We start from the raw sequence: 72,089 nt of genomic DNA on the forward strand, positions 1-72,089 counted from the left end.
TAGTCACTTTTAACTATATTTTTTCACTTTTCCAAAGAATACAATCAAATAAAAAGGCTCTTTCTATTTTTTTATCACATTAAATAGAGAAGAGATTAGCCTTAAAGCAAATTTATGGTAAACTTGGCATATTGCATGATTCGAGAGCATACAACCTTTTTATATACACTATGAGCGTGAATGATAAACACACGTTCAAGCACTTATGAGCATGTGCTTTAAGGTGATATACAAGTAATGAAATTATACTAATAACTTTATTTGATTTGACTTATGTCTTGATAAGCATATTTCTTACTCCCTCCGTCCTATTAAATATGCAACATTTGCTTTTCGGCACAGGATTTTATGTAGTGTTGTTTTGTGAGTTAATGAAGAGAGAGTAAAGTAAGAGAGAAGAAAAAGTAGAGAGAGTATTGTTTTCATTTTTAGAAACGTTTCATTTTTAATGGGACAGACCAAAAAGGAAAACGTTTCATTTCTAATGGGACAGAGGGAGTATATAGTAGTACTACTATTCCCTCCGTCCCACCGAAGATGATCCAATTTTCTTTTTAGTTTGTCTCACCCAAAATGACTCATTACTAAAAATAAAAACCTACTCCATCTCTACTTTATTCTATGTCTCTTACTTTATTCTTTCCTCCTAACACACAAAACAAATCTACATAAACTCTTTACCAAAAGAAAGGGGGCATCTTGCTTGGGACGGAGGGAATATATTTTTTGATATAACGAGAAGTCTAATCCTTATATTTTTTTTAGCCAGCGTCTCATTTCGGAAAGCGTCTGGTCGAGTCTTACGCCCACCAGTCACCGAGCCATCCGCCGAGAAAACAGAGAGCAGTCAACGGTCGGCTGAGATCGTTCGGAGACTCCAAAAAACCCTAATTCGAGCCAATTGATATATCCTTGAGCTCCAATTGTTATCAAATCAAAGCATGAGCATCGATGTAATTCGTAGCTCAACGCAATCAAATCTTGAACACAGCCAAGATCAAACCGGAACAAGCAAGAAGACTACACTATCGGTTGAAATGAGTAAAGCTAATAACATGAAAAACACATGGAGAAACAATGGAGATCCTTTGTTCAATATGTGGGAGAAACTCTTAGCTGATGGATGAAAATCCTCTCTCTCATTCAGCTCGAAATCAAAACTAAATTCTCATTAACTTCCCTCACTTTTCATACTCAAATATTGGGAGGGAAATTCAAAACAGAAAGTTACAAGAATTGCATATCAGTCCCTAAACTTTATTAGTTGTTCAGTTGTGCCCCAATTCCATAACAAATCTGCACCTTGGGACATAACTGGACAATCATCAGAGCATTTCCAATTCCTTTCATTCACTTCAGCTGGATCAGATTCACCAATTCCATGCAATATTGTTTCACTAACTGCTTTAGCCCAGTGTCTCCAATGTGGCCGAGCCTTGCTTGCCATTGATGGATTGTTGAGTGGAATTCACAGATCCATCAACTGCCTCAGCTTGTAGATAGTAAAGCACATTGTTTCTGACAGCTCTCATCACCACTTGGCCATCCTTTGTGACAAGCATCTCTCCACCAAAAAAAGTCAATCTGTAGCCTCTCTTCTCAAGAAGACCTAATGAGATCAGGTTTCTTTTGATGGATGGGATGTATCTGACATTAGTGAGTGTCCTCAAGGACCCATCATCCATCCTTAAGCATATGTTCCCCACACCTTTAACTTCACACACATGATCATCTCCCAACAATACCGAGCCATCTGACTCCTTCAGATCCCAGAACCATTCAAGATTAGAGGACATGTGGAAGCTGCAGCCTGAATCCATGATCCACAGCTTGGCCATTGGGCTATTCTGAACCACATTGAGGGCTCTGGCTTCTTCAACTTCTTCAGTGATAGCCGCTGCTGTCCCTTCTTCTTTGTGATTTTCAGCTTGCTTCATCTTCCAAGCAAAACAATTTTGTTTGATGTGTCCTGGTTTCTTACACCAGTAGCAGCTTCTTGATTCCTTCTGATCTCCTTCCTTTGTGGCTCGTGGCTTCCATTTATCAGATGAGGGTTTCTTGAATTTAAATAGTTTCTTTGATGCTGCTTTCACGTTGAGGCTCTCAGCAGCTTGATCAATGTGCTTGCTGGTTGATTTCTGCATCCCCTTTAACTTCAATGCAGAAAATACCTCTTCCAAGGTCACCTTTGAATCTCTCCCCAGAAGTATGGAGTCCTTGAACTGCTCAAAACTCTGCGGCAGAGCATTCAGTAACATCAGAGCTTTATCCTCATCCTTCATGGCATCATCCACGCTCTCAAGATCATCTATGCACTTGCGGAATTCTTCCAGTTGATCTGCAAGATTCTTGGAGTCAGAGAACCTGAAATTGAACAACCTTTGCTTGAGATGTAATCTATTGGAAATCGACTTTTCCATATAGATCTTCTCTAATTTCTCCCATACTCCCGCGGCATCGTTTTCTTTCTGGACTGCCCTCAAAACTCTATCACCGAGGAACAAGACGATGGAGCTATATGCCTTATATTCCATCTCTTGCGATTTCGCCGCATCCACCTCCTGTGTCCCCTTCTTATCCGTCTTGGATTTCACATAATCCCAGACGCCTTGCTGCATCAGAATAGCTTTCATCTTCAACCTCCACAGGCCGAAATCATTTTCGCCGGTGAATCGCTCAACGTCGAACTTTGCAGTAGACATTGTTGAATGCGTCGTCTTCCTCCGTTCCCACAGACGGCGCCAATTTGTAATTCGTAGCTCAACGCAATCAAATCTTAAACACAACCAAGATCAAACCGGAACAAGCAAGAAGACTACACTATCGGTTGAAATGAGTAAAGCTAATAACAAGGAAAGCACATGGAGAAACAATGGAGATCCTTTGTTCAATATGTGGTAGAAACTCTTAGCTGATGGATGAAAATCCTTTCTCTCTCATTCAGCTCGAAATCAAAACTAAATTCTCATTAACTTCCCTCACTTTTCATACTCAAATATTGGGAGGGAAATTCAAAACAGAAAGGTACAAGAATTGCATATCAGTCCCTAAACTTTATTAGTTGTTCAGTTGTGCCCCAATTCCATAACAATCGAAGTCTATAATACTCCTCAACATACATCATTCAAAGATTTCAGATTTTAAGATCCAATTTCTTACATCTACATCCATTCTTCATATTTTTCATCTTTCATCATGAAGTTGTGATCAGAGGCAAGAGGAACTAGGAACTTTAAGATTTAACCCCATGCTTTATCTTGTTGTTATCATGTTTATAGCTTTAATTATTGTTTTTGTTATTTTGCATATAAGTAGCTAAGCAATAGAATTTTAAAGATTTGAGATTAACTCTTTATGATGATTTAATTACTAGTTTTATATCCAATAGCTCACTTACTTAATTCCATTTTATGGAATAATGTTTCTGATTGTTTGAACACTAATTTACATATGATCTATTGATATGTGGCAGAATCGAGAAAGGAACTACACATTAGATTGAAATTGATAGCACTATAGTGAATATCTCGTAAAAAAGGTAAACCTACTACTGATATCATTTTACTTGGTCTTAGTAACTGTTCGGAGTTACATATTATGTATGATAAACCCTTGCATGTTGTCTGAGAGGAACCTAGAATAGTGTGTTGATTCGATCTAGTAATCCTGAAGTTGATAATTAGATAGCAGGAGCGGACACAGAAAAAAATTGCGATAGAGGCTGAAGTATATGTATATATACATTTTTTCTCATTCTTGTTAAGGGCTCAATATTGATTTTTGAAAATTGAAAAAAAAAATGCAGTAGAGTAAAGGAAAAAAAATTGGGTAAGGGCTTAAGCCCTACCCTTTCTCCATGTGTGTCCGCCTATGTTTGATAGTATATTAACTGCGAAGTAGTGAAATCATATATCTCTTGAATTATGCTTTTCGCCTAATTTATCTCAACGGTTACTTGTTTTATTTTCTTATTTACTATTTCTATCTTAGTTTTATAAAATCAAACCAAAAATCCTCGTTTCTCTTGATAGTATAGAAGCTCGATTATAATATAAAGTTTGCATTTTATTCTACGTGATTTGATACCTTGTCCTTACCTTTAGTTATATTCATACACTGTATACTTGCAGATAGTTTTAATGTTAATAAACTGTGCATCAAATTGTTGGTGATGTTGCTAGGGAATAATATTGCATTAAAAGCCAAGTGATATTGTAAACCGGTCAATAATACTACTTTGGAGTGTAATATTTTGTATAGTTTTATTTTAATTTTGTCTTTCGTTTTGTTTTAATTTTGTGTTTCGTTTTGTTTTGTTTTCAACCACATGAAGAGAACATATATAGAGCGCAACGATGGTCACTTTATTCCCAAGTACTACTAAACAAGCAGCTGAGGAGGCGATAGAAGCGAATCGAGGGGGTAAACGTACATAGAGATTGGTCTTACCCCGATTCCTTCTATTGTGAATTGTGATGAGAGAGAAGTAACCGACACTAACATTCTAGTTTGTATGAAAAATGATGAATGATTTCTCCAATTGGTCAGGTATTTAATTTTCTCATATAACTGCGCCTGAAAGCCGAATATCTTGTATGTATGCTCTGAGAAGAGCAGCAGGGATTGCAAGTTGATAAAAAAATAAAATCAGAATTTGGTGTCACTGAGACAAATATGAAAAATCCATTTTGACTAAGGAAATGAAACACACCGACACGTTTGAAACGCTTCCAGTGTGGGGCCACAAAAGGACATTTTTTTAGGTAACAAAAACTACGGCTCGTTCGACAATCTGAGGCAGGAGGGACCATGCTCATTTTTTCAATTTATTTTTTATTTAAAGGCACCACCGCAATGGAGCCTCTTTCACGGCTGGTGTGATGCCACTGCAAAGTGAGACGGCCACACCCTAATTCATTTTTTTTTCAATTCGAAAATTAATTAAAGTTTGATTTAATTTTAATAGTTCTTCTATTTTGGTGTTGGGCGGTTATGCCTTGGACTATCAGATTTTATTTTTACTTTTTATTTAATTAAACACATTATACCCATATTGATATCACACATACTTAATTTTCTCTAATACCTCAATTATCTCTATTGTCAATTTATCCCAATGGAAGAAATTTTAGTTTCGATGCACACCAGGGGACAGGGATGGAACTAGAAATTAAATAAAGTCGGTACTAAAATTCAAAAACATTATATTCAATTTTTAAGTTACTAACACTACAAAAAGCACAGCAAATTACCAACGGCAAAATCCATGGTAAACCAATTTATGTATTGGAGAACAATGTTATTAAGGGATACTAGTCGGATTCCATCTGATAACCAGTGGAAAAATTCAACAACTACTTATATTCGTGATATTATATGTCAAATTTAAAGTTTATGAGAAAAAGAAATTTTTAGAAAGTTCCGTGAGTAATATAAATTAAATTTGGGCGTGATTGGCACAATAGGTTATCCCAAAACACGATGATTTATGATCAAAGTAAATAATTTATAATCCAAAAAATATTATAACTGGAATGACTCGTAATCAAATAGCTCGACAATCTGATAGGTTTGGCCGGATTGACATCCCTAGCTGAAACTGCATCATCGAGGCCTCTCCTAAACATGACGTATGTGTACTAAGAGGATGAAGATGTCATTGAACGACTCGTAACTAGTTCTTTTTACAGATATGCCACAAAGAGGGACATCTGTTTTCTAGGGCCGATTCCAGATGTGCAGATCATTGTTCATTATTTCTGGCAACACTCCAACTATACAAGATGAGACGAGCTTTCGTCGTTGTAGAAGTGTGTTGAATTTTTATAAGTGCATGGCGACAATCAGGTATATGGTGTATGGAGGAGCGTTAGGCCAATTCGATTAGTACCTACATGTCGTCGGCACAACGAATCATGACTGTGTCATACTCATACAGTAACTTTTCAAAAAGTATTTTCTTTCTATGGTGTATTTACACAGACATTTTTGTCGTAAAATATTGTTTTCTTTTCATTTAGCTATAAAATAATTGGCCTAAGTTATGGACCATTCAGGCTCATTCGTCAAGCTAATTACTTATTAAATTGAGCTCGAATTAATCTTAGCTCAAACATATATTAACCTATGCTACTATCTTAGTTAATATTGATCTCCCAGCTTAGTGTCAAATTACGAATAATTCGGTGATACGAGCATTATTTAGTTAGTTAAATTAGAAATTTGTGTATCTTTTCTATATCTTTGTTTTCTTTTTTATTAAGTTAGTTATTAGCATTATAAATAGGAGTTATTGCAATCATTTGAGAAATCAAGAATATCAATATTATTTTATCGTTCATTCTCTTCTTCAAAGTGAAAAAACCGCCGTGCTCGACGGGCGAGTCAGGCACTCGCCCGCGACAGACATTTATCAATCGCCGATCTACGGACGCCGATCAGCCCGATAGGAGGTTTATCCTATCAAATTGGTGCTTTCATCGCGATCTCACCCTCCAAAACACAGATCGAATCACAGCTACGTCGCTGCCTGACGGGAATCCACCGCGCGCAGCAACTAGCCATACCGATCGAACCATATCTACGTCGCTGCCCGATAGGAATTCACCCGCGCACAGCAACTAGTTATGCCTTCCCACCTTCTCGAACCAAAGTTGCGCACAGCATCAGATTTGGTTGCCGAGTAACGCCTGTCCGCCGAACAACCCTACTTCTTCAATCATTCCTACCAAACAAAACTAATCCAAACTAATTCGATTTTCAACCGAAAACATGTGTCCATATTTTCCAATTTCAACTGCAATCCGATAAGTCAAAACTTCCGGCAATACCAGTTGTGTTGAATGGTATATCATCTACAGAAGCTGAAAAGCATTTGTGTATGATGAATCATGGGCCAATAGCAAACTAGATGATTATTTTGTCAAACCTATATTAACTTGTGACCAAATTTTGCATTTAATTAAAATATATGGACGCATATATAGTACATCGAATGTATGTAATATTGTAGTCATATATTAATTATTTGAGTACAAATTTTTTATTTTTTTGGAATCATAAAATGTAATTAATGTATACTTTAATTCAAAATTAAAAAGCAACAGATGCAATTCAAATATAAAAAAAAATATTGAAAATGAGGCTGAAGGCTAATCAAGTCTTTTTAACTTGTTAACTAACTACATTTATTATTTTAATATATAATTAATACATTAAATTACTATTATAACAAAATTTGGTAGTTTATCATCAAGTAATGTGAATCCGGGAAGCGATTATTAAAATTTAAATGAGCTAATCATGCTTCGAGAATCTACTGGAATTTTTTAATCCACATAATTATATCTAAGGTGGCCAAAACTACGACTCCAAATCATACAGGCTTGGAGGCTGGAGAGCATGCACAAACCAAACCGAATCGACGGTTAACCGCCGGTTTGTACCAGAACCGGAACTGGCGGCGGCGGTTCGAACCGCCAGACGGTTCGGCGGTTCGGACGGTTCGGCTCGGGTTCACGATTTTCAGAAACCGGAACCGCAACGGTTCGAACCGGCGGTTCAAATAAAATTAAAAAATATATATATTTATTAATTATAAAAATTAATTTTTATATTTAAAAATCAATTTTCATAAAAAAATAAATACAAAAATTTCATAATAAAGACATCCTTGAATATTTTATGTTTCACTTTCGATATATGACAAAATATGTTGAAGTATTTTCTTTTATTACTACATGTTTAGACCATTCATTAATCTTTTTCCAATGTAGACAACAAAACTTTCGTTATTTTTTACATTTTATTATTTACTATTTTATATTTATTTTTGTCATAATTCTTTTTCTAAGACAAATTTACAGTTAATAATAGCATCAACTATAATAGTTTAGTTATAATTTAATTAAATTTGAATGTGTCATGTTGCTCATAATTTGTATATTTATAGAATGTGGACATGTTCAAATAATTGGATTTAAATGTAGGTATATTACTCATTTTTCTCAATGTATTTATTAAAATGTGAAAAAACAACAATTAATATAATTTGTATAATAATGATAAAAATAGACAATCAAAAAAGTAACAAATATTTAAATTTATTGTTTAAGACTTCAAGTGATTTGTAAATTGTAATCGTTGTAACTTGTAGTCTCGTTTAAATTTATATCAATAAAATTGCAATTTTCATAATTGTTGTTTGAATTTTATTTACACACATTTCATAGATAAATAAAGACTAAAAAGAAAGAAAAAAAATAAATAATAAAAAATGAACTGCCAAAATTTCTAAACCGTGAACCGCCGGTCCGGAACCGGCGGTTTTTGAACCGTCGGAACCGACGGTTTTTGAACCGTGAGCCCTTTTGATTTTCTCCCTCCCTCATCCCATTATGGAAATAAGTTTAGATACCAATTTGTGATTTTCTATGTCACGACCGCACTTTGCTAAGGATAGCAAAAGCGGATAAACTGCAACTAATAAAAGGATTTAAAGAAATTGGGAAGAAATGAGGATAGAACTTGCACATTGAAAAGTCAAACAACATGATAAGATAAGATCCAAGTATTCGATTACAAGGATTTGAATAACAATAGCATTTCATCAAAATGAATCAGAGTTTCGATGATGAGAGTTCACTATACTCTCATAACAAACTGCAGCGGAAAGGTCCAGAGAACAACCTCGCGTATGAAGACATGAAGCGTCGAGCGATCCACACTTATTTACTTAAGTAGCATCGACTCTGATCAGCACACCTCCACCCTATTGCTTAATCTGCACATTTAGAAATACATGCAAGGCAGAGTACGGGAGTACTCAGTGGGCACTTGCCGAGAATCAAAACATACATTATATATAGTTGTCAAGCCATCAACTGAAACACACATGGGTTTTCTTAAAAGGCTCGAGCTTACTAAATTCATTTGTGAGCTAAAAGTTCGTCTGCGCATACTAAGTTCATTCATCATTCATCATTCATCATTCATCATTCATCATTCATCATTCATCATTCATCGTTCCATCATGCCGGGAAGGTGGCCACCTTCAGCGGACACCATAGCCGGCCAACCCTCTTGGATGGCTCACAACCCTCGCGCGCTCTATTCCAAATCATAACGTTTTGGCGTAGCCAAAACTACGCCAAAACCAACAAACATAAAGTCAAACAGATAGGCCTCGAAAACAATCATTTTATGGCATGAGAAAAGAATGCATGCATCCTATTGGATAACACCTATATCTTAGTCTCATCTTATAGGATCTCTAATCCTTTCTTGGGCTTTACTAACTTACATGATTTACTTACTCACTTAACTAATTCCGGGGAAATTCTATTTTCTCAAAAATAACCACTTGGACATTTATTTAATAAAATAAGAATTCCTGGAAAATCCCTTTCTAAATCTTTTCTTTGAATTTTCTTAAGGCTGCCCAAGGCATCGCGGGCGACGCTGGCCGGCTTTCGCGTCCCCAATTTCATCATTATTTCCTCATTCTCTAAAGGAAAATTTGTAGCTCTTTTTTCTAAATAATCCAGCTCTAAGCTCCAATTATATAAATTCTAGTCCATGATAATTCAAGTGGCCCAACACTAACTTTAGTCCTTTTCCAAAATATAAACCATTCTCGGTCCACATTGTTAACTAATAAATTGGTCCAAACTCTTTTAAAAAAGAACTAGCATAAATAGCATAGTTCATTCACAAAAGTAATCGGCCCATTCTTTTTTTAATTAAATGCCTTGGCCCAATTTAATAGTGAGAATTCCCTTGGCCCTACTAATTAAACCTGCCAATACTTCACTTGGTTACTAAAGTCCAATATTATAATAATAGCCCACCTGCCTTGTTCTTACTTACTCAGCGATAGGGAGAAAAATTAAATCCTTAATCATTTCTCAAGGCCCGTTCCATTCAACAATACTCCACTATCCAACTAAATTAATTAAATCCACTTCAATTAATCCATCAAGGCAACCCATCATTCCATTTATTTCTGTTGGCCCAACTTAGACTTATTTGGGATCAGCCCAAATAAAATCGGGGAGCATTCACTACCTCATCAACCTATCGGTCCCTCTCTTCTTCCCCAAATTACATCCTCAACTCAAATCCCTAAAATTGAAGATGGAGAAGCAGCGCCTCCATCGTCTCCTCATCTCTCCTCAAATTCTCCTTCTCCAATTCTCATTCTCTCAAAAACCCGCCGCCAGTTCTCCACAGCGCCGCCTCCAGCTCCCGTCAAGCTCACTCTCACCGTACAGCTCCACCGCCGTCGGCTGTCCATCACTGATCGAATCGCCGGCGCTCCCTATCGCCGGTGATTCCCATCGGTCTTCTCCCTATCTCTGTCTGTTTCTCTCATCGTTGAGCATTCTCTCTCCCTCTACGACTCCGCAGCTAGCCTCCGACGCAGTCCCAACAGTGATTCCGTGTCGTACCAGGAGCCGCTGCTGCCACCGCCGTCTCACCCTCACGGCGGCAGGTTCCCTCTCGGCGGCATCGCTGTATCCGTCGTTGTGCTCAGCTCGGCATCGCGCAATCGGTTGGCGCTGCTCTCCGCCGCCTTTCCGCTTGTCGCTGCTGGCTCTTGTGATCGCCGTTGCTACGGCCGTGGAGTCCGCGCGGCTGCTCTCGTGGCTTAGCCTCTGCCGGAGGTCGTGGGGCAGCGCTTCGGCTTCAAGCTAAGTCCTCTAACTTCTACTAAAACTTAATTCTTTATGTTCGAGTATCCGGCAGCAACTATGCGTGATCTTAGAAGCATGGGCAGTGGTTGTGATTAAAGACTTGATCTTGACGTTGGTACTAACTGTTGATTGATGCTACTTCTATGTTCTCTATATCCTATCTTACAATTGCTATGTTGGGGTCTATATGAATGCTATGTTAGGGAGAATTACCTTGCTTTGGTGATTCCTTACTTGTTGTGATATTCGAGTGCTTCCTCCCTCTCCTCTCATCTCACTCCGTTCTGATTCTCCGATTAAATTTTCTAAGTGATAAGAGGGTGAAGGAAGTGTGGATTGGTGTTGTTTATATTGTAGGGGTTGGTAGCGGAAGCGTGCAAACAAACGGATCACATAATACGGATCTATTTAGCAGATTATTTAGACAAAATCTATTCGCGTAATTATCACATGTATCATGCTCATAACTTGAATTACATACATGCTTTAGAACAAATAAATCCTAAAACATGCATACTACGGAGTTAGCCAATTTACCTCATTGATTCTCCAAAGAATCGTCGATTGCTTGCGCCTTCTCCACGATGATCTTCAATACTAGACCACAGATCTTCTGACTGGTGTCCCGAACTGTATTCCGACATCAGGGTGGGCTGATCTTATCGAAACACTAGGACTCGAATAAAGAAGACAGAACTTTCTCACGGAGAAGGAGCTGAAGAACTCACGGAGGAGAAATCCTTGAAAAAATCGTCCTCTTCATCATAATAGAAGTGGACGAAATTTTCATAGTGAAAATTAAATTAATTTCTGTCTCATTTATTCTCCTATTTATAATAGTTCATATTGGGCCTCTATGGAAGGCTTTGGATATGGGCTTCCCCAATTAGCTTTTTACTAATTAAATTGAACCCACAATTTAATACAAGCTTATATTGGAATATTACGAGCAGCCACTACAGATGTAATATTGAACTCCCCATCCAAATCCGAAATTACAAGTAATTCGGGTTTCCACTTTGTTTATTATTCATTTCTCGCGATTAAGATATAAATGTCCATTAATTAATTAAAGTCTGCTATAGACTTAATTAATTAACATCTTATTAACTCCAAGAGTAGACTTAGCAAGAAACACTTATTTATTATTCATAGAGTAATAAAACTCCAAGTGGTCAGTTTCCGAATAATAAAACCTTGTTCAAGCTCCTCTTGAGGACATTATCAAACGAGACTCACCTCGTGCGCGATTCAACATAATAGCAATCCTAGCACCGCTAGATAATGATCACCACTACCCAATATACCTGGATCGTTGGGTGACGAAAAACCCGCACCTTTGGTAAGTCAAAGTAGTAGATACTCAATATCGTATGCTCAATGCTAACGTACATCGATTAAGAAATAGATATTTATCAAGACCTCGTCTTTCTGTAGATAGCATAAAGACACGTCTTGCTGTTAGATCCATTCAGTGCTATACCACACCAACGTCATCTTATTTCAATAAGGCTTAGAAATAATCGGACTGACATTGCAACCTTTCACGATAGGTAGCCAAAGCCTATCTAGGTTGTGAAATTCTTCTTTTTCTTTTGCAAAGCATTGCATAGAACCGACTGTAGTTACCTTAAAGTGGACGACGCCCACAACCAGTCTACTAAGCAAAAGACTTAGGATTTGTTTACTTCTTATGCATTTAAATGTTTATAAAACATCTTATAAACGCAAAAGTAAACACAATGTAATAATATACTGATTTTATTCTTGCAAACTGCTCGAATAATACTGAATCGGGTTAAAAGTGGATTGTAGAGTTTTTCCGTATACAAGCAAGATTCCTATTCGTGCGAATTTGCTCGAAACATGCTTTTCAGTATACTAAACCTAACAATCTCCCACTTATACTCAAAACATGCTTTCGAGTATACCCACTGCCAAAAACTCTCCCACTTATACACAAAGCAGGTATTGGAGCTAGATATATCGAACTACCATTCATTTCACATCATGTTTGAAACATGTTGCCACAAAGGCATTTTTCTGTGAAAAATCTACTTGGTTGTTCTCTGATAATATCTTTTGCGTCACTATGTCTTTGTTGCGTACTTGATCTTTAATTAATTTCATCTCTCTATGTGATTGTTTAGCTTATGATCTCGTGTTCCTCTTGAGTTAGCCTTTGCTAGAGTAAAAATACTCATAGGTATACTCAAATTTACGATCAAAGCTACTAAGATTATACTCCTAATGTAAACACATACATTGAGGATGACTTACTCGATCACTGATTAGTCATAAGACTTAGTCAGTGTAACCCCAAGGACATTACATGAATGACTGGTAAACTAGAATATAGCGATTAGTCTTTCTCAAGTACTATGGTATATTCATTACCTCAATCAAAGTCCTTTGCCATGGTTAATATGATATGTACTTGCTATGCAAAAGCACAACTAATAGCAAACTTAGTACATATCATAGCATACATGAGACATCTATCTGCAGAACTAGTCTCATAATTCTTGTTCTCACTAAGCGTCAAACGACACTTGATTAGAGACAAGACAATTCCATCTTGAAAGGTAGAAACCTTTGCATGGAAATTCTAATGCTAAAATGTTCCAAGCTATGTGTAAACATCTTATAAACGCAAAAGTAAACACAATGTAATAATATACTGATTCTATTCTCGCAAACTGCTCGAATAATACTGAATCGGGTTAAAAGTGGATTGTAGAGTTTTTCCGTATACAAGCAAGATTCCTATTCGTGCGAATTTGCTCGAAACATGCTTTTCAGTATACTAAACCTAACAATCTCCCACTTATACTCAAAACATGCTTTCGAGTATACCCACTGCCAAAAACTCTCCCACTTATACACAAAGCAGGTATTGGAGCTAGATATATCGAACTACCATTCATTTCACATCATGTTTGAAACATGTTGCCACAAAGGCATTTTTCTGTGAAAAATCTACTTGGTTGTTCTCTGATAATATCTTTTGCGTCACTATGTCTTTGTTGCGTACTTGATCTTTAATTAATTTCATCTCTCTATGTGATTGTTTAGCTTATGATCTCGTGTTCCTCTTGAGTTAGCCTTTGCTAGAGTAAAAATACTCATAGGTATACTCAAATTTACGATCAAAGCTACTAAGATTATACTCCTAATGTAAACACATACATTGAGGATGACTTACTCGATCACTGATTAGTCATAAGACTTAGTCAGTGTAACCCCAAGGACATTACATGAATGACTGGTAAACTAGAATATAGCGATTAGTCTTTCTCAAGTACTATGGTATATTCATTACCTCAATCAAAGTCCTTTGCCATGGTTAATATGATATGTACTTGCTATGCAAAAGCACAACTAATAGCAAACTTAGTACATATCATAGCATACATGAGACATCTATCTGCAGAACTAGTCTCATAATTCTTGTTCTCACTAAGCGTCAAACGACACTTGATTAGAGACAAGACAATTCCATCTTGAAAGGTAGAAACCTTTGCATGGAAATTCTAATGCTAAAATGTTCCAAGCTATGTGTAGATATAGTATTTCTAAGAGAATCTCAACATTCTTTCTAGCAATCTTAAAGACTTTAGATGCTTAGAATTTAATTAGTTTCTCTATAATCCTTTATCTTAAACTGGGTAGACAACCAGTTTCCTACGCTAGATGTCAATCTTAGTTGTTTGCAACTTTTGTAGATTTCATCATCGTAGAGTACCAATGATACCATGTTTAATGCACTTTCAACGTCGTTGTGCTTACAATACGCTTAAGGGCACATGTCAAATTCCAAACATTTGACAATCTCGCTAAAACACATACCTTGATTTAGATGCATGCCTAAGACCACAAAGGTCTTCATAAGCTTCCAATCATGTGATTCTTGCCCTCTATTACATGCCTATTAGGATGTTCCATGTAGATGATTTCTTCAAGACTTCTATTAATAGAAAGCTGTCTTGACAATCATGATACATACATTCTAATTATGTAAGTGCTGATAGACAGAAGGATCGAACAAATCTTGGCACAACGACAGCGAGAAGATGATATTTCTCAATGGGCATAGCCCATTGTCATTGTGTAGCCATTTGAGATCCACTTTTACACTTGCAGATGTACTAGCTTCCACTGACTGACACAGCCTGTAGGTAGTATTGCAAGTCTTGTAAAACATGTTGTCTATCTAAGATTGTAGTTTGGAATCTATCACCTTTCCAAGGATGAATATCCAAATGAACCAATTCTACATTGTAGTTAAAGGGATTATGTTCAAGTTAATCTAAGACCGAGTCTTTCGACACTCTTAGACCCATGAACTTGTCATGTTCCTAGGAACGCTCCCACTATGACATGGTTCTAACAATCTTATCTGTTGAAGTTGATTTTATTAGTGCAAAAGTTTCTAATGGTATGAGTCCTTGGTAATGTGGAAAATTCGATATCTCTCTCTGTCCTGAGAGTTATCACGATGTTAAGCTTTTAGTTCTTCTCTTGATCTTCATACAAGAATTCTATCTTTGAAGATTACAGAACTAATAATCTTACATCATTTGGGACAACCTTAAAACATACCTCAGTACTCAACTCCAATTACTTGGATACCTTTCCAACTTGCGTTGGAACAACATTACACTTTGAGATGTGCTAGACTAGAGTCGCTCTAGTCCACAACTCGTGTTTTGTAGAAGGCACTGATGATGGTAGTTTCTTTAAGGTGTATCTCGTTGTATCTAACGCTTATCCCATCAATGATAAGATTTTCATGAGTATAACTCATCACTTGATCAAACTTGTATTAGAAAGACTTCGATTTCTTCTTACATAACTATCCCATTCTTTGAAAGAATGCTTAGATTCGTTAATGGAGATTAGACTCCCACTACTGATCATAACGCCTTGCTCGTCTCCTTATTGGTGTAAACCATTGAGACTTGCTAGTCTTTCTACGTTGCACTTCTATAATTATTCTGAATCAAATGATTCTAACTCATAGTGCATCGAATAGACATTCTCGACTTTCAAGCTATTTAACAAACAAATTGTTAAAATCTTGACAGTCTAGATCAGTTTGAACAATAGCTAAGTATTTTCTTGGCCTTAATACTAAGAGCCATAAATACTTTATTATTCATTGTTTAAGAAGTTGATGTGTTATTTCATACTCAATCTTGTTGCACTTATATTGTTTCAATACTATGATGCCTTAATCATCAACCATAAAACAATAATTGAGCTTTATAAGCTCCCACTGCAACAAAAGCCTAACTGGATCAAGATCTCTTACTTAGAAGTTGCATTGTCATGTAAGTCATTGTCCTTCTTTAAAAGAGGTCAATCCAACTTACAAAGCATCTTCACTCGCTTTAAACAAACTTTGATGACTAATTAGACTCTCCCATTTCCATATCTAGTCTTTTATTCAAATGAACTAGGACTTAGGAAAAATGCGGCCTTCATGAATTCGTCATCTATCATGTTACTTTCCTCTAACAGTAATATAACGACTAATATTCTGAAGGTTTTCTACTTTTCGGTTAAACCTTCTTTTAGTCATTTCTTATTACTCAAGGCGATGACTTGAGTCAGAAACTATTTGAGTGATCAAAAGATTCCTCAAAATATTCTGTCCATTTAGGATATTCCAATCGAATCATCTTGACAGATTCTATTGATATCCATCTTTCATCGTCACTAACCAAGACTTGTCATGCTACTTAAAAGAAAATAGCTTGACCTTATTCCTCAAAGAACTTGTCAAGTACATGCAAAAAGCATTCTCGAACAATCTTCGTAGAATTATGTCGAGGAAATGGAGGACATGAATTATTGAGTATAAACTCTCAGTTTTAGCGATGAGAATCTTATCCATTTACATTTTCAGTCCATATAATTTTGGCATTCGAGTTTATTCCATTAAGATCGCAGACAAAAAATATGAATGACATAATGAAGATTTGGCAAATAAACTTATTATCACATAATTATGCTCAATACATAATCGCAAATAACCACAAAACAATTATGTATCTTGCAACTGTAAAATTAAAATTTTGTACCCTCTAGAGGAAGTCAATACGCATTAAAATCTTACAATTTTACTGGTCACAACACTGACGAATAGTCCAGAGACCACAGAGTGGCATGGCCGCCTAATGTTGCCTAAGCAAGACCACCGAATTTAGCATTACAGAGTCTCATTTCTACAACACACTCCCATAACAATGCTCATGTGCTGCTAACAAGATCAAGCTCTCTCATAAATTCTGTGTGAACTTCTGAATCTCGCAGTTTCTTAGGATTATTGTCCCCACAGAGCAGGTGGCGATAATATTGGAAACCACATTCTAGGTCATACTATTTATTTTTGAGAAGTCCGCCCTCATGAACTCGCTATTTCTTAGGATTATTGTCCCCACAGAGCAGGTGGCGATAATATTAGAAAAAAGCTTCATGAATTGCAGACCAATTGATGGAGACCATATACAACGCACATGTTGTAATTATCGCTTAGATATTTTATATGGTTTTTGCATAATTATCACATAAGCAGATAAGACAGATAATCCACTTAAAATAGATAAACACCAAATAAACAGATAATTCCATTTAATGCATGGCATTTAAACACACTGGATAATTAACGACATTATTTAATCTATTCAAGGGAGATTCAATTAGGATTTATCAAGATAGTGTTGACTATCTAAATCCACTTAGGATTATTCTAGATTTTATTTCGATAAAATCTAATCCTTCAACTCAAGATAATGTTGATCTAGGATAATCTTTATTTAAATCGTTCTAGGATATTACTAGATAGAAACGATTCCATCATAATCCATACGATGAATAAAATCCAATCAACCTAGATTTATACAAATCTATAAGATAAGAATAAAATATTATATTATCACTATCCAAATCCAATTAGAATTTATCTATGAGTAAATTCATATAAATTCACAGGATAAGAATAAAATAATATTATCATTATCTAAATCCATCTAGGAAATAGATAAATGATTAGATTATTATTTTCCAAATATAACTAGGATTTTATCCAGGATTAAAATCCATATAAATCCAATAAATAAGGAAAGAATCTAATTAATCCATGATTTGATATTAAATCAAGTCTCATATAATATATATAATTCACAAAAGATATATTCAAATCTTATCACCATATTTATCTTGAATCTAGATGAATATTAGGAAACTATTAAATTATTCTCATCCATATCATCTAGGAATAAAATAATATTGTTTATTTCCATAGATATAGATAATAATATAAATATTCCTAAAATCCAGGCAAATCTTCCAAAAAGATTTTATTTCCCTTAAATTATAATTTTTTTAATGATATCTTTTAATAAAATAATTAAATAATCATTAAAATAATCCTCCATCGTTATCTCATCGTACGAGGTTCGCACGAACGATGAACGACGAAAGTCCGACGAGTTCGTCGTCGGATCACGACGCACCCAGCGTCTCGGCACCAACGCGTAGGGGGCGCGCCAGCGTCTCGGCCAGGTGACGCGTCGGGTGGCTCGGTTCCTCGGCCAGCCCGTCGCCTCCGTCTGCGGCCAGCGTCGCGCACAAGGCGCAGAAGCTCTCGGCCGTCTCGACCATCGGGTGCCGACGTATCTAGCCAGGCGTCTCGACGGATGGCGCTGGCTCTCGGCCAGCGCCTCGCTACCCGTCTCGGCCTATCTGGCTCGTCGGGCGACGCGTGCTCTCGGCCAGGAGCTTGCGCGGTGGCGCAGCTCCTCTCGGCCATCAGCTTGTCGCCGTCTCGGCTCTCCCGAGCCACAATGCTCCCACTCATGCGGCACACGTCGCGCCAGTCGGCGCGCACGTCTCGATCAGTGGCTTGGAGCTTCGTCTCGGTCCTTCCACCTAGGGTTTGGGCTCTCGGCGCCTCGGTATCACGGCCAGTTCTCGGTCGAACTGCCGCACCGTGCCAGCCTCCGTTTCGATCTCGACGCGGGTTCGTCTGGGGCGTGCGGTCCCGGCCGGGCGGCGCGCACGAGCCCTCACTCGTCTGCGCGTCGTGCTTCATGCATAAAAATTAAACAAAACACCAAGAACATGCTTCGCAATCAATTAACGCATGCATACATGAATTTCGTGAAATTTAAATCCAAATAATCAGAGCCAAAGACTGGCTCTGATACCAATTGTAGGGGTTGGTAGCGGAAGCGTGCAAACAAACGGATCACATAATACAGATCTATTTAGCAGATTATTTAGACAAAATCTATTCGCGTAATTATCACATGTATCATGCTCATAACCTGAATTACATACATGCTTTAGAACAAATAAATCCTAAAACATGCATACTACGGAGTTAGCCAATTTACCTCGTTGATTCTCCAAAGAATCGTCGATTGCTTGCGCCTTCTCCACGATGATCTTCAATACTAGACCACAGATCTTCTGACTGGTGTCCCGAACTGTATTCCGACATCAGGGTGGGCTGATCTTATCGAAACACTAGGACTCGAATAAAGAAGACAGAACTTTCTCACGGAGAAGGAGCTGAAGAACTCACGGAGGAGAAATCCTTGAAAAAATCGCCCTCTTCATCATAATAGAAGTGGACGAAATTTTCATAGTGAAAATTAAATTAATTTCTGTCTCACGGAGGAGAAATCCTTGAAAAAATCGCCCTCTTCATCATAATAGAAGTGGCAGGCTTTGGATATGAGCTTCCCCAATTAGCTTTTTACTAATTAAATTGAACCCACAATTTAATACAAGCTTATATTGGAATATTACGAACAGCCACTACAGACGTAATATTGAACTCCCCATCCAAATCCGAAATTACAAGTAATTCGGGTTTCCACTTTGTTTATTATTCATTTCTCGCGCTTAAGATATAAATGCCCATTAATTAATTAAAGTCTGCTATAGACTTAATTAATTAACATCTTATTAACTCCAAGAGTAGACTTAGCAAGAAACACTTATTTATTATTCATAGAGTAATAAAACTCCAACTGGCCAATTTCCGAATAATAAAACCTTGTTCAAGCTCCTCTTGAGGACATTATCAAACGAGACTCACCTCGTGCGCGATTCAACATAATAGCAATCCTAGCACCGCTAGATAATGATCACCACTACCCAATATACCTGGATCGTTGGGTGACGAAAAACCCGCACCTTTGGTAAGTCAAAGTAGTAGATACTCAATATCGTATGCTCAATGCTAACGTACATCGATTAAGAAATAAATATTTATCAAGACCTCGTCTTTCTGTAGATAGCATAAAGACACGTCTTGCTGTTAGATCCATTCAGTGCTATACCACACCAACGTCATCTTATTTCAATAAGGCTTAGAAATAATCGGACTGACATTGCAACCTTTCACGATAGGTAGCCAAAGCCTATCTAGGTTGTGAAATTCTTCTTTTTCTTTTGCAAAGCATTGCATAGAACCGACTGTAGTTACCTTAAAGTGGACGACGCCCACAACCAGTCTACTAAGCAAAAGACTTAGGCTTTGTTTACTTCTTATGCATTTAAATGTTTATAAAACATCTTATAAACGCAAAAGTAAACATAATGTAATAATATACTGATTCTATTCGTGCAAACTGCTCGAATAATACTGAATCGGGTTAAAAGTGGATTGTAGAGTTTTTCCGTATACAAGCAAGATTCCTATTCGTGCGAATTTGCTCGAAACATGCTTTTCAGTATACTAAACCTAACATATATAGTCGATTTCTTTGTCTCTTTGTGGCAGATTTTTGGGAGTATAACTTGCTACTTTGAGCTAGTTGTACATCTCTCTTTTGAATTTGTTAAAAAGGTCTTCCTGCCCTCTTGATGAAAATCTTGGATAGAGTTATACTTGCTGATCTCGTTCCTTAATTGCTCATGTGGGAGAAAAGGACTTTCACTCTTTTGGTTAAGGAGATGATCTCACCATTCTCCATCCAATTGTCCTTACTTCCATTTTGGAAAGATTTGGGATATCTTATTCCTTATCTCCATCTTGGCTTTGTAGGAGAGTAGTGACAGACACACTTGCAAGATCTTAAATGGCTCCTTACCATTTTCTTTAATAACATTTTCCCTTGGTTTTTGTTGAAGAAGAAATCTAACTATTTTTTCGAATTTCCTTGGCAGGTGGAAGGACAACTCATGCTATCTCTAGGAGACTACAAATTGACCTCTTGGCATAGAGTGGTGTATGGAATCGGGATGGGCGGTGTATGGAATCGGGATGGGCGTGGAGGAAACCCTCAAGGATTTGTGTAGTTCATAGCAATTATTTCTTTGCCCCTTTATAGCTCTCTATGTAGGATAGCTTTTGTAAAGTAGATATGTCTTCTTCCCCAAATTTCTTATGTAACCTTTTTCCATGAAAGATGGACTTCTTCCTTGTAAAGCGTGTCTCTTGAATTTCTTGTTTGGGAAAGAGTTAAATTAGGACTTGCAAATTCCCATGCATACATAAACATTATACACGTCCATACATTCCCTTATGTATATGTGTAGTATATCATTTGATAACTCTTTGCATCTTCTCTTATTTCTATTTTCAATTGGATATCCTTTTGACTTTCTTTCAATTGCAATTTATTGGGAATTTCCTTTCCCAACGTTTGTATTTTCCAAGGTGATATCTTGATTCACAAATTCCGAGTACTTTGTCCAACGTGATAAAATGAGATGCTACTTAAGTCATCCTTTGAAATTGAATTCAACTAGTTGCTTGCTAAAAAAAATCCATTGAGCTCCATGTCGAAAATTATTATTATCTCCAACGCAAAAATTCCTTCATTTCCATAGAAAAATAAATTATGCTTCAAATCCTGGCGCGAAATTTCTGGGGCGTCACATTCCACCCTCCTTAAAAAAATTTCGTCCCGAAATTTGCGCGGCTCTACTTGTATGATTCGAGATATTCCTCCTCCACATTGCCCCTTATTTCCTCTATGGTGTTTCCCTAACACCTTCATCAAAAATAATACTTACTTCTCCATTATTATTCTTTGAAATGTTTTTAATCTCTTGAGCCCGGAAAATATTAGCCGTGTTACAATAAAAGTCAGTAAATAATTGAGGCGGACTTTATTAGTCCAAGTAAGTATCTCAAGATACTAAAAGAAATAATCCAGGAATTTATTATACCCGAGCAGTTCGGCAAGATTCCGAATAAATTAAATCACGGATTTAATTTAAGATTTAAGACTTCTAAATTCAGATAGAAGGAGGAAAAATAATAAGCACGCGCTTAGGCATGAATACATGCAAGATAAATAATTACTTAAAGCCTAATTTAAGTACATAATTTTTGTAAAGGAACGTCGTCGCTCGACGAGTAATCTCAGGACAAGGAAAGTACCCGTTTTGCAAGAGTTTAATCAATCGAGGTGAGCTCTTCTTTTCTTTCAGAATGAGTTTTATGTGAAAAGCATGAATATTTTGAATGAGTTGTCATGCCCAGTTTTGATTTATGATTGCCTATCTGTTTGGCTATGCCAAACCAGTTTAATCGAATTCGGGTCCCAGTAGGGCCGCAAACCCTACTCGGACTAGTGTACACCAGGGACCATGAGCCAGCGCCAGTGTTGGCCGGTCCAGTGACTGTTGGAATGTGGCCACATTCCCGACTCACCAGATTAGATATGGTATATCATCAGAAGTTAAATGACTGCAGTCTATTATCATAAAGAAATAACAGTTTTTAGTGACCGGGACTTGTTTTTTAGAAAAAAAACCCTGTTTCACTCAGTTTGGCTGACAACTAAAAGAGAAAATATTTTCGGCATGAGCCCACTGAGTGCATCAAGTACTCAGCCCTGCATATTGTTTTCCTTAATGTGCAGGTTGATCGTTGTCAAGTCCGATGAGGTGTTGGGACAGAAGACTAAGTAAGTAGGAAGATAGCTGTTGTAATATATCTTCATACATATTACATCTGTCTTGGTACTCTTTCGTTGCGAAAATTTAGAACTTGTTCTAGTAAAGACAATTGTCATGTAACTACTCTGATTCAGTATGATTTGTACCCTCAACACATTTCAGAAAATGTTTCCTTTAAATTAAGCATCTTATGATGAGTTGAGACAGTTTCAGTAAGATTTAGTCGTGATATAGCTACACTTTCTTTGACTAGGGAGATGTGGTCGTGACATCTCATTCCTTGTCTCCATCTTGGCTTTGCAGGAGAGTAGTGACAGACACTCTTGCAAGATCTTAAATGGCTCCTTGCCATTTTCTTGAATAACATTTTCCCTTGGTTTTTGTTGAAGAAGAAATCTAACTATTTTTGGGAATTTCCTTGGCATGTGGAAGGACAACTCATGCTATCTCTAGGAGACTACAAATTGACCTCTTGGCATAGAGTGGTGTATGGAATCGGGATGGGCGTGGAGGAAACCCTCAAGGATTTGTGTAGTTCATAGCAATTATTTCTTTGCCCCTTTATAGCTCTCTATGTAGGATAGCTTTTGTAAAGTAGATATGTCTTCTTCCCCAAAATTCTTATGTAACATTTTTTCCATGAAAGATGGACTTCTTCCTTGTAAAGTGTGTCTCTTGAATTTCTTGTTTGGGAAAGAGTTAAATTAGGACTTGCAAATTCTCATGCATACATAAACATTATACACGTCCATACATTCCCTTATGTATATGTCTAGTATATTATTTGATAACTCCTAGCATCTTCTCTTATTTCTATTTCCAATTGGAGATCCTTTTGACTTTCTTTCAATTGCAATTTATTGGGAATTTCCTCTCCCAACGTTTGTATTTTCCAAGGTGATATCTTGATTCACAAATTCCGAGTACTTTGTCCAACGTGATAAAATGAGATGCTACTTAAGTCATCCTTTGAAATTGAATTCAACTAGTTGCTTGCAAAAAAATCCATTGAGCTCCATGTCGAAAATTATTACTATCTCCAACGCAAAATTTCCTTCATTTCCATAGAAAAAGAAACTATGCTTCAAATCCTGGCGCGAAATTACTTGGGCGTCACATTGTATTTGTTGAGGGACCAAATAGAAAATAAAGGAACTTATATTACTTATAAATATAAGTTATGGTTATGGTCCCCAGACGTCAGAAGAAGATTCGATATCTTTGTATTCTCTCGGCAGACTATTGCGAATAATGTCTCTGATCGTTTGGAAGATCCATAGCCGCTGCAAAGCAATTCCACCGTTCAATTCGTTATGGATCAAGGTACGCTTCCGCTCTACAGTTTATGCTCCTTCTCCGTCGTTCTTGCTTAATTATCATATAGAGCTTTATGTAATTGTTCACTCAATTATTCCAACAAGTGGTATCAAAGTCACTCTATTGATGATTCTCCGATAATTGAGGAAAGGAGAATTATGTTTTTCGTTTCTTTCTTGGTTGTGAATCCTTAAAATTTAGAGTTTCTGTTTTATTGATTTTATTTGGGTATTTTGGTATGTTTACATACTGTTGCCGTGTTTATGGATTTCACTCATAGTGGATATCAATCGAAAGTTTATTACATGTTATCAAACGTATCGAGACTGTATCAATTAAATTCTCTGTTATTGTGAACTGCTTGTTTGTGGTATTTTGATTATACGCATGTCGAGAATTTTGTTATGCTATGAATTGTGATAAGCATACACGTATATATTATTGATTGCAATGAATAGTATTTGTTAATCAAGTCTATGAATTGAATTTTTAGTGTTGGGCGGCGTGTATTTTATGCTAAGCAGGTTTATGAATTGATGATTTGAATTCATATTTTGTATGCACGCCGTTTAGTTTAGTGATTTGAGTATGAATTTATAATTCATGTTATGCACAATGAACGAGTTTTTAATTCCGATAGATCAATTGTGTATTGATTTGGTACCTTTTGATCAGCATTTTAGAATTTGAGAATGGCTGATTAATTTGGATGCGTTATTGAATTCTCTTCTTCTTTGATTATGGAGAATTCATGGGGAAATATCGTTATGCACATGAATTGCGTATGTACGCATTTATATTCTTGTTCAGTTACCTTTCGTGAATTTATGTTAATTCATTTAATGCCGAGAATTTTGGGTTATGGTTTTGATAAAATGGTGGTCCACTTTTGGGTGGAGATTATTGTTTTAAGGATTGTTTGGCTGTTTTAATTTACAGTATTTATTTGGCTGATTAATTTGGAATGAAACGGTTGTTTCGTAATTATAGTAACAAATTCATTGTGATGGGAAATTCAATTTTTTTAATTATTCACGTTAATCATAATTGGGAATTATGAGAATTCAATACGTGGCTGTTGCATTTATGTACAATTAAATTGTGAATTAATGATTCAATTTAATGTGTTTTAAGTACAATTGAATTGTGAATTAATTATTCAATTTAATGTGATTTATGTACGTTTATTTATTTGTAACGTCTTTACATTAAAGAATTTGAATAATTAATTCACTAATTAATTGGCTAATTAATTGGCAATTAAGAATTCTTTTGAGAATTTAATTAAAGTTTTAATTCAATAATTATAGTGCATCTCATGTTCTTTTATGTTTATACTCATATTCAAAATAGATTAGTCGAAACATGACGTTGCAAAAGTAATCTCTCTTATCTAAACTTCTTTGTTGCGGATATTAGTCGGCCCAAAGGAAGATTATTATTTGGCACGAGATACACACATACCTGTGCTGATAAATGGGTGACAATTATTCAGTTTTCGTGTAAGTAATTGTGATGCCCAAAGGTGGACATTACTTGACATGATTTTATTATCAATGTTTGATCACTACATAGAGGTTACCACTTACAAGTTCATATTATTGTCCAAAGACTTGGTAAGAATGTTGTGTCGGTACCTCGAGAGGTTACCTTCTTCTTTGAATTTTAATATGTGAGCACGACAATTGTTTCAGTTTTGTTCTATGTTCAGTTATGATGTCTTCTTCTATAGTTTCTTCCAATATAAACAATATATTAATGTTAAATGGGTCAAATTTTAAGGGTTGGAAAGATAATATTCTGATTGCTGTGGGTTGCATGGATCTAGATTACGTGCGACCGAGCAATTTGTTTCTCGTATGGATAATAGTACTCTTGATTAAAGGAGAAACTATGAGAAGTGAAAATGCTTGAATCGCGCAAGTCTAATGATCATTAAGTATAGCATCCTAGAAGCCTTTCGAGGCACTACATCTGAGAATATTACTAAGTTAAGTGAATACCTTGCCAAAATTAAGGAACGTGTTGCGAAAAACGATAAGGTTGAGACAAGCGTGCTTGATCTCAATAAGTATAAGAGCAAAGGCAACATAAGGAAGCACATTATGAAAATGTATAATGTTGATTTACTTAAACTTGAATTCTAAAGACTTGCTTGTGCATTTGGTGTTGCACATTTTGTCAGTATTTCAAGATATAAAGTAAAGGGCATTAAGAAAAGGTCTATTGTGAATGCTGCTATGGATAAGGGTTCATCACAAAATAAACAATATAAGGATAATAATAGTTGTTTCTTTTGTGGTAAACAAGGATATAAAAAGAAGAATTGTAAATATCACGCATGGCGTGCAAAGGAAGTTACAATTCTTTGATCTGTTCTGAAGTTAATTTGGCTTCAGTCCCTAATGATATTTTGGTGGGTAGTTTCTGATACTACTACTCACATAAGGTTATAAAGCTGTCTGAACTGCCGAAAGTCAATTAATGGTGAAAGATTCATCTAAGTGTGATATGACAAATCTGTGGAAGTATAGACTTTTGGGCATTATAGATTGTTATTAAAGACTGGAATTTTTTAGTTTTGAAGGATACTTTATTGTACTTTCTTTTAGACAAAATTTGACTTCTATTTCTGCTTTGGACAAATTTAGTTTCTCTTGTTCATTCAGAAATAGTAAAGTTCTTCCTTCAAATAATTCTAGTATTGTGGGCACTGTTTCCGTAAGTGCATATAACAATCTTTATATGCTCAATTATGTTACTTCATATTCAAAAGCTTTACATGTTGAATCAAAAAAGGACTAAGCAAATTAAATAATAAAAATTTGGTTAATTTATGACACAAGTGTTTTGGTTATGTCTCAAAATAAAGGATTGTGAGACTTGTGTCAGATGTTATATTGAATACACTCATCTTTTCAGAACTTGATTTGTGTGTTCAATGTATCGAAGGAAAGCAGGCCAAACATAAGAAATTAGGTGCCAATAAAACTATACATTTTAGAATTGATATACACGGACATTTGTGGTTCATTCCCTTCGGTTTCTTGGAATGATCAACAATATTTTATATCATTCATAGGCGAATATTCTTGTTTTGGGCACCTACATTTAATCTATTAAAAGTCTGGGGCTTTAGACAAGTTCAAAATATTTAAGGCTGATGTTGAGCTCCAACTCAACAAAGGAATTAAGAAAGTCAAATCTGGCTGTGGTGGCAAATACTACGACAAAAGTGATGGCTCAGGTGAACAATGCCAAAGACCTTTTGCCTTCTATTTGGAAGAGTGTGGGATCGTCCTTTAGTACACCATGCCGGGATCGCCTAGCATGAGTGGTGTAGCTGAAAGACGAAATAAAACTCTTGAAGATATGTGAAGGAGTATGATTTATCATTCTTCCTTATCGCATTCGCTTTGGGGAGAGCATTAAAGACTGTAGCATATATTCTCACTTTGGTCATCCACAAAAATTTAGTAGTTTTTTAAATTTTATGATCCCACAAAAGGAACTAATTTTTAGGATGAGAAATATAGTATTCCTTGAGGATGTTGAGTTTGGGGGGGAAGAATGTATTAAGGGGCATTACTTTTGAGGAGGTGTATCGGTACCTACTACTGCTTCTGACATTGTTTAGGGACCAATTCCTACCATTGAAGAAGAAGCAGATCAAGAACCTCAGTATGGTAATGTTGTAAACATTCAATCTCATGTTGATGAGATCATCTAAAATCAACCTCAACCAAGACTCTCGTCAATGGTACCACAGATTTTATGAAGTAGTTCTTTCATTTGGATTCACAAAGAATGTCATTAATGGTTGTGCGTATCACAAGTTCAGTGGGAGCAAATGCATCTTCTCGGGGAAGCCTCTTATGTATTTGGAATCGAAGGAAATAATTTTCGATTTTCACAAAAGGGGTATAGTGAAAAAGTGCCTAAAGTATTTGAGATGCATAATTGCAAGTAAATAAATACCCCTATGACTAAGGAAGTCATACGTAGTCTCATTCAATGCCCTAAAATAAATTTTGAGATTTAGAAAATGCAGAAGGTTCCATATACTTCGGCTATTGGGAGCCTAATGTGAGCTCGAGTATGTATTAGACCCAAATTTTGGTTTTAATTGTTTATATGTTGGGCAAATATCTCAATAATTCGATATGGATCATTAGGAAGCGACAAACGGGTTATGAGATATATAAAGAGAACTAAGCATTACATGCTCACATACAGAAAATCAGATCATTTGGAGAGATATTTAGGAATTTTGATTCTGATTTTGGTAGATGTCGATACAGTAAATGATCCATTTTTAAGTTAAGTATGTCTGTTGGTTGTGGGGCCATTTCGTGGGGAAGTGCTGAGCAAACACTTGTAGCTACTTCTGCCATGACAACAGAATTCATAACTTATTTTGGGGCATCTAGTAATTGAATATGATTGCAAAAATTTTGTCACGAGGTTGCATATTGTTAAAGTATTGAAATACCACTTAAGTTGTGTTGTGACAATAACTTTGTGGTATTATATTCTAAAACAACAGGAGCTTCCTGGTTGTTAAATAAAGAGTTCGGAATGGACAAATACATATAGAGCATAAGGGAACGATTTTATGATAACAAATCCGTTCATTAAGGGTCTATCACCCAAGGTTTTTCATGGGCATGTAGCCCAAATGGGTGTTATGTTGTTTAAGGGTACTTCCGTTCAGTGGGAGTAGTTTTGGTTATTGCTCTATATTGTGTATTGAACATGTAGTTATAAAACTCATGTTATTCTCTGCAGAAATAAAGAATTGTGTTTTGTCCATTACTTGTGTTATTTGGTTTTGATTTGATCTCACTAAAGATTTCAGAGGACTAGATGGAAATAGGCATATATAATCACCTTTTATGAAATTTCCATGCTACACTCCATAATTGATCTGTTGTTGGTTATATTTGCATATGTGATTACTGATGGGTATAATCATGAAAAAATATGGTGACTGTCTCTTTAGTCCTATGCAGATATGGTTGATAATACGATTGTTAGGGAATACACTATGTGATAGCATATTTGAGCGCTCATTCGGTTTGTATACATTTATTCGGTGTCATGTGTTGCCCAAGTGGGAGATTGTTAGAAATTTGGGCTTCCACATGACTAATTTAATGTGTATGACTATCTTTCAGTTGCCCAATTAAAGTGATCCTATAAATATTAAAGTTTGGGCTAAAGTGTATTTATTTGTTATGGAAATAAGTGTAGATACCAATTTTTTATTTTCTATTTGTTGAGGGACCAAATAGAAGATAAAGGAACTTATATTACTTATAAATATAAGTTATGGTTATGGTCCCCAGAGAACATTCGATATCTCTGTATTCTCTCGGCAGACTATTGAGAAGAATGTCTTTGATCGTTTGGAAGATTCATAGCCGCTGCAAAGCAATTCCACTGTTCAATTCGTTATGGATCAAGGTACGCTTCCTCTCCACAGTTTATGCTCCTTCTCCGTCATTCTTGGTTAATCATCATAGAGAACTTTATGTAATTGTTCACTCAATTATTCCAACAGAGGAAATTCCACCAGAGGAAATATGAGCTAAATTTCGACTAGTTAAAGCTATATGACCGGGCTCCTACTTCCTGTACCAAGATGGATTAGAATTTAGAAGTATTGTTAACCCATTATTTATTCATAGAAATTGTGCTTACGTGAATCATCGAGAAAATGTAAATTAATAATAGATGAGTATATGTACCTTCAATTACAGCTACTATTAAATCAGGATTTCCGCAATTTTAGCCGAAAACTATTTTTTTTCTAATAGATAAAACTTATAAGAAGCAGGCCTGCATTATATTTTTCCTAAATGTAAATATGTACTAAGGGGCGGACACACTTGCAAAGAGGGTAGGGCTTAAGCCCTTACCCAAATTCTTTATTTATTATTTTCTACTTTTAAAATTTTATGAAAAATTATGTCAAGTCCTTACCAAATCACTATTATTGAAGAACAAATTCCTACTTCAACCTTTACTACTAACTTTTTCAGTTTTTCTGCGTCTTCCTTGCCTGGTCTAAATTAAAAGCTAAACAAATAGGAATGATAGGTATCATATCTCCAATTCATAATTTAAATCTATCACATTATTTAATAATAATAATAATAATAATAATAATAATAATAATAATAATAATAAGTAGAAAGTCAAATTAATTATATGTGATTCATCATAATAAATGTGCATGTGAAATTTTGATCAAAGAAAAATGACAATCTAGAAAAGAGGGCTATATCATGTGGAGTATACTCTATTATTAAGTCAAGGTAAGCTTTGAATTAATTTTCTGCTAACAAATCTTATCTAGGGAGAAAGACGGGACCCACAGTTATTGAATTATTAGTATAGTTCCAGAAGTCAAAAAAGGCTAATCCCAAAAAGAATGCTTACAGCTTACCATTAATTTGTACTCCCTCCATCCTAGACGTCACACTTTCTTATTTTCTTATAATAATCATGGGAATGGAAGTGAAAAGGTCTTTTAAGGATTAATTGAATACTCATTGAATGTTAGTTCAGGAATTTGTAAAATTTTAGGAGAGAAAGAAATAATTATTTTAATAAAGTTGGCAAATAAAATATATTTTTTGTTCTTATAATAATGGAGGGAGTTGAAGTGAAAAGGTCTTTTAAAGATAAATTGAATACTCATTGAAGGTTAAAAAGTTATGGAATATGTAAGATTTTGGGAGAGGAAGAAATGAAAAGGTTTTGAAAATCAGTTTTGATACTTTTTTAGACTATAAATATTGTATTCGGATGCCACATTTCTAAAACTTCAGGATTGGATCCGCAAGATGTGAAACACATTGTGTTCATAAAATTAATGTTGAATCAACTCTTCATTTTTTTCGTAGTAAATGAGCATTATTCATGCATAAATCCAAGAAGCCTGTGAGATTTCACAGAGAGCACTCACTGCAAATTTTCTATGAACTACCAAGTGAAGAAATGTACTCCATGAAAAATCCAGGTTATTCCTCCCTTTCGTAATGATAAATATGCACAGATGCACTTACTAAAAGTTGAGATTTAATTTTTCATTTGTTTTGCTAGACATTTTTTCTTGAATTTATCACAATCTTCAACTATACATTTGCATCTTAAAATTTACACCTTTTTTTTAATTATTTAATAGTTACAATACTTATGATTATTGCTTTGTTGGGGTCTTAATTGTTTAATGTTTCAGGTGTTATTCTACAAGCTAAAATGTTGAGCGGCAAAGATGAGAGAGAGGATAACAGTCTACTATAGTCCATAAATGCAAACAAGGTATAAAAGATGTGTGTGACAATGCTGGAGAGTCAAAGGGTGTTCGTTCACGAGTGTGAGGAAGGAAACGATAAGTGTAGGGGAGTTTTGAGTTCTAGAGTATGTGTGTAGCATGAATGAAATGGAAAGTATTTGTATTCGTTTAACTCATTCCTAAAATAGTGAACCTAAATCTTTGTTCTTATTCAAGATTGAACTTGTGACCTTCATATACATTTAGGATCTGTTTGATATATTATATTAAAATTGAAATGAAATTGAAAATGTGTAGAATTGAAACTATAATTCAATTCTAAATTCTTTATTTGATAAAATGAAAATTGATATCAACATGAATTTTCAAGGAATTGTGCACTCACAACACATATTGCACACATGCAACACACACACAATAAACAATACACTCACTAAATATGCACACTACACATACTGCATGGGCGAGCGCGTACACACACACTCACTACACCACACACAATACACATACTACATGCAACAACACACATTCACTACACCACACATAATACACATACTACATGCAACCACACACACACAATACACGGCACATGGAGTAGGGCTGCGGCTCTGCCCGCGGCGCCCTATTGCACGGCACCGGCAGCCGCGGCATTGGAAAACTTTTTTGTTTTTTCTTATTTTTTGATTTTTTTTTCTGTAAATACTACATTCTACACATTTTACACCCTAATTTTCCCCTATCTATAATACAACGAAGATTTGGTTTTAATTTTTTTTTATTAAATTATGCATTATTTTCTAATTATTATAGTCCGATAATTTTTATTCTAATTGAATTAAAATATACCAAAAATTGATAAAATAATGTGATTTGTGGTTGTGGCTTGTCCACTATTGGGCTGGACAAGTATTTTTATGTCTGGGGATAAATTTTTATGGCTGTAGACAAGAATATGTGGCTTGGCCTTAGAGCATTAGCAGTGGGGCGCCCTAAGGCCCGTCCTATGCACCGCCACATCAGCATTTTTATCCTCCTACCATTCCACCTGCAGTGGGGCGCCCTATAAGCCGCCCTAAAGGCCGCCCTATAGGTTTCACTATTGTTTTGTTAATTAATTTAAATGTTTTCAAATATGTCAATGCAAAATAATTAAAAACGCCCTATAGAGTTGGAGACAGCTCCATGTCAGACACACCGTACGAATCCGTACGGAATTCGGGAGCGTACTGCGTGTTGGAGTCGAACGACCGATATTCGTCAGGGTCTGTACCCGACCAACGTGCACCACCCCCAAATATCGGACTATTGGGACTTGGGTATTCACCGAAATCCATTTTATAGTGTAATTTGAGTGTGGAAAAGAGAATGGAAAGGTTACAAATGAAGGTGGGGTAGGGGGTATTTATATAAATAAATTTTTCGGAATTTAAATATAAAAAAAAAAAACAAAAACGTGTTGCATCGTCTGCTCCATCGTCCGCGTCGCCCACAGTGGGCGGACGATGGCGCTGACGATGCCCTATCGTCCGAATATCATCCGCGAACGATCTATAGGACGCGGACAATGCATCGGGCATCGTCCGCGCACCCACAGTGCGCGGACGATGGCGCGCCCGAGGCATTTGCCGGCCTATCGTCCGCCCCAATACGGATGCTCTTAGAGTTTGGCCAAACTATTGTGGACACTCTCAAAGTTAAAACTTCATTGTCAAGCAAGCACTTTAATTGGCAATACATTAGTTGCTATTAAACATAGGATATGATGTAATGTAACCACATACGTCACAAGTTTCTGAATTACGCCTACTTATTATTGGCTGATGTTTTTTAAGCCTTCGTTATCAAATTGAAAAAACAAATTCAATCGTCAATCCGATGACCCGACCATACTACTGTATTTACTTCATATACTAATTTTCTCTTTTTATTCGTATAAATTTTTTACTAATCAATTTCACATTAAGTCGGGTGTGAAACAACTAACAAGCATGACATGCTTTCTACAGCCGCCGCCGTTATAATTGAATAAATTCTAGAGAATGGAAGTCCATATTTTTAAGAGTTCCTCCTTATCAAGATAGTTAGAGCCATCCACAACCGTGCTCTTTCCAGCGGCACGGTTATGGGCCCGACCCCACTTTTTCTGTCTGCTCTCTGGCAAGAGCACAACACCCACAGCTGTGCTCTTCCTCAAGGACGAGCACAATTAATTTAAAATTCAATTACACAAAAACATTTCCATAATACTAAAATTCATTAAAAAACCACAATAAATATTACAAATTACAAATAAAATAAAAAAAGACATAATTAAAATCATAAAAATTAAAAATTACATAATTAAAATACTAAAAATTAAAAATTACAAAATTAAAATCCTAAAAATTAAAAATTACACAATTATTGGCTAATATTACCCGAGGAAGACTACGCATCCGGCGGCACCAACCCAACTGTTTTTGGAGACCCAATATCATGGTCTCATGCGTTTGAAGTTGCGTGGGGGTCATAGATGACCTATCGGCCATAGATGACCCCGAATCTTGGGTGAGAGGAGGGGCCGAATAGTCCGTTTCCGTACTAGGAAACGGTTGTGAACCGAACCATTCGAGGTTCCAACCGTGGGAGCCGCTTGGGTTATCGTCGTGACCGGACATAGTGGTGTTGTAGGGTGTGAGAGAATGAAGATGAAAATGGATATGAGAGATTGAAGATGAGAATGGAGATGAGAGAATGATGATGAGAATTGTGTAGTTTGATGTGAATTTTTGGGAGTGAAATTGGGGGTATTTATAGATGAAAGTGTGTATTTTTGGGGTAAAAAATTTTTTAAAAAAAATTAAAAAGTGGGAAAAACGGTTATAAACGGATATAATTTTTTTGGGAAGTGAATTTTTTTTATCAGTTTTTCAATTAAAAACCGATTTTTTTTTAAAAAAATAATAATTTAAACACAACGGCTATGCCGTTGACGAATGAGGGCGCGCCACGTCAGCTGCTCGCTGGCACGGCGCTGCGCGATGCATCGAGCAGCGCCGTGTCAGCGGCGCGAGCGCAACGGCGGCGGGTGGCGTCCGTGCCAGCGGCGCGGACCGCCGTGGCGACGGACGCCACCGTTGTGGATGCTCTTAGGATTGTCAATTCAACTGAAATCTCAGATTATTTGAATAGTCTGATAATGTGTGTTAAATTATCTGTTACTACAATTATTGAATTCTAGAGAATGGAAGTCCATATTTTTAAGAGTTCCTCCTTATTAAGATAGTTAGGATTGTCAATTCAACTGAAATCTCAGATTATTCGAATAGTCTGATAATGTAACAAAGTTATATGATTAGAACTTTAGATAAAGATTGTATATTTGTGGTACCTCATGGAAATAAATAGCAATAGAGATTTTTAGACAAAAAATTTGTTTTATTTATGGAGTGTTTCTTTCTCATTTTACCTTTTTCGGTCTTATGGGTAAAGTTATCTGTTACTACAATTATTGGTAAAACAATTACAAAATGGGTAGCTAAACTACTATTCCCTCTAGTTCCCATTAAATATCTCATATTTGCTTATTTGAATGACCTCAATAAATATTTGCTTTTATTTTATTTTATTATTTTTAGTAAATGGATCTCACATTTCACTAATTAACCCATTCTACTCACAATTATTATAACTCATAACGTGAATCTTAGGGATTCAAGACACATATGTTTGCCCCGGACTTGCTCTTGTAAATATTTCAATAACCCAAACAAACCCAACAAGAAATGAAACAATAAAAATTGTGGAAAAGGGAAAAGGTGAAGGTGTTATGATTTAGATAGATGCTTGGAACCTATGGACCTTCTACAAAACAATGAAGACAACCCAATGCAACTTTCACTAAAGTAAGAATCTAATGGCTCCACAAAACTAGCAACACGAGAACTAGAATTGCATACCTTAACATTCAACCTAAGCCCGACAATAGATTGGAATGCAACCACAAGGGATTTTGATAAATCTTCAAAAATGAAGATGGGTGCTCACAAATGGAGTCTTTGTTCATATAATATCATTCAAAAACTAATGACAAAAACCCTAGACATGTGTATTTATACTAGGAGTGAAAAATGAGCAAAATAAAACAATTCTTGGTCACAAAGACACATCCCGGATAAAACGCCCTACCGGAAGTTTCCCTAGGCTCATTTCGTCTGCTCGAGCGAAGTTTCTGGACAAAAATTGATCTCTCGACAAAAACGCCCGACCGGGCGTTTTGCATGAGTAAAAACGCTTGCCCGTGCGTTTCGTTCTGTATTGCGCGACTTTAGTCAAACGGCCATATCTCTCTCATCCGAACTCCGTTTGGGGCGTGTGAGGTACCCACGCAAAGGTATTTCGACGATGAAGACGATAGTAGTCTTGAATCAGCATTTGGACACCGTCTCAGTAGGCATATTGACGTTTGAACAGACCTCCACATTCAGCTTGACTCCTTGTCATGTCTCCACTCTCTTCTCGGACCCCAATCAACCCATGGCCCTCGACATCGTTGTATTCTATGATTGTGAATACATGGACTCACATCATCCTCTCCTTCTTTGTGAAAGGATTTGTCCTCAAATCCGGTTCTTTGATTCATTATTATGACACCCGGATTCACATCATCACCTCCTTCTTTTGAAGGATTTGTCCTCAAATCCCGATCAAGTACACCTACAAAATCGAGCGAGTCCAAATCAAATATCATAGTACCGTACAAGAGGTTGATTTCACTTTGGAACCAAAAAGACATTTCACTAACAAGGAGATGGTTCTCACAATCACAATCAACAAACCAACTTCCACTATCACATTCAAAATCGAATTTAGCAATGAGAACAACGGAGACCTCAATCTTAAGATCATTTTCTTAAAGCTTACAGGGAACCATACCCAGTAAAGAATCAAGGTTGTCAACGTGATGCTCACTTAATTTCTCCAACAATTTGAAAAAGTAATCATTATTATGAGAAGAATGTGACCAAAAATTATTATGCATAGCATGTAGGGTATGTTCAACACAAGACATGTGAACCTTGTAAAACACCACATGAATCTTGTAAAACATAACATCAATTAACATAAGGAACTTATCAAAATAAGCCCATCGTAATTGCTCTAACAATTTCAAGACATGGGCACACACATGGGAACAAGGCATTATTATGAATTTAGTCGCAACATAAGCCACAAAAGACATGTGAGTGGAAAAGTCCTTCACAAAACGACCATAGAATATTCCAATCCCATTGAAGGGTTTTACCAATTTCCAATAAAAGCATGTAGTAAACCAAGGAATAAAATCAACAATGTATGTACTCATCTTGGGTCTACTAGTTCCAACAAAAGAAAGTTTAGGTATCTTAGTATGTAAGGAGCTCATTCCAACATTCAAGCTAAAATCCTTAAGAGAAGTGACATTCCTATCAATGTATGGATTTATCAAGAAAGGGTCAACATATGATGCAAAGATAGACTTAGCATTCAAAGATTCAAGCTCTTGATGCCACAAATCACCAATGACAAAGCTATCATCACAAGTCGGCTTTGCAAAATCAATCTTATTCACATTTGTCACTCTTGAATTTACAAACTCATGCTTTAAGTACAAGATACGCTCAACATGGTTCAAATCAATTTTGCAGAGCAAGTTATTGTCCAACACATCAATCTTATCTAAGCACTTCAAAGAAACATCACAAGGAAGCAATGATAGTGTACTTGAACCTTGGGCAATGAGTTCTTCGACTTGCTCTTGTTCATCTTGATCATTTTTCGGTGAGGTAGTTTCCAAGCCATTTGCATCATGATGTCTCACTTCCATGTCTTCAATTTTACTCACTATAAAAGGCTCATCAACACAAAAAGAAATATAAGAAGTGTTAGTGGGTAAAAGTTTATATTTCTCACCAAGGGCAAAAGGCAAAGGATTATCTAGTGCCCACCCAAGGTTGACCTTATAATCTAACAAACCACTTTTTTTTCTCACATGCTTGTAGTTTTTCTCTCTTGATAGCTTTGATTCACACTCACCCCCACCACTCTCTCTTGGCTTTTGCATCTCACATTTTAACCTTTTCTCACACTCTATATTTTCTTCTCTCTCTTGATCATTCCTTAAGTGTTCATTTACTTTTGCAATTTCATTTGGCTTCGTTTCCATGCTCAAGACTTGAAGGAATTTTAATGGCTCACGCTTGTCTTTGTCTTCCACTATGCTAGACACGCCATCATTAAAAGTTGGGCGTGAGTCTTCTTCATGTAAGGTTGTGGATTCTTTTTCATCATCACATTGCTCTTCATCATTATCGGAAACATAATCCACCATATGCTTGACACGCTCTTTAACAATGTGGTTAACATTGTCACACTTACTTTGAATCAAGCTCTTTGAAGGAGGGAAGTTGGATGACAACCACGACGAAACCTTCGTGTGATAGCTAGGATGAGATAAGTCCATCTTCTTTGGTGGGACACTTCTTCCGCTTGTGCCACGACCATAATGTCGAGAGTTTGAGCTCTTCCTTGCTTTACTTGAGGTTTCTTCCCCCATTAACCACTCATGCACCTTATGATGACCATGATCCCTCATCCTCCTAGAGTGTGACTCTCTATGGAACTTTGGAACTCGTTCCCTTCTACTCCCTCTATCAAGTCCATCATCATGGTACCATGACTTGTAGCCACTCCTATCATGTCTCTCTCGGTCACTAGGTGCTATGGAATGGTTATGCCTAACTCGATCTCTGAGGAGGGCTATATCCTCATGAAAAGTCGTAAAGCCCCCTTGCATAGTGGTAAGGTCACCACGCATCCTCGCCAACTCTCCTATAAGTTTTGCCAGCATCTCTTTGAGGGTGTCGTCGTATGTGGACGCGATGTCGTCCCCATCCTCCCTTCTAAACGAATTGTGCCTAGAATTCCTCCCTTCAGGTACCTACAAAGAAGATAAAAAGGACCAGGGACACGTCCCTTTTGTTAATAACACAAACAACTCACACACCCAAGAATGGAGATTTTAGTGAGGAGCTCACTTCCCAACCCACAAAGCATGTCCCCAATTCCCCAAACTCACACCCAAAATCTCTCGGAAGGCTTAGAGATTTAGTAGCTAGATACTCTCCCTCACTTGCTCTCGATGATGTAATCCCAAGGGTTGCACAAATAGCACAAACAAGATACACAACTAGGCAAGTGAAAACTAGTCCAAGAAGACACAAGATTAGTGAAAGTAAAGTGCTAGGCCAATGGGTCAAATCAACAAACACTTTGTGTGCACAATTTCACCCAACAACAATAGACCCAACAATTGATGTAATTTCGGCCTACAACTTTCTAACAATCAATTTTACACACCCAACAATACATATACCAATTTATAGCTAAAGCCCATGGATATAGTTTGAAGTATGACTCTTTTTTTTGACAATTTTTTTTTGTTTTTTTTTCAAACTTACAGGAACAAGAACCAATGGCTCTTGATACCAAATAATGTGAATCTTAGGGATTCAAGACACATATATCTGCCCCGGACTTGCTCTTGTAAATATTTCAATAACCCAAACAAACCCAACAAGAAATGAAACAATAAAAATGGTGGAAAAAAGAGAAGGTGAAGGTGTTATGATTTAGATAGATGCTTGGAACCTATGGACCTTCTACAAAACAATGAAGACAACCCAAGACAACTTTCACCAAAGCAAGAATCTAATAGCTCCACAAAACTAGCAACACAATAACTAGAATTGCATACCTTAACATTCAACCTAAGCCCGACAATAGATTGAAATGCAACCACAAGGGATTTTGATAAATCATCAAAAATGAAGATGGGTGCTCACAAATGGAGTCTTTGTTCTTACAATATCATCCAAAAACTAATGACAAAAACCCTAGACATGTGTATTTATACTAGGTAGAGATGCCCACCGGTTCCGGTTCCGGAGGTTAACCGCCGAACCGGAACCGTGGCAATTTACCCGAACCGGAACCGTCGCAATTCGGGTCGCGGTCCGGTTCAGGTTCAAGATATTTCGAACCGGAACCGTCACCGAACCGGCGGTTCGGGATGGTTCGGAACCGGCGGTTAACCGGCGGAACCGCCAGTTCGGGTGCGTATATCAAGGCATCGGGGATGGGGCCGACGGCGGTAGCTTTTCAGCTGCAAAACCGGCCGGTTTCGGCTATTTTTTGGCGGTTAACCGGCGGTTAACCGTGAAAACCGGCGGTTAACCGCCGGTTCAGTGGTTTCCGGTGGCGGCGCGAGACACGAGGACACAAGGCGCAGCTTTTGCAGACGGTTTTGTTCTGGAAACCGGCGGTTTTGTCCCGGGAACCGGCGGTTTTGCCCGGGAATCGGCGGTTTTGCCCGGAAACCGGCGGTTCCGGCGGTTTTCCTCATTTACATTCACCCCACTCTTGTGTTAATAAGAGTTTCTCTCTTCAATCTCCAAATTCTCTCTCTTTGTCTCCAATTTCTCATTTGTGCTATTGTGCTTCCATTTAATTACGCAAGTGCTACTCTTATTACGCATTGTTATACACTTATACTTGTTCCCGTAGTTCTATAAGTTGTCTTTCTTTCTCAATTGCTAAAACAAAAATATATATATTATTCCATATTTCTACATTTCTACATAGCAATATGTCTTCATCCCGAGAAGGTCGTGTTGATAAGGGAAAAGGAAAGTCCAAGAGGCCATCTCAGAGATCCTTTATTGATGAAATTTCTCAAATGAACATGGATGTGTGGCAGGTTAATATTTATTATCTACTAATTTAATTAATTTTGAATTACATTACATTATTGTTCATAATTTTATTTGAAATTTACAATACAAATATTATTTTGTAGACTCGAGAAGAGCAAGATGTGGCACATGCTATTGCTCTCTCTCGCTCTCAATCCCAAGGCGATGCTTATGTTGGTACCGGTAGTGGTGCTCCCGGTTGCGGTGCCTATTCTCAACAAATTCCAACCCCTGTGAATGTTGATGAAGACGACGATGATGATGATGACGATGAGGAGGGGGAGGAGGTAGAAGAGGTTCAAGAAATGCCACCCCCACCACCACCAAGGAGTCGCCGTGGCCGTAGTCGTGGTCGTGGACACCCTCCTCAACCTCTTAGACCAGCTGAAAGGTCTTTAACCTCAAACATCATGGTGAAACATTTCAAGAAGGTACAAGATAGTAACGATCCTGACACTTATAATGTGTATTGCAATTATTGCGAAAACGTATACACATTCCGAAGGGGTGGAGGATACGGTACATTTACCCGTCACATGGAGAAAGCGCATCCGGTCGAGTTTGGTATCGCTCCAACCCAAACTCAACTCAACTTTCAACATGGAGTCGGGACCGGGAGTGGGACGGGTTCATCCCAAACATCAGGTATGTGTAGCAATACTCTTTTGAAATATGATCACAAAAATGCTCTTAATGTGATGTCTAGATTTGCCGTTATGACAAAGAGTTTCCGATACTATCCATCATGGCTAAGCAGATTTTCGCCGTTCCCGCTTCCACCGTCGCCGTTGAGCAAGCTTTTAGTGTCGGCGGTTGTGTCCTAGACGACAAAAGGAGCAATCTCTCCGCCAAGAACATGGAAGCCACTATGCTACTTGATGATTGGGCAAAGGCGGACATGAGAGCACAAGAGCCGGATTTCGACTTCCGTGTAGAGAGTGATGGTGAAGAATTTTCCTCCGATGGGGATGACAAGGTCAGAAGCGAGAGCACTCAACAATAGCAATGACGGGGGGCGGTGAACGGCGAGCACGGCCGACCAAATAGGTAAGCAAGGTAAGAGAACTACGTGGGCTTTGATTCCTCAATAAAATTGTGGATACGTAGGCAACTCAACTTAAATTTGAAAAGTTTAACTTTGAAAGTTTAAGTTGAGCTCAAGCCCCTTTTCAATTTTTTTTCCCTCCCATTTCATGTTTTTTTTATTTACGTTCACGAGTCCGACGACACTTGTAAATTATATTACATTGTTGTATGTTGTATACTTGTAGTTAGGGATGTCAATCGGGCCAGCCCACCGGGTTTCGGGCCAACCCTATTCGGGTTTCGGGTCAATCGGGTGCGGGCTAGTCGGGCTGTGATTTTTCCGGGTTATAAAAGTCCAACCCTAACCCTAAAAGCTCGGGTTTCGGGCTAGCCCATCGGGTTAATCGGGTTGCTACCGATAAAATTAGCATGCGATCAATCTAATAAATAATGATTAAAATTAGTTATATTTATAAAATGTAAAATATTTAATTATGATAAATTTGAGATATATGTTTAAACTCAAACATAAACATTATCAAATACTAATATTTGGGATTTATGCAAAATAAAACATAAACATTAAGAAATTTTAAAGCATGTTTAGAAATTTAAATATATTTTTTAGTGAATTTGAAGTTTCTAATCCATTTATCTATTGTTATATTAATAAAACTTAATATATATAATTTATATATTTAATATATAAAATGGAAAGTTATTTTTTCAGTAATCTATATTATAAAATAATTAATGAAGTGTCGAATTAGAGTCAAACAAATAAAACAATAGAAATTTATCGGGTTTCCGGGCTAGCCCATCGGGTTTTCGGGTCTGGCCCTAACGGGTTGAGGGTTAATCGGGTGCGGGCTAATCGGGCTGTAATTTTATCGGGCTGAAAATTTTCAACCCTAACCCTATAAATTTGGCGGGCTATTCGGGCCAGCCCACGGGTTGCGGGCTAAATTGACATCCCTACTTGTAGTGGTAGTTGTAGATGTATATGTATTGTAAATTGTAATGTATCGTTGTCCGTTACAACTCAAACTCAATAAAATTGATATCATTTTCTCCTTATTCATCGTATTTCTATTTGAATTATACATTGTCTTGTACTCTTGTTCCAAATTGTTGTATAAATCCAAATTTCAAATTAAAAAAAATCGAACCGCGAAACCGCCGGTTCTGAACCGGAACCGCCTAAACCGCCGGAAAAACCGGCGGTTCCGAACCGGAACCGGAACCGCCGGTTTTCAAACCGGAACCGTGAAATAGCCTCACGGTCCGGTTCCGGTTCCGCCTTCGACCAAACCGGAACCGGCGGTTCTGAACCGGAACCGTCCGGTTCCGAACCGTGGGCAACACTAATACTAGGAGTGAAAAATGAGCAAAATAAAATAATTCTTGGTCACAAAGTCACACCCCGGATAAAATGCCCGACCGGCCGTTTCCCTAGGCTCATTTCACAAGCCCGAGTGAAGTTTCTGGACAAAAGTTGATCTCTCGACAAAAACGCCCGACCGGGGCGTTTTGCATGAGGAAAAACGCTCGCCCGCGCGTTTCGTTCTGCATTGCGCGACTTTAGTCAAACGGCCAGGTACCCACGCAAAGGTATTTCGACGTTGAAGACGATGGTTGTCTTGAATCAGCATTTGGACACCGTCTCAGTAGTCATATTGACGTTTGAACAGACCTCCACATTCGGCTTGACTCCTTGTCAAGTCTCCACCCTCTTCTCGGACCCCAATCAACCCATCGTTGTATTCTATGATTGTGAATACATGGATTAACATCAACTCATAATTTACTTTCACAGTTATTATAACTCTATTGGAGAGGGAGAACAGTATAATGTTTCGTTCTAGGAGAGGGGATGGTTGGTATGTTACTTTGGTGGGGCTACTTTTACGTTGCTTTTTACTTGTTTTGGATCCTTTTTCTGAGAGGTAGGGGTTTCGATTTTTTGGTGACTTTGCCTTTTGGCTTGCCTTTTGTAGCTCGCCGTTTTGTGGCTTGAGCGTTTGCTTATCATAAAAAAAACAAACTAAATATATAAATGACTAATCACATAATTACATAACAAATCCAATGTAATTACATAATGGGTAGGTAAAAAAGCAATGACATTATAATTAAGAGGTATCTAACTTTTTTTTCCAAAATAAATAGTTCTTGATATTAAATAACATAAATTTTAATATTAAATTAATAAAGTAAAATAGAGCCAGAGAAAAAATTATGTAGGTATTGTTAATGAAATATGTGACTCGCTCCGCTTATTAGAAAGATAAACTTACCATAAATAGATATGAACTCTTCTGATGGATGGGCAAAAATGAAAATACAGATTTTTTTGTGAACAAAGTGTGTACATTATTAATTCAATATAGGTACCCAACTTTAAGTAAGCCAATCTTTATACTCTCTTCGTCCCACTCAAGATGACCACATTCTTGAGTGGCACGGGATTTTAGGAAGTGTTGTTAGGTAGAATAAAGTAGAGAGGAAAAAGGTAGGTGGTCATCTTGAATGGGACGGATGAAGTATATATTTTTGGTTCAAACCAATGGGTACATACATAGAACATTGTTGCATGCGCTACATTGGCTGCTTGAAGTTTTAGAAGTAATTAACCTCCTTAAGTTGTGAGTTGAGTATTAGAATGAAATATTACATTAGTTTGGGTACAAATTTTATAATTGTGTTGCAAGGTTTTATCACTTAATTATAGACGTTTCGAATGTGCAAGGTTTTATTTCCCAAATAAGATATGGTAGGTTTTATCACAAATCCAAAAATAATCTGCACGTAAAAAATTAAAGCGTTCATATAAGTGTAGTTCAGCTTACACGTACAGATGTACTAATGCAACCATTATTGGGCAGATGTTAACACCAAAAGTAATTTTACTCAATCATTTACACAAAACCCAAATCCAAAAGAATATTCCATTTCCATTTACTTTTTATACCTTTTCAATTACACCTACATACTTATTTAAATTACACATTAATCCCACAACAATATATCAACAATTTAAATTAAATTAAGTACTTTAATAAAATTTCTTATTATATACTTTAATGTACTTTATATTAAAAAAATTCACTAACTTGAAAATTAATATTCACTCCACATTATATGATAGAATTAAAATATAAATTGAAACATATTTAATAGTATCACCATTATAAAAAAACATACCACAATATACATATAAAATTGAAAAAATCCAAGACTCAGAGATTTTTGTTTGTTCCTACAACAAATCAACTAGCGCAAGTCCAGAGGAGCATTTTATTTCTGATTGCATCATATCAAGTCAAATACTTTTGATATCGGACATCTTCATTTGTTATTGTAATTTGTTTTCGTGTTTTAATTCATATAATTAAATAATAATGGACTGATTTGTAATATCTTAGAAATTTTTGCAGTAACATCAAATTTGGTGTTTTACGCCATATTAGGTGTAAATTCATATAAAACACTAAAAATGGCTCTGAGTTTGATGTATGATCAGAGATGCTTTTTATACTAAAAATGGGTTTTGGTGTATCATGTATGGTTGGAGTTGGTCTAAGTATAATTTTGTAAACGTTATAACCTTTTAATAAATTTAGATTCCAGAGCTAGTTCATGGTAATAACTTTAGTGTGCGAATGTAATCAAATAATATATAACTATGTATTTGATAAGAACAACTTACCAATTTTAGGAAATTATATTCTTAGATTTAAATTCACATATGACGGATAATGTCAATATAGTATCCATTCAATCTCGGTAGCCATTTTTATGAAGCTGAGTTAACATTCTTATATTTTAATCACGATTGAAATTTGATAGGATTTTGTATTCTATCGATCAGCAATAGAGCACTCGAACGATTACGAAGAACAAAATAAACCCTAGTTGAGGTGCTAGGGTGCGATTTCTGTCAGAACCGGGAATTAGACAAATAATTAACTTTATTTCTCAGTGAATCAAAATACTAGAGAATTCTATAATTTATAGAATTCTAAACCCTAAACATATCTTGCTAAGCAAGCAAAATAATTAAATAAATAAATTACAAAAGATATGCAAAATCAAATCAAATACTATTAAAAGATAAGTTGGGGATTGAAAGAGATTTGGACGTGATCTTGAGTGTGATTTAGATGCTCGAGGACCCTATCAACTCTCCCCCGGTTGAAATCCACCTTGTCCTCAAGGTGGGAAAAAGAAATTTGCACTCCCCCGGTTGAAATCCACCTTGTCCTCAAGGTGGGAAAAAGAAATAAGCAGTGCAAAAGTGATACCATATCTTGGCTTCAACGGAAACACCCGTAGTTACAGCTCTATGTTCTCAATCATTGTGGATTCCTACTGAGAGGGCTGCAGTGAAGCCTTCCAACGTTCCGTAGCGGATCAGTTTGAACACATCAAATGGTCCCGGATCAAATATGTGAACCCCAATTACGCCACCAAATTGACGAGTTGCACGGTACCACGCAGCCGCTTTGAGCATAAAACTATAGTCCAAAATACAAGAACCTGCAAAAATCAATTGATCCTTTGAGAATCCCAGACGTGTCACGTCCATGCGCGGAGGGATCGCACGACCATCCGAGGCCTGAGACAAACAGAACAAGTCTTTCTCCACCGACTTGACGTCTTTGGGCGTAGCTTCGCCTCCACGTGCCATTTCGACAATTTCAGTTTGTGGCTTTGCCTCAGCCTCTACCAACTCTTCAACTACCACACTTTTTGCTTCAGCCACATCATTTTTTGTTCAATCTTCTCAGCCCCAGCACCTGTCTCCTCTGTTTTCATATCCCGTTGTGATTCAACCTTATTTTCTTCAACGGGAGCAACTTCAGATTTGGCTAAACAATCAGTAGGCTCGGCTGGTGGAGCAGGAGCTGCCTTTTCGACCACTTGAGTATGTGTTTGTTCTACCTCATCTTTCTTTCCTTATGTTGATTCACACTCAGTTTTTGTGCTCTCTGCTTCAATTTTCTTCATCTTGTCACTATCGACGGTGACTAACTGCCTTTCATCGGCCCTCTCTGTTAAATCTAGAGAAAATTGGTGATAGACTGCCACCAAGAAATCCTCCCACGAACCATCAATAACAGTTTTTTGATAAGTATGAAACCAATCGGTTACCGGTGGATCGAACAAGTATTTCGTAAGATTTCTGCGTGATCGACGGAGGGGGCGACCAACGCCGGGGAGGCGAGTGCTCGTCAAGGCTGTCTGAATTCTCCTTGGACCGTGTTTGCTGCCCAAATGTGGCTAGAAATTCTCCATGAGCACTGACGAGGTGACGCAGTTCCACGAGCATCCCACGGATGTATGTGAGAGTGTGTTGTGATTCCCCTAGAAAAGCCATGGAAATAAGAGTAATTGTTTCTTGCAAGAACAAAACGTAGGCAAAGATTGAGATGAGAATATGTTGTATTTATGGAGAGGGGTTGAGAAATAGTGTGATTTTGGGATGAAGAGTGAAGCGTGTGATTTTGAGGAGACGGAATATTGAATTGAAAAAAAAATAAAAACAACCGTGAGTTTGGAATGGGAGGAGAAACTGGCGTGAATATGGAGAGGCAGAAATTGGTTTTGTTGGAGGGAGAGTAATCAATGGAAGCACAATAGAGCACTCGAACGATTACGAAGAACAAAATAAACCCTAGTTGAGGTGCTAGGGGGCGATTTCCGTCAGAACCGGAAATGAGAACAAGTAATTAACTTTATTTCTAAGTGAATCAAAATGCTAGAAAACTCTATAATTTATAGAATTCTAAACCCTAAACATATTTAGATGCTCTAGGACCCTATCAAAATTTTGATAAAAAATAATTTATATTCGTATATTTTAATCTTTTTGGTCCATTCCCTGGATCCATCCATTCATATTAGGTAGTTGTTATCCATTAAGATAGTGATAATAATTTAGTAATACCCATTTAGTGTGTATCACAATTAATTCACATATATGGATAAGAATTGGTATAAATGATTATTTTAGGATAAGTTTAAATATTTGGATATAAGTTTCAAATTAATAAAAGGGAGCATCATCATCAAACGTGAATGGAATACTCCCTCCGTCCCTAAAAATTTGTCACTTATTTTCATTTTGGTTCGTTCCTAAAAATTTGTCAATTTTCACTTTTACCATTTTTGGTGGTGGATATCACATTTCACTAATTTATTTTCACTCGCATTTTATTATAAAACCAATATATAAAAGTAGGACTCACATACCACTAACCTTTTCAACTCACTTTTTATTACATTTCTTAAAATTCGTGCCGGGTCAAATGATGACGAATTATTAGGGACAGGGAGTACAAATTATAGATGAGCAAGTTGCTGGAATTTAAGGTCAACAAGAAACATAATTCTTTGAAGCAACAACTCATGTATCCTCATTCTATTACACTGTAATATAATGTCACCCCTAAGAGTGTCCACAATAGATCAGCCATGGCGGCCGCCGTGTTACGCAGCGCAGCCACGGCGGTCTATTGCTAGCCGGAGGGGCTCTGCGGCGGTTGGGGACAACCGAGTACCCGGCGCAGCCTGGCGGCGGTCTATTAGAGACACGCAACCGCCGCGGCGGTTGAGTCTTTAATTTATTTTTTTTAATTTTTATCTATAAAATATATATTATCAAATCATTTTTTTTTCATTTTAATTCATTCTATTTATTTTTGTCCAATTAATTTTGTTCTACTCCAATTAAAATATACAAACAATTAAAAAAATGTTAGGCGTGGCTGTGACGTGGCTGGACAAGTTTTATGTGACTAAGACATGACTGTGATGACTGAGTGGACAAGTTTTTTTTTGTAGCGTTGTAGTTCATATTGTGAACACTCTAATAGACTAATAGATTAATTTTCCTGATCTAATTTCAACGAAACATTCGAAAGAGGACTTTTCGTGGTGGTTGACGAGTGACAAGGACTGCTGATTTTTTTGTTATCAGAGTAAGTAAAATAAATGCTTTATTTTTAAGATTAAAAGGCGTTTCAAAAAACAAAAAAAAGTGAATAAAGCTAAATAAAAAATACCTTGAAACATAGTAATATTTCCCTTTCACTCAATTCTTCATGCAACCTGAAAGATACGCACTATAATGTCAACAACAAAAAATGTGAAATTCGACCGTAAACATTTTTCAACAAAGTGGATATGAGGATATTACAGTGATATAGGACTCAAATGTTGGAAACGTGTGAAATGGAATGGCTTTTAGCCTTTCATTTCCAAGTCCTTTGGCCTTTCACCTCATTTTGGTTTATGGTGTCCCTTAATGCCAAGACCTTTGAGGTGGCCTCCCCCATCCTATAAATAGGTGGAGCTTGGGAGAGTAGAATACACAATGAACATCACAACAAGCTTCTCTCTTCTCTAGCTCTCTACATCCTAGTTCACATATAGGAGCATTGCATAGCTCGATTCTCGGAACTCCATCAAGTTCGCCGGTGCCTAGCGGGTTTGAGGTGCTTCTACACGTTAGGAGGAAGTCGTTTTATCTTTGGGGCAATACGCCATTCCGTGAGCACTAGCCGGGGCGTAATTTGTCTTGCGGAAAGAGGGCTTTCCTCGACTCGACTTATAAATTTGGTTTGCTTTATTTTCGTTGTAATTTTCATTCCTCTATTTGCTGCAAGTTTCCTTTCGATTGTAATAGTTAGAGTACCGCCTGTACACGGCTTGGGAATTTTTTCCCATTATTTCTAACAATCGCAAGACAAATTATTGTACTCTTCTAAGACAGGATTATACCAATTGAAGTTGGAGGAAACATGAGCACCAAAGCTGGAATGAAGAAACGAACAGTACCAATGTTCATGAGCTACGAAATGGTTAATTCCTTGAGATCTATTCTCTTGAGAATTGTGTTTATCGTTTGTCAGTTGACAAGCAAGACCAATTTTGACTTGGTAGTAATAATTGGGATGCATGGGTTGTTGAATATACCAATGCACATATGGTTCAATATAATTATGTACTTATTGTTGGAGACAATATTGTGCAAATTATTTGAACATGTTGTTATAAACAACAAAGATCACGAGGTGATCGCAATGGTCTCCGATGTGAACCATGGTAACAATCCAAATGAATGGTTTGTTGATACAGGTACCACATGTCATGTGTGCTCCGAAAGAAGCATTTTTTCTACCTACAAATCTGTTGGAGGTAGAAAAGTACGTATGGGAAACCAAGCCTCTTCTAAGGTGGTTGGTGTGGGTAATGTGTTCCTAAAATTAGGATCTGGAAAAGTTCTTACCCTTAGGGATGTACTGCATGTCCCAGACATCCGAAATAATTTGGTGTCAGGCTCACTTCTAGTAAATCATGGATTTTCACTAGAATTTGAGTGTGAAAAGGTTATATTGACCAAGTATGAAAAGTTCATAGGTGAAGGTCACCTAGTGAATGGGCTTTTTGAGCTGAATGTTACGGTCATTCACCGTGGAAAAGGAATAAGCAATAAGGAAAATGGCACATCCTCTTATTTGCTTGAAAGCTCTGACTTATGGCACAATAGATTGGGACATGTAAATCTAAATGCTATAAAAAGATTAGTAAATCTTAATTTACTAAAAGTAGATAAGTTTAACTCACAAGAAAGATGTGAAGTGTGTGTTGAAGCCAAAATGGCTAAACTGCCGTTCCATTCGGTAGAGCGAAGCACAAAACCTCTAGAGTTAATCCATACAGACGTATGTGATTTAAAATTTGTGCAAACTAGAGGTGGTAAAAAGTACTTCATCACATTTATAGATGATTGCACAAGGTATTGTTACCTTTACTTATTAAGAAGTAAAGATGAGGCAATTGAAGCGTTTAAAGACTTCAAAAATGAAGCCGAAAATCAACTTAATTGTCGAATTAAGTGTGTTCGAAGTGATAGAGGTGGTGAGTATGTAGCGCCGTTTGCAGAATTATGCCATGCAAGTGGTATAATTCACCAAACCACAGCTCCATATTCTACTCAATCAAATGGTGTTGCTGAACGCAAAAATCGAACACTAAAAGAGATGATGAATGCTTTGTTGATTAATTCAGGATTACCCCAGAACATGTGGGGGGAGGCTGTGTTAACAGCGAATCATATCCTGAACAAAATTCCACTAAAAAATAGGGATGTAACTCCTTATGAGTTGTGGAAAGGGAAGAAACCTTCGTATTCATACCTCAAAGTGTGGGGGTGTTTAGCGAAGGTAGAAGTGCCACCTCCGAAACAAGTTGCAATAGGCCCTAAAACAGTCGATTGCATCTTTATTGGCCATGCACTTAATAGTAGTGCCTATCGTTTCCTAGTCCATAGGTCAGCTGTGCCTGGCGTGGCTGAAGGAACAACGATTGAGTCAAGGAATGCTATATATTCTTTGAGAATGTTTACCCTTGTAAGAGGCAAGAGGATCGTTCTAGTGAAAGAATGATGGATGAATCCACTACTTCTAATCCTCCAAAAAGGACGAGGTCAAGTCCTGAGGATGTTGAACCAAGACGTGGTAAAAGAGTTAAAGTTGCTAAGACATTTGGTCCCGACTTCATAACTTTTATGTTGGATGACGAACCAAAGTCAGTGGCGGAAGCTTTGTCTGGCCCAGACGCAGCGTGGTGGCAAGAAGCTATCAACAGTGAGATTGAATCCATCATGAAAAATAACACCTGGGTGTTAGTAGACTTGCCTGAAGGCTGTAAGACTTTAGGGTGCAAGTGGATTCTGAAAAGGAAATATAAGCCCGATGGTACTATAGATAAGTACAAAGCTCGCCTAGTTGTCCAAGGCTTTAAGCAGAAAGAAGGGCATGACTTTTTTTATACCTATTCACCTGTTACGAGAATCACTTCCATTCGGGTGCTTCTTGCGATTGCTGCTTGGCACAATCTTGAGATTCACCAAATGGATGTGAAAACTGCGTTTCTGAATGGTGATCTGGAAGAAGAAATATATATGGAACAGCCCGAAGGGTTTGTTGTGCCTGGGCAAGAGCGTAAAGTATGCAAACTGGTAAAGTCATTATATGGGTTGAAGCAAGCACCATTACAATGGCATTTAAAATTTGACAACGCGATGTTGGCAAATGGTTTCACTATCAATGAGTGCGATAAGTGTGTTTACATTAAGAACACAGATAACGGTTTCGTTATTGTGTGTCTTTATGTAGATGATATGTTGATTACGGGCAGCAATAGTGCCATTATCAATGAAACCAAAAATATGTTGAAGAGAAATTTCGACATGAAAGATATGAGTTTAGCTGATGTGATTCTCAGAATCAAAATTAAAAGGAATCATGAGAGAATTGCTCTGACACAATCTCATTATATTGAGAAAGTGCTAAAGAAATTTCACTCATTCGATTGTGAGCCAGCTAAGACTCCATTGGAACCCAACGTGCATTTGAGTAAGCACACGGGTGAGCCTGTAGCTCAAGAAGAATATGCAAGGATCATAGGGAGTTTGATGTTTTTCACAAACTGCACCCGACCAGATCTTGCGTGTACGGTGAATAAGCTGAGCCGATTTACGAGCAACCCAAGCAAGGAACATTGGAAAGCTCTGCGTAGGGTTTTGAGATACTTGAAGTATACTCTTAACTTTGAGCTGCAGTACACAAGATATCCCCAAGTACTTGAAGGGTATTGTGATGCAAATTGGATCTCTGATTCAAAAGACTCGTTCTCGACGAGTGGTTATGTGTTCATTGTTGGGGGTGGTGCTGTTTCGTAGAAATCAACGAAACAGACGTGTATTGCTCGTTCCACCATGGAATCTGAGTTTATTGCATTGGATAAAGCAGGGGAAGAAGCCGAGTGGCTCAGAAATTTCCTAGAATGTATTCCATGTTGGAAGAAGTCAGTGCCGACAGTAGTGATATACTGTGATAGCCAAGCAGCTATAGGGAGAGCGCATAGTGTCTTATACAATGGTAAGTCTCGACATATTCGTCGGCGACATAATACCGTCAGGCAATTGATCACAAGTGGTGTTATCACAGTTGACTATGTAAGGTCAGTTGATAACTTAGCGGATCCGTTAACAAAATGTTTAAACCGTGATCAAATGCATAAATTGCTAAAAGGAATGGGACTGAAAACCACATCTTAAAAGATGATTATAGTGGTAACCCAACCATACGATTGGAGATCCCATGGGCTTGGTTCAATGGGAAAACGAAGCTATATGAATCTAGTTGTAACACTCGGAAGATTTTCAATCTTCGCCCATTCTTTAGAAAGCATTGAGTGTTGTAACCTGCATGTGGTAAGAGGCTAAGTTTTGACTTTTAATGATTCTTAGAAACCTCGAGGAGGTGGGTATTGCAGGATACCTGGAAAAGAATCACCTATGTAAGTGAAGAAGTGTGGGCCGCTTCAACATGTGAATCACTTATGAATCCAAAGTGGTGTTCCATGGCCAGTAAAGGACACAAACGTGAGAACTGATGAGTTTGTAAATAATATTGTGTCAATATTATTGTCTCGGTATACACCAAGGAGGAATGGTTCAAGGCATCACGTCCACCAGACCGCCGGTATGCCCGATAGTGTTGACTATGGAAAGTTCAAAGCCCCAAGCTACTATTCCAAATGCAATATTGTTTCTCGAGAATTGAGCAAAGAGTCTGCATACATGCATTTGTGTCTGGTGTTGGTTTGAGCTTGCAACGCTCTAACCAATGTGGGGGATTGTTGGAAACGTGTGAAATGGAATGGCTTTTAGCCTTTCATTTCCAAGTCCTTTGGCCTTTCACCTCATTTTGGTTTATGGTGTCCCTTAATGCCAAGACCTTTGAGGTGGCCTCCCCCATCCTATAAATAGGTGGAGCTTGGGAGAGTAGAATACACAACGAACATCACAACAAGCTTCTCTCTTCTCTAGCTCTCTACATCCTAGTTCACATATAGGAGCATTGCATAGCTCGATTCTCGGAACTCCATCAAGTTCGCCGGTGCCTAGCGGGTTTGAGGTGCTTCTACACGTTAGGAGGAAGTCGTTTTATCTTTGGGGCAATACGCCATTCCGTGAGCACTAGCCGGGGCGTAATTTGTCTTGCGGAAAGAGGGCTTTCCTCGACTCGACTTATAAATTTGGTTTGCTTTATTTTCGTTGTAATTTTCATTCATCTATTTGCTGCAAGTTTCCTTTCGATTGTAATAGTTAGAGTACCGCCTGTACACGACTTGGGAATTTCTTCCCATTATTTCTAACATCAAAGTCATAAAAAAGGCTACAATCAACGAATATAGTTTGTGAGATAGTATAACCAGTTCCGTGACGAAATATTAGGAATATTGTATGGATCTCTTTATTAAAAGTCTTATTTTGTCTTTTTTTCTTACATTTTTTATTTCACTTTTACTATTTTTGGCAAATAGACCTCATATTTCACTTACTCATTTAATTCACATTTCATTATAAAATCAGTATATCAAAGTAGGATCCACGTTCCACTGACTATTTCCACCCTAAATCCTAATCAAACGCACACCCCTTTGCTTATATCCATAATACTGATATGTTGTATGGAGAAATTTTCTTATAAATATCTTTATTAATTTTCATATAATTATAGGTCAAATGATAATTAGGTACTCCCTCCGTCCTTCAATAATTATCCAATTTAATTTTGGCACGAGTTTTAAGAAATGTAAAAAAAGCGAGTTGAAAAAGTTAGTGAAATGTGAGTCTCATTTTATATGCTAGTTTTATAATAAAATATTAGTAGAGTAAGTTAATGAAATGTGAGGCCTACATACAATTTATGGTAAAAAATGAAAGTGGACAATTAATGGGGGACGAATAAAAATGGCAAAAGTGGACAATTAACAGAGAACAGAAGGATTATATTTTATCTGTTCCACGATAAGTGAGTCATATTCTTTTTTCAGCCGAGGGAGTAATTACAAAATTTAAACTAGATTATTAGAATACAGGAAATTTTGTACATAGGAAAAATGAACAAATTGAACTTTAAAAAATTAAAACTGTAGGGCTATACTACATATTGGATCTAGACACAAGAATCTAAAACTGAGAAATAAAGAAAAACTTGTTAATTAGAAAAATGCATACTTAGAAACTGAAAAAAGATTAATGATGGAGATTTAGTAAAATTTATGAATGAATTATTCATTTTCGTCCCATAAAAATAGATATTCCTTCCTCTTTAAAAAAATAGGCAACATTGGAAACGATACATATTTTAATGCACAATTGGTGAAGTAAGAGAGAGATAGAAAAAAAAGTGATTGGAGTATTGTTAGTGGAGAATGAGACCAACCTCATTAGAGAGAAAAAGTTTCCTTAAATAAAATTGTTCTATTTTTAAGGACATCCCAAAATTGCAAATGCGGTATGTTTTTATTGAACGAAGTAACTGATAAAATAGGAGCAAGATAAAAAAATGATTAAAATATTATTAATGAAGAATATGTCTACATTTTATTAAAGAGAAAAAAATTATCAAAAATAGAAGCGGTAGACTATTTTATTGGATCATGTCAAAATGAAAAGAATGCACTCCTATATTTTTATGAGTTTAACATCTGAGGGTGAAAGACTGAAAGCGTCCAAAGACCGGGACCGGGTTGCTCTACATTAATTAATTCAATAGCACATAGTCTTATTTAGGAACAAGTTATCTTTTACTAATTAATAAAAGAAATAACTTGAACAAGACATTATCTTGTTAATGATAATTGCATAATTGATAGAGTAATAAACAAATTATCCACGCCAAGCTGAGGAAGGCTCACATCACTATTAATTGAACAAAATAATCAGTCTGAAGATAGCTAAAAAAACATCATTAGCGAAGCAAAATTTGAGTTTATTTTATTAACTAACAACAAATCGATAGCAACATTTAAACAATAAATCAACCTCACAAACACCGGCAACCGCCCGGGTCTGCATTCATCTACTACACCGTAAGTATTTTTTTCTAATTAATTTGCTATCCTATATACATTATCATGTATTTCCCATTCGTATATTTTTTTAAACTCTTATATACATCTAAAAAATCCGAATCTTCACGTTCACATCAGGGAGCATCCATTCGGATTTTCGTCGCTAAACATTTTATCGTTCATGTACGTTGGCGGTGGAGGTGGAGGTCCCTGAGCATATTGCACGACGTGGCCCTGGCTAGGTGGGTAACCATGATAGTTGTTAACTGGGAGGCCATAATCTTGATTGTAATAATTTTGGTTGTAGATAGGCATGGCGTAGTGCGTTTGTAGATTCGAACCACGATACTCCATCTTGTTCACTTCTACCTTAGTGCCTTTGCTTTCGTCCCCTCCCTTCGACTCTGCTCCCTTCTTGTCGCTGCCGCCCTCCTTTTTGTCTCCTCCGGCTTCTTTTTCTTTCTTGTCACCACTAGCGTCGTCTTTCTTTGCAGGAGGAACGATTTCTACACCTCGATTGAGTTTTTCTTTCAAGTATGATGTGAGTTCCTTCTCGTTCATTGTCCCAGTTACTGTGACTAGGTCCTTTGCTAGGTCGGTTTTTACCGAGTGCACCCCTATAATTAAATCATACCAACTCACAAGTCACATACACATACACATACACATACACATTCACATTCATGAGAGACAGCAAGATTACAATTAATATGTACCTATGTCTGAAAATTGATTATTAAGTGTGACCAAACTCACCATCAATGTGCTTCGTTATGACTCGCTTCATCTTATGCGCGCACCCGTCGCAGTGCAGCCGGACTTTCATCACCACTGTACTAACCGCAAGCTGGAGTAGCAAATATACAAAAGAGTTAGTAATTGGTCAATGAAGTTGGCTAACAAAATTGTACTAATAAAATTAAATGGTCACTTAAAAAGATTTTTAATTAGTTCTATAATTCACATCTTTAGGTTTCTTTTCATCTCCTTTCTTCTGCTCTGCCTTCTTCTCATCGGCCTTCTTATCAGCAGCGGCGGGCTTTTTTGGCTGAGGAGAGATTAGCTCAACCTTCTTTTTGGTCTTGTACTCAACCCTCTCGCGCAGTGCTGACGGGTCAACATTGCCGGAGACGGTCAACTTCTTAGCCTCACAGTCAGTCTTCACTTTCTCAACACCTTCACAAACGAGCAATGCTATTTATTAATCAAATATAATTAAAGTGATAACGCTGATATTTAAAATACACGTTTTCAATAATGTAGGGAATTGAAAAAGAGCCGTTGAATAGTGATTTACATGGAAAGTTTGTACCCTGAGATCTCCGGAAAGTTCTGTTAGTTGCAAATAACTCATAAAAATATTAGCTCGCAGTTTTTGTAATTGTAATACTACTAATTTTTTAATTATAATTACCGTATAACAATAAAATGTTGCACTAACTCTGAACCCAGAAAATTAGGTGTGGTCGGAAAAACAAATACTAGTAGTAACTCAGAAAGAGATACTGAAATTAATTGGGAACTTCATTCGTATATATCAATTATCATGAAAAGCGTGTTCAATTTTATCTCTCCAACAACGATACAAAGAAAGTAAAAGGTCAATATTTTTCCTGGTAATTTTACTTGTAGCTACGGCACTACTAATTAGAGTAATTAATCTACCAATATAAAAATTATTGAACTGAATTTCATTCCAAATTTACAGGGAAGAAACTAGATGAATAAAAAATTTAGGAAATTTGAGTACCTTCGAAATGGCTAACGGCTCGTTTGACCTTTTTCGCGCAACCTTCGCAATGCAAGTCAAGCTTCAACACAACCTCAATCGGCCCGGCTTCCTCCTTCTTTCCTCCGCCTACCGCCGCCTTCTTCTCCGGAGCCGCTACCTTCTTCCCTCCATCCTTCTGAAAAGGGGAACAGAAAAGTGAGCAAAACCACCAATTCTCCAAACAATCAGAGGTAGAGTAGAGTAGAATTCACGAATTGATAAAATTACAATGATTTAGATTTCGAATTTACAATCAATTACCTCTCCCATTTCACAGAATCTCCTCTGTTTAGTTAATTTGGGGAAAATTACAGATTAGTGTGAATACGAAACTGGGGATTGGTTTGAAGAGGGAAAAATGGAGGCAACCGCTGCGGTATATAAAAGAAACCCGGAACAACGCAATTGGTAGGGGCGGGCCCACTTCTAGGCCCCCACCAAAATTAAAACGAAGCGAAAAAAAATATCTGGAGCGAATAGAGATTGAAAGTGTGTGTGTGCGTGTGTGCAAGTCATGATATAAGCGTATATTGGATTGGGAATGCAACGCTGCCCGGATTAGATTGGATTTGGAATCTGCTTACCTGGCAAATCAGCAGTTTTTTTTTTTTTTACTATAATCACTAATTACTAAATTTACAACGAAATAGGGTGGACTTGGTACTAATTACTTTGCAGTAGTTTGCACATGCTTCCAAAGGCACAAAAGTAAGGTGATTTTTTAGTTTGCACATGCTTCCAAAGGCACAAAAGTAAGGTGATTTTTTAGGGTGCGTCTGGTAGCCACCACAAATTTTAACATGATTCTATTGTTAATGGGCATTCCTAAATTGGTTGGTAGGCTTATACATTGTTTGGTTCAGCCCATGTAGGCTGATTGGGCTTATATATAATGTTTGGTTCAAGCAGGGTGTGAAGGAAACAAAATCTATTGTGACTAAATTACCCTCTCATCGTGAGGAAGTAAATTAGCGGCGATCCACCAAAATTTGGAGCCAAATTAGGCGGTAAATTACGATTGATTCCCGCCAAATCACTCCGAAACATCATTATGCAGCATAACTAGGTTACTTAAATGTTGGATGTTAGTTACCAGCATTGTATCATCAACAAGCAGAGCGCCTCATCGAGCATACCCGAACCGGCTAGCATTTTGAGCCGCTGAAACAAGGTTAGTGATAGCTCACTGATCTGTTGATGTGTATTTATGTTGCTATGGAATACGTATTCTTCGATGCCTATTGAGCACAAATTTCGGTCATGCGATTGCTTATCCTCTTGTTGTATTCCGACACAAATATATACGATGGTGTTCACTACTTGGTCTTGTTAGTCGTACTAGTCGCACTGATTATGTTGTATGTGTAATGTCACAGCCATGGCGTCGAAACGGGAGATCCCGAACACTGAGTTGAGGGTGTCGCCGCACATCAACTCCAAGATCGCCACTTGGAAGAGAGACTATCACTCGTTGTCCAATATCCTAAACCGTAGCGGAATCGGCTTCAACTCAGACGGTGGGCATAGAATTGAGTGTAACGATGACCAATGGGCTCAAATTGTTAAGGTATTTTATGGTGAGCTTTGACACATTCACATTGATCATTTCCTTTAACATCAAACCTGCTATCTAGTCTGACAGCCACTCCAAACATATGCGCCACAAAGCTTGGCCCTTCTACGAACACTGGAAAATGATCTTCGGTAAGGATCGCGCATCGGGTGGACTTGCGGAGGAGGTGTCTGAAGCTGATGATGTTCTCCACGGCTCAGACGCATCCATCGCTGATGAGTCCCAACCCCACTATGAGTCCTTACCACCTCGACGACTTCTTCACCGAGGAACAGATCAATGAAGGGTTCAATTATGATGGGCACAGGTTTGATGCCTTTGTTGACAGTGACACAAAAAGCATACCAAGCCCACCTGCTCCGAAGAAGGCACTCCGCAAGCGCAAGGTCGAAGAAGTTATGGAGTCGATGTTGGACGCGATGACCAAGATGAATAAGAATACCAGCGACCGCCTCAACACTCTCTCTATGCGCATCGGATACGACTTTGATCTGAGTACAAAGCGAGTGGAAGTCGCGAAAATGCTAGATGGAATCCCAGAAATCACCAAGAAGCAGAAGTTTATGGCATGCGACATACTTGTTAAGGAACCCGAACGACTGGACTTATTCTCCGGCTTCTCCATCGTCGACAAGGCGGATTACATCATCCACAACCTGGAGGAGAAGCTTGCTATGTAGGGTTGGGCGTGTCCTGCTTCATGGATGGAGATGTTTTTTTGGTTCAACATTCCACTTATTTTGCATATAGCGGTGTGGGATGCAGACACATAATTTCAATCCAGATGCATAAGTACTAGTTATCTAGATGCATAAGTACTAGTTATGTGGATGTCTAAGCGGTAGTTATGTGGACTTCTCTGTATTAGGTGGCAACTAGTAGATGGTAGAATAGTTGTCGTTTACTTTGATATATACATTTGCATGGGTGTACCTCATTTTGATAGAAGTAATCTAATGATGTTGTGGGCTCTTAAATAACAGTGCGTTAAGCTGTGATTTATAGTTGTTTGGCCACTTTACCTTTACAGCTTCATGAATATCAGTTGTTTTGTGTTCCAAAAAACATTTTTTTGCATGATGAAATATCATTCACAGCCCTTGATGTTAGATTTCTCAGAACGATTTTGCTATGAGAACTTACTTTTAATCCTGAAATTCTCTATTGGGTTTTGACATTTGCTGCGTAGGAAGTGGTTTTAGCTAATGTGTTCTTAGGCATATTCTTTCTACTAAATTTTGCAATTAATTTTCTGCAATCTGTACTTGTTCTTTTACTTTATTTGAGCTTTATATGTATAAAGTTTTCACATTTAGTTTGCTTTATGCATGTGAGGCCTGAAATATTTATTTCTTTAGCTCAGGATTTCTTCCACCAAAATCACCTCAAAATCACCTCACAAAATTCTTAGTTTGCTAATCTTTATTCTAAAATCACCTCAAACTCCATTTTTTTCTAGATTACATTATAGCTTTGGGAAAAAAAACTTAATTGATTTGGGATTGAAAGGAAATTGAACAAAAATTGAGGAAATTAGAAGTTGACTTTGGGGGAGATTTGAAGTGAAAAAGAAGACGTGCCGATTTGTATTGATGAATTGTTAATTCTTCAAGCTTACTTACTCCATGAATCAAAGGATTCTTCTTCCATTGTCAATTGCTCCTAGTTTGATTATGCTTGGCTAAAAATCGTTTTATCCGTGAATGTTTGGAGTAACACGTTCTTCTCTTAATTCGCCTTGCTTGTTTAATCTTTTGTAATTGTTTTAGCTTAATTTTGAAATCAAAATCCTCAAATCAAATCATCTTTTAGTATGTGTTTTCTATGTCTTAGAGTTAAATAATCTTTCCTTCCCTGTGGTTTTATATGCAATTTCTCCAGCTAAACTATCATTTTTATAAGCTAACTGTCATTTTATCCGCTTAGATTATCATTTTATAAGGTAAAAGTATCACTTTATTAAACAAAAATGTCATTTTATACACCAAAAATACCTATCATTCTATCGGCTGAAAGTATCATTCTATCGGGCAAAAATATCATTTTATCAGTTTTATGTCATTTTGTCACGTTAAAGTATCATTTTATCAGCTTATATGCAATTTCTCCAGCTAAACTATCATTTTTATAAGCTAACTGTCATTTTATCCGCTTAGATTATCATTTTATAAGGTAAAAGTATCATTTTATTAAACAAAAATGTCATTTTATACACCAAAAATACCTATCATTCTATCGGCTGAAAGTATCATTCTACCCGGTAAAACTATCATTCTATAGGCTGAAAGTATCATTCTATCGGGCAAAGGTATCATTTTATCAGTTTTATGTCATTTTGTCACGTTAAAGTATCATTTTATCAACTTATATGCAATTTCTCCAGCTAAACTATCATTTTTATAAGCTAACTGTCATTTTATCCGCTTAGATTATCATTTTATAAGGTAAAAGTATCATTTTATTAAACAAAAATGTCATTTTATACACCAAAAATACCTATCATTCTATCGGCTGAAAGTATCATTCTATCGGGCAAAAGTATCATTTTATCAGTTTTATGTCATTTTGTCACGTTAAAGTATCATTTTATTAGCTTATATGCAATTTATCCAGCTAAACTATCATTTTTATAAGCTAACTGTCATTTTATCCGCTTATATTATCATTTTATAAGGTAAAAGTATCATTTTATTAAACAAAAATGTCATTTTATACACCAAAAATACCTATCATTCTATCGGCTGAAAGTATCATTCTACCCGGCAAAACTATCATTCTATAGGCTGAAAGTATCATTCTATCGGGCAAAGGTATCATTTTATCAGTTTTATGTCATTTTGTCACGTTAAAGTATCATTTTATCAGCTTATATGCAATTTCTCCAGCTAAACTATCATTTTTATAAGCTAACTGTCATTTTATCCGCTTAGATTATCATTTTATAAGGTAAAAGTATCATTTTATTGAACAAAAATGTCATTTTATACACCAAAAATACCTATCATTCTACCCGGCAAAACTATCATTCTATCGGCTGAAAGTATCATTCTATAGGCTGAAAGTATCATTCTATCGGGCAAAAGTATCATTTTATCAGTTTTATGTAATTTTGTCACGTTAAAGTATCATTTTATCAGCTTATATGCAATTTCTCCAGCTAAACTATCATCTTTATAAGCTAACTGTCATTTTATCCGCTTAGATTATCATTTTATAAGGTAAAAGTATCATTTTATTGAACAAAAATGTCATTTTATACACCAAAAATACCTATCATTCTATCGGCTGAAAGTATCATTCTATACGGCAAAAGTATCATTTTATCCCCTCAAACTATCATTTTATGATATAAAAGTATCAGAGTTGAATTGAAAAAGCTTATGGGCTGGTAGAGTTTTCCCTCTTTCAACTTAAAATGCTTTTCTATCTTGTTAGTTGCTGTTAATCATAAAAAATGTGCAGGTTTAAAATTTTATTCACAAAAGCATATGCTTTAATATGTTAGGGCTCTCAACTCAATCTGTTGGTAAAAGACTTGATTGTTTAGAAACTGAGTTTTTGATGGATGGAAGCACACTCTGTTTCAGATGAGCAGAAGAATGTTGAGGTTGTGAACAAATAATGAAACATTTCGACATCATTTTATCCCCTCAAACTATCATTTATGATATAAAAGTATCATTTTATCATCCAAAGAACTAAAACTATCATTATAAAACAAAAATATCATTTTATCATTTGAAACTATCATTTTGTCTCCTCAAACTATCATTTTATGATGCAAAAGTATCATTTTATCCAACCAAAGAACTCAAACAATCAATTTATCATGCAAAAGTATCATTTTATCATTTGAAACTATCATTTTGTTCCCTCAAACTATCATTTTATGATGCAAAAGTATCATTTTATCCAACCAAAGAACTCAAACAATCAATTTATCGTGCAAAAGTATCATTTTATCATTTGAAACTATCATTTTGTTCCCTCAAACTATCATTTTATGATGCAAAAGTATCATTTTATCCAACCAAAGAACTCAAACAATCAATTTATCATGTAAAAGTATCATTTTATCATTTGAAACTATCATTTTGTCCCCTCAAACTATCATTTTATGATGTAAAAGTATCATTTTATCATCCAAAAATCTAAAACTATTATTCTTTTTTTCATACTTAACTAAATTTACATTAAAACTCTCATAGTCCATAAAGAATACAACATCACAACCAAACACAAGTTGCATATTCAAAACATAAACCTACAGATCGACCTTGAAAACAATGCAATTCTACCGTTTGGTAGTTTTATAGCTACAGATGCAGAGACAAATTTGTTCAAATCAAACCCAAATTCAAACATCAACACCAAATTCATATTCACTGCCAACAGATCGAACCCCAAAACTCGATAAATCGACATACCCAGACAAAGGTAATGCGAACGAACCGGAATTGAAAAGAGTCCGACACCGGCGAATGTCGATTCGCACACCGACGACCAAATTTCAGCTGCGAACGGTGCACAAAACAAAAGGAATTAACGACTTCAAAGGGCAAATTGGTACAAATGTAAACTTTTCAGCCTAATCGACGGAAGTCGAAAACTAATACCACACCCTCACCTTGATAGAGTTGACACAAATGCGCTGATAGTAGTATGTGAAAGCCTGAAACCCGGCTGTTGTTTTCCGGGTCGGCCAATTGGTGTGAGGCGTACCAAACGGTGGATTAGGCGTGATGGAAGTTGGGTTTCACGGCAAATGAGGGCTACCAGACGAGACGTGTGCTCATACGTGCCTTCATAATGTATAAGCTAAACCACAATGGTTAGAATTATTTACTATATTTATGTGTAATTATTTTAGCTTAATACAAGACGTGTGCTCATACGTGCCTTCATCTTTTTCATGAAATAGTTTGATGTCGTAAGATTACAATTTACTTAGGACAAAAATAAGCATAAATAAATTTATGTGTCACTTTGCATTGTAACAGAGGAACACACTGTATTTCATTAAATTTTTTAGTTGTCTATTAACCAAAAGATCTTGGGAATTCTTACTCAGTGTAGTGAATTATGATTGACAAGGACTACTATTTCTGAATTTGATGTGAACCGTGGCATATACTCAAATTAATGTGACATGGTTGTAGTAATTTTCGTCATAATCGTTTCGTTTCGCCCCTAAGTAGCATCAATTTTTTTTCTTCTTCATTCGTTTTCAATTAATTGACATTCTTACCTTTTATTATTTATGATAATGAGCCTCACTTAAGTGTGCGTTAGTAACCGGTGAATTTTTTCTGAATAAATAACAATTAATTGGCATCCTTAATTTAATTCAACTATTGAATAAATAACAATAACCAGTTAGTTTTTTCAGTTTTCTACTCTAGCATCTTGCATTTTCTAATCGTCTTTTTCACTAACGTATTTTAATTATAAACACACATGATTAATGACATATGGATATACAATTTACATTAATAAGAACAAGTATATTTTAAAAAAATTATAGCATATGACAAAAAGAGAATTGAGAGCATCCACATCGGCGAGCACAACCTTGTCCGTCCGTCCGTGTCAGTGGCGCGGATGAGCTGTCCGCCGCTGCGCTCTTGCCGCTGGCACGGCGCGGCTCGATGCATCGAGCACGTCGGTGCCAGCGAGCAGGCGACGTGGCAGCTTCCTATTGGCCAATGGCATAGCCGTTCGCAATTTAATTTTTTTTAAAAAAATTGGATTTTAATTAAAAAATCCAATTAAAAATAAAAAAAAATATTTTCCCACTTCCCAAAAAATTATATCCGTTTTCTACCCACTTTTAATTTATTTTTTAATTTTTTCCCCCAAAAATACACATTTTCATCTATAAATATCCCCTCTTCCACACCAAAAATTCACACCGCACTACACAATTCTCATCTAAATTCTCTCATTTCCATTCTCAATTCTCAATCTTTTTTTCACTCTTACTCTTACAACAAAACAATGTCCGGCCACGGCGATCACCCCCCGGCTCCCACGGTTGGAACCCCGATTGGTTCGGTTCACAACCGTTTCCTAGTCCGAAAATGGAATATTCGGCCCCTCCTCAAACCCGAGGTTCGGAATTTCCGGGTGGCTACCGGCCTTACCCGATCGACGACCAAGATGCCCCCGAAGGGCAATACGGGTGGACACCCGAGCCTAGAGCGAGGTCGAGCGGCCCCTTCCAAACTCCGACTCCTCCTACTCGCGGTATCCGCACACCGTACACTCCAGCGGAGATGGAGCAATTGTTCAAAGCGTTCTTGTCAATCTCCGAAGATCCGGAGGTTGGCACGAACCAATCCAGCGATCATTATTGGTGGCGCATCTGTCGCCAGTACAATGAAAATCGGTCGGCTGGAACAATCGAGCGCAACGAGAGTATGGTGCGCAACACCATATACAGAGCCAACGAAGAAATCCAAAAGTTCCAGGGGTATTACCTTCAGGAAGAGCGATCGGCGGGAAGCGGCTGGAGCGAGGTCGGCATCATCAGTTCTGCCTTGTCGACCTACCAATCCATGAACTACAAGCCGCTCAAGTATCTCAACATTTGGCAGGAGATGCGGTCGCATCCGAAGTATAGGGGAGGCGTAACATCCTCCTCTAGCGGCTCCTCCAAACGGTTAAGGTCGGTATCCCTATCCGACGCCGGCTCCGAAGACGTGGCTAGCCAACTTGCCGGAGCTAACTTGGGTAGCCCCGACGCCGGCCCGAGCGGTTCCCAACGCCGACCGCAAGGAAGGAAAAAGGTGGCGGCCAACCGCCGTCGCGACGTGACTCCATCCGCCCCTGCTCTCGAACCGGCTCCCGCTCCCTATGTGCCACCTCAACCCCCCACCAACTCGTTGTGGGGGGTTTTGGCCCAACTCAATTTGGCCGATAGATCAAATATGACCCCCGAGCAACTTCGATCGCATGTGGCGATGATACGGGGTCTCCAAAGAATGTTGGGGGTATTGCCGGATGATGACTAGTCTTCCCCGGGGGCATTTTTACGCTTAAATTACGTAATTTTTATTTTTTAGGAGTTTAATTATGTAATTTTTATTTTTTAGGATTTTAAGTATGTAATTTTTATTTTTTAGTATTTTAATTATGTAATTTTTATTTTTTAGGAATTTAAATGTAATTTTTAATTTTTTTGTAATTTGTAATATTATTCCAGGTATTTTTAATGTATTTTAATTTTGTGGAAATGTTTTTATTTAAATTGAATAATGGAATGGTGTGACCTTTGTGCTCGTCTTTGCGGAAGAGGACGGATGTGGGTGTTGTGCTCTTGCCTAAGAGCAGGCAGAAAAAGTGGGGTCGGGTCCACATCCGTGCTCGTTGGCAAGAGCACGGATGTGGATGCTCTGAGAACGATTCTTTCGTCCTTTTGTCCTTCATAAACAATACTCCATTATATTGCATTATCTTTCAACAATTAGATGTAGAAAAATTAACAAAAGGAAATGTGATTGGAGGATTATTGCCACTTAAGCGTGCGTTTGGTGACCTTGTAATTTGGTGGTTATCAATAATCATATTCAAATAAATAGAATCTTGTATTTCATCTATGTTGTAATCGTACTACACAAATCTTTTGAATAATTAGATGTACGTCATTGACCACATTCACAAATTTGTGTACTCAAAATAATTTGCTGAGAGTTAGTAATACAATAACGTACTACTATTAAAAATGAGCTGGCTATATTATACGTACAAAAAAAAAAGTACTACTACTAAATTTCAATAATTGATCCCCTTGGTAGTTGATTATTTTTGTCTATTTTCTTGATTATTATATGTAGCTATAAATTTGCTTGTGTCAATCCCTACGAATAGTTACCTTGAATTTCTCGCCGTCATGTAGTTTAAAAATTAATGAATATATCTATGCTTCATTCGTCCCATAAAAATATGTGCGATGGATATGGTACGAGAATTGATAAATGATAAGTCGTATTCTAAGCCTTGGTTACTGGTCAGTATGATGTGCATAATTGGATTATATCTGCAAAACAATTGCTTAAGTGTGCAGGATGAGTGTTCTAGCCAGTAGGCAAAACTTCGGATACTTCAGGTGAAAAGGGCGTCAGAACGATTACATACTGACCAGGATGCATGCAAAAAAATATGGCTCGAGATGGAGAAGAAGGATAGCTGGGGCTGGTCAACCGCAATTAAGGGCAGAGAAGTCATTTCGCAATGAGGTTTTACCCTAAAATCAAGGGCAAGCCTCCCTATAAAAGGAAGCCACTTGGAGAGATAAAAAGAATCATCATCATCCACTCTTAGGTAGAAATCTCTCGGGAGTTCAGTTCTTCAGTCCAGTCCAGAGTCTCATTCCTCGCCATGGCCATGATCACCTGAGTTCCAGAAACCTCCGGAGTTCCAGACGTTCTCTTTACAGTCAGCACGATCGTAGTTAGCAGTTCCATCGCCCGGAGTGACAAAAACAATCTTTATTTGATTTCTAGTTAATCTTGTTTGTTTTCTCTACGTTGGATCTTTCGCATTTCCAGTATTTTGCTTATTTTGAAGTCTTGGTTGTGATCCAAACGTTTTCTTATTGCTATGAAGTTGTTTCGTTTCGGTTGTATCGTTGTTCTTTCTTCTTTCTGCCTAGTTAGCGTAGATCTAGCATTTTCGGTTGTCTCTAGTGTTAAATCGCATATTTCAGTTTAGTAGTTAATTTCTCTAAGTTAGCTGGTTGTTTACTGTTTGATCGCGTTTGAAGATTGTTACATGCGAAGCTCAGTTTACGTGATTCTTACCACCTTGCATGTTGGCCGGTAGGCGAACTTTAATTTTCAGTGTTTGAGTTAGAGTTGGAATTTTGGTAGTAGATCTGTGTTCTGAAGCTGTTAATCTTTGTTTTCATGGCGTTGAATCTGGTTGGTGATCTGATTATTTTCATGTTGAAGAAGATGACATCTCCATCAAGTTTTGGGACCACTTTGCTTTTTAGTTGCTTTTTACTTTTGTCCTTCACTTTTTAGCTTGTACCCTACAGATCTGTCAGCCCAGTCACCATAACTTCCACTTATTCTCCGACCTTCAGTTTAGTCTTTTATAGAAACCCAGTACTTTTCACATATATTTTCTGTTACACCCCATAAACCAATATACACGTACGCAACCACATGTCGACCATCCTTCACTCGTCCTAGTCAGTAGAGTACCATCTTAATTTCTTGTCTAGGTAGAAACTCAACCCAAGCGTGGTAGCTAACCAAACCTTCCAGAATATCACCACAATCACTCCAAATCGTCACCATTTCTGTGGGATTCGACCCCTACCTCCACTATACTACCCAGTAGAAGAGGGTTGAGGAATTATTGATACCAGGTTCAGGATTAGCTGGGGCTTGTTTTATCCTGATCAGTAGGATACACCTGGGCTTGAACGACACCTGACGCAAACCTGCTCTTTCAGTAAAGTAAGAGAGATGAGAAGAATGATATGGTAAAATAAGAGAGATGAAGAGAATGGTAGTTAAAGTAGTGTTAGAGCATCTCCAATAGAGATAGGCCAGTCATAGGCCAGCCATAGCCTAGCCATAAACTCCACCTGCCACATCATCAACACTAAAAACTCCTTCTGCCACATCATCAGGACAAGCAACTGGACAAGCAATAGGCCAGTCATAGCCTAGCCACAATAAACAAAATTATAAAAAACAAATAATTAACAATCACACAAAATACGGAATTAAATTTACGACACAGATACGGGGAAAATTCAATAACAATATTAAAATTTTAAAAAGTACATTAATTAAAAAAAGAACATTAATTAAAAAAATTACATTAATTTAAAAAAAAATCCTCCTCCACACACGAGCCCCCCGCCTCACTCCTCGTCGTCGCCGCCGTCGCCGCCGCCGTTGTCGCCGCTATCGGGGGACCCCCAAATCTGCTGCATCTGAGCTCGCGTCTGAGCCCCCCAACTGTGCCGCGGCGGCATTCAAATCGGCCCGCATACTCACGAGCATTGAGTGAAGAAAACTCTTCTCATCGGGCTCAGTTGCCGTCTTCCAGTCAGCTAAGATCTTGTACATCTGAGCCCGCGTTTGTTGACGCGCGAAGAAGGCGAGCTCGGCTGTCGACCTGCCAACAGGGGGGATGCCGACTGGACCTCCTGGGACCCTTGGCGAGCCCGTTGCGCCCGCCTTTGACCAACCGGGCGAGTGCGGCGAGTAAACGCGGGAGGGGACGGGAACTCCTGAACATCCTCGGGGAGGTCGTGGGAACCGCCGCTGTTGTAATCACCGGTATAGTTCAGTCGCTGCTCCTTCGGCCAACCAACATCGACACCTGCCCAAAACTTCTCGGAGTCCATCAGCACCTCATAGCAGTTCCAGTAGGTGAACTCCTTATAAAGTCCGGGCACGGGGAATGCTTTCTCCGCTATCCTCCTGCAGGCCTCGTCAGTTTGGCCACTGGTCTGCATGCGGAGGGCGTTGGTGTACAAGCCCGAAAATCGGGAGACCGCAGCCCTGATTCGGTCCCACCCCTTCCGGCACTCCTCCCCGCTGCTATGTTAGCCTACAAGTTGACGATCCTCTAATTGTTCGAGATAAGGGGATCATAGCAAACACTCACCCACGCCTTGGACATTGCGACGTTCTCAGCATCCGTCCACTTCCTCCGTGTCGTGCCCTCGTCATCAGCCGGCTGCGACGACTCGCCGACCACCCTCTTGCCCTTGCCCTTCTTCTTCTTTGGCGCGCCCTGACCCCGCCCTACTCCCCCCGTTTGAACGAGAGTGTTCTCATCCCCGAGATCTATCCCCAATTCCTCTAAGGAGAAAGTATCAAACCCAGTGAACTGCGTCTCCGATGAGGTCGATGTGTGCGAAGAAGCAGTCAAAAAATCAAAACTGGGGCGATAGACGTTGTCCCCCCCGGCGTCCCCTGCATCCCCGGCTGCCACCCCGACATCATCTGCATCCCGGCTGCCCACCCCGGCATCATCTACATCCCGGGTTGCATCCCGGGTACCTCCTGCCCGCCCGGCATCGCCGGTCCGCCCTGCATCCCCTGCCATCCCTGCATACTGAAGGGGTTGGCAGCGGAAGCGTGCGTTCTAACGAATCACACAAAACTGATCTATTTACCAGATTATTCAGAAAAACTCTATTCGCGTAATTATCACATGTATCATTCTCGCAACTTGAATTATAAACATGCTTTAGCACAAAATATCCCTAAAACATGCCTATTACGAAGTTAGCCAATTTACCTCGTTGATTCACTTGAGAATCGAAGATGGCTTGCGTGTTGTCTACGTGAAGATCTTGAGAACTCGACCTCGGATCTTCTGACTGGTGTCCCGGACTGTAGACTGATATTTGTGTGGGCAAATCTCACCAGTGTACTAGGACTTAAATAACGAAGACAGAAAACTGTTCACGGGAGGAGAGCAATTTTTCGATTCTCTCTCTAGATGGAGAGGGACGAAAATTATGATTAGGAAAAAGTGTATTTTCTGTCTCATTTATTCTCCTATTTATATTAAGTCACATATTGGCCCCAGTCAGGGATCTAAGGAAGAATTTGGACATGGCCTCACCCAATTAGCTTTTTACTAATTAAATTGAACCCACAATTTAATACAAGCTTATACTAGAATATTACAAGCAGCCACTACAGAAGTAATATTGCACTGCCTTTCCAAATCCGAAATTACAAGTATTCCGGGTTTTCTTTTGTGTTTGTAATTCATTTCCCGTGCTTAAGATAGAAACATCCATTAATTAATCAATGTCTGCTATGGACTTAATTAATTAACATATTTTAATCTCCAAGAATGGACTTAGCAAGAAACTTTTATTTATTATTCATAGAGTATTAAAACTCCAACTAAATAGGTTTCGAATAATAAAACCTTGTTTCGAGCTCCTCTTGTGGATGTTATCAAACGAGACTCTCCTCGCGCACGATTCAACATAATAGCAATCCTAGCACCGCCAGATAATGATCACCACTACCTAGTATACCTGGATCGTTGGGTGACGAAAAACCCACACCTTTGGTAAGTCAAAGTAATAGATACTCAATATCGTATGCTCAATGCCAACGTACATTGATTAAAAAATTAATTATCAAGACCTCATCTTTCAGTAGATAGCATAAAGATTCGTATTGCTGTTAGATCCATTCAGTGATATACCACACCAACGTCATCTTATTTCAATAAGGCTTAGAAATAGTCGGACTGACATTGCAACCTTTCACGATAGGTAGTCTAGGCCTATCTAGGTTGTGAAATTATTATTTTTCTTTGTTCAGGACTGACCGCGTACCTTAAATTGAGCGCAGCCCACAACCGGTCTACTAAAACAAAGACTTAGACTTTGTTATGTTCGCTTGTACATTTAAATATGCAATAAACATCCATTAAATGTAAAACATAACAACATCATGATAAAAATAATCTGTTGCATTCATTGGAAAATAATAATTAGAGTTTTACAGTATTCAATCACTCAAAAGGTGATTTCTAGTATACAAACCCTAACAATCTCCCATCTATACTCAAAACAGCTTTCGAGTATACAAAAAAAAAATAGTGCACACGTCTAAATTTCTCCCACTTATACTGAAAGCGAATTGAGGTCTTGAATGAGTCGAACTCCCAACCCTTCAACGTGGCATTTGAACGGTTTCACCGCCAAAGCCTTTGTAAAAGGATCTGCCAGGTTGTTCTCTGACACAATCTTGACCACTTTTATGTCTCCTCTCTGCACTATATCTCTAATGATATGATACTTCCGCTCTATGTGTTTGCTCGCTTTGTGAGCTCTTGGTTCTTTCGAGTTTGCCACAGCACCAGAATTGTCACAATAAATGGTGATGCTCTTGGGCAGATTCGAAACCACACCTAAATCCATAAGGAAGTTCTTGAACCATACTGCCTCTTTTGCAGCCTCCGAAGCAGCCACATACTCGGCTTCCATGGTCGAGTCCGAGATACATTTCTGCTTCACACTCTTCCAAATTACGGCTCCACCTCCTAAGGTGAACACATATCCTGAAGTAGATTTTCTCGAGTCCTGATCAGCTTGAAAGTCTGAGTCAGTGTATCCCAAAGGACAAAGCTCGACTGCATTGTAAACTAGAGCATAGTCCTTAGTCCGTTTAAGGTACTTGAGTATGTTCTTTACGGCAGTCCAATGTCCTTGGCCCGGATTTGACTGATATCTTGCCACCATGCCAACAACAAAGCAAATATCAGGTCTCGTACAAAGCATAGAATACATGAGACTTCCAACTGCCGAAGCGTATGGAATCCTTCTCATTGCTTGTATCTCAGACAGCGTTTTGGGGCACATCTCTTAAGATAGATGGATGCCATGTCTTAAAGGTAAGAAACATTTCTTGGCGTCCTGCATGCTAAAACGACTAAGTACTGTGTTGATGTAAGGTTCTTGAGATAAGCACAACATCTTCTTTTCTCGATTCCGAAGAACCTTGATCCCGAGGATGTGTCCCACGTCTCCCATATCCTTCATCTCGAACTGGTTTGACAACCAAGTTCGTACTGATGACAACATCTTTTTATTGTTTCCAATTAGAAAAATGTCATCTACATATAAAACTAAGAACACTACATTCCCCTTTTCAACCTTCTTATACACGCAAATTTCATTTGGGCACTTTTCGAATCTTAACTTTTGAACAGTTTGATCGAAACACTGGTTCCATGATCTAGATGCTTGCTTAAGGCCATAAATAGTCTT

The 72,089-nt window shown here is 37.5% G+C and overlaps 2 protein-coding genes across 2 annotated transcripts; one reads left to right on the forward strand and one right to left on the reverse strand.

The window, feature by feature from the left end:
* Positions 1 to 10,071: 10,071 nt before the first annotated feature.
* On the forward strand, positions 10,072 to 21,273 carry LOC121795466. The gene is made up of 2 exons (XM_042194006.1): positions 10,072 to 10,690; positions 20,880 to 21,273. Exons 1-2 carry the CDS (start codon positions 10,135 to 10,137, stop codon positions 20,933 to 20,935), a joined length of 612 nt encoding a protein of 203 aa, XP_042049940.1. The 5' UTR covers positions 10,072 to 10,134; the 3' UTR covers positions 20,936 to 21,273.
* Positions 21,274 to 54,871: 33,598 nt separating this feature from the next.
* LOC121797483 (heavy metal-associated isoprenylated plant protein 3-like) lies at positions 54,872 to 57,226 on the reverse strand. The gene is made up of 5 exons (XM_042196245.1): positions 57,007 to 57,226; positions 56,725 to 56,881; positions 55,939 to 56,150; positions 55,731 to 55,821; positions 54,872 to 55,591 (listed from the first exon to the last, which is right to left on the reverse strand). Exons 1-5 carry the CDS (start codon positions 57,013 to 57,015, stop codon positions 55,104 to 55,106), a joined length of 957 nt encoding a protein of 318 aa, XP_042052179.1. The 5' UTR covers positions 57,016 to 57,226; the 3' UTR covers positions 54,872 to 55,103.
* Between the last annotated feature and the right edge of the window lie 14,863 nt (positions 57,227 to 72,089).

This window comes from Salvia splendens, chromosome 3, assembly GCF_004379255.2.
Source record: "Salvia splendens isolate huo1 chromosome 3, SspV2, whole genome shotgun sequence".
Taxonomy (NCBI): domain Eukaryota; kingdom Viridiplantae; phylum Streptophyta; class Magnoliopsida; order Lamiales; family Lamiaceae; genus Salvia; species Salvia splendens.

Bases quoted from the DNA above. Each gene is read 5' to 3' on its own strand.
- LOC121795466 (XM_042194006.1), top strand. From the start codon at position 10,135: ATGGAGAAGCAGCGCCTCCATCGTCTCCTCATCTCTCCTCAAATTCTC. The intron at 10,691-20,879 runs GCTAAGTCCTCT...TTTCCTTGGCAG, and splicing joins GGGCAGCGCTTCGGCTTCAA to GTGGAAGGACAACTCATGCT.
- LOC121797483 (XM_042196245.1), bottom strand. The intron at 55,822-55,938 runs GTGAATTATAGA...TTGCTACTCCAG, and splicing joins ATGAAAAGAAACCTAAAGAT to CTTGCGGTTAGTACAGTGGT. The intron at 55,592-55,730 runs GTGAGTTTGGTC...ATTTAATTATAG, and splicing joins CATAACGAAGCACATTGATG to GGGTGCACTCGGTAAAAACC.